Source organism: Lissotriton helveticus, chromosome 8 (genome assembly GCF_964261635.1).
Source record: "Lissotriton helveticus chromosome 8, aLisHel1.1, whole genome shotgun sequence".
NCBI classification, from domain to species: domain Eukaryota; kingdom Metazoa; phylum Chordata; class Amphibia; order Caudata; family Salamandridae; genus Lissotriton; species Lissotriton helveticus.
The window spans coordinates 1,302,659,208-1,302,731,296 of NC_136069.1; the positions used below are offsets into that span (position 1 = coordinate 1,302,659,208).

The window sequence follows — 72,089 nt, forward strand, 5'->3', positions numbered from 1 at the left end:
GATATTAAGGTAGTATTTGAAAGGTTTGTGCGCTGTGCAAATTTTCCCCATAAGGAGTTGAGACAGAGTTTGGCTAACTGTCGGCGTGCAGGATTGACCTCTATCAGATGGGATCGTAAACGGATACCCTCGTGAGCGTAGTAGTCATCGATGTATTTCTGTTTTGCATCCTGACTAGTACACCAGTCAGGATACCCTGAGGCCTCCTGCTTGTCTCTGAGAAACAAATTAATGTAGGGGGCAAAGAGTTGTGTTGTAGTGTTCTTAAAGTGCCACACTTCGTGTACTCTACCTAGCCTGTACCCTTTCTCTAAGGCAGCTTGTACCTCGATGCTACACCAGGTCCCTGTGAGCATCCTTTGTTCCTCGGTGTGTGTGCAGCCGTCAACCTCTTTAAGCATCGCACAGGTTCGGCAGAGGGGGAACATTAGCTTGCCATCGACTCTGCATGGTAACACCGGGAAGTAAAGCTGCTTAGGAGGATATATTTCACATTTGATAAGCCCAAAGTATTCGTCTAGGGGCTTAAAATCTCTATAGATGATGGTGGGATGACCCACCGGGTACAACTTCATCTTGTTCACAAAAGGGTACAGACTGGTGAAATCATAGTAGTGTATTTTCTCACCCTCACCAACGGCCTTGTACAGTTGTATGGCATTTGTACGCCCCCCAAATAAGGCATCTCGGGGCTCCAAAGGTGTGGGTAAATCATGAGTCTTAAGAAAAGAGCAGAGGTCTGTGTCGGTTTTTAACATGTCTAACCACTCGTGCTCCCAAAGAACTCTCATAGCAAAGCCACTGTTTTCAACATACTGGGCCTTTGTCAGAGTACGTCTGTATAAGTGTTCAAATTTGGCACCCAGCATTTTGTTATATTCGTGGGGCTTGTAACACTTGGGGCAGCCGTGGTAAAAACAGCCGTTGAATTCAAAGGCTGTCGGCACACCCTTAATTACAGAGTACCCGTCCAGGTAATAGGGGCCCAGGCGGAATTCACCAGCCTGTAATGCATGTTGAATCTGGATGTCTTCCTTCTCAGAGACGTACATGAGCCACTGGATAGAGGGGGTTGAATAACGTTTCTGTTTACCGTTATAGAGGTCTGGCGGTACTAGAGCGATAGTTTCTGGCCTCAAAAACATGTGTTTGTAGATGGACATACACATGGATGCCAGAGTGACGTTTTGAAATGGGTCTATGTATTCGACCGCATGCTGTATTTCAGGGGTTTTGGATGTCGAGGCCTTGACTTTCTTAGTCAATGTCTTAGGTTTCAAGGCCTTGACTTCTTTAGTCATAGACACCACAACATCTCTGAAAAGGTTACAAGCTTGCCGGAGGATCATTACATCAGCCTGACAATAAGCTTTCAACTCTGTTTGAAAGTGAAACTCCTTTTCACGGTTTTCAGAGTACCACTCTAGAAAGCTCACTTTCTCATCAGGCATCATGTATTCAACCCCGTAGCTGTCAGGAGGCGGCATGGGTCCCACATAATTCTGGTTAGCCCAGGTGTTGAAAAAGTGTGGAAAATACCCTTTACAACCTTGGAACCCAAAGGCCTTTGGCAGCTTGCTCAATTTCATGGGTAGGAAATTCAGGGTGTCTATGAAGCGTATTTTTAAAGGACATACCGTCATCAGCATCAGTTTAGACCCCTGGGTTATGAGTTCCACCTGTATCTTTTCACGAATCATGTCTCGTAGAATAAAGAAGGAGTCATAGGCTTTCGAGTTGTGGGCTAGCATGGTATATCCTTGGAATTTGGCCTGAATGAAAGTGCTCAGGAAATCACCAACGCACGTTCGTCCCTCAAACTCCCAACTGTCGTCGGAAGTTAGATGGTGCGCGTAAATGTAGTTAGGCTGGTGTACCCCCGTCTCTTGTGTGCACTCTATATCAAACACTATATAGTCTTCGGTCTTGGTCTGAGATGGACCTTTAACCATATAACACTGATGGTTGGTACCGGCTTTGTAAGATACATGGCAACGGGGACATATCATACCTTTGCACTTGTGATTCACTGCCACATACCGCCCACACTCGCTACAGTCCTTTTTAGGGACGCAGCTGTAAGATTGCTCGTGTATGCTCAAACAGTTTTGCGAGCGACAAAACAACCTACAGATGCCGCACCTCACCTTTAGGGTAGCGTCTTCTATGCAGCCGTCCCTCTGACACATCTTACAACACATTTCACACTGGTGGTATGTTTTATTGTTGTATATATGATCGCAGTGGGCGCACACATATTTGGCCCCCAGAAAACCTTTAAGGTTCAAGATACCGTAAAAATGATTTTCCATGTGGAGGACATATACGGTCTTGTTTCTCACAGGTTCCCCGGTTGTAAAGTACTTCCAGGAACCGCTGTGATAGAGAACTTTCACCGTCACGGCGAAATAGTTCTCAAAAAGACCTATATCACCAAAGCCGACCATTCGGTCAGGAGGTATTTCAAGAACCTCATGGGCTTCAGCAGCTCTAGACATGATGACAGCGTCAGGGGTCTTGCGAGTCATCAACAGACCCACGATGCTGGCCGCCAGACATGTATTGGCAGTGGCGTTGCTAAAGTTGAGCAGCCACCTCTGTTTCTTGCCAATTATTTTACTGTATAGTACGCTCTTTAAGGGTCTGGAAACACCCCCCTCACGCCCCCGTACAATGAGGGCTATGACTCTAAACGTGCCATAGGCGACTAGTTCAGCCTTACTCTGTAAAAGCCTTGAGAGGTTTTCTAAAAATTGCACAGCATCAAAAACATCTCGGGTCTTCCGCCTGGTGAACAACGGTGTGTCAAAACCCTGCCCCTGGAAGCGGAGTTGGAAAAAGTCATTAGGCCCCACAGCGTGTAACAACCTTACTATGAGCTCCTGCACAGCCTGATGTATAGCCAGAACACCGTGAGTGGTTGATGTTATTTGATGTAGGTTAACAAATCTAAACTCCTCATAGTGTTCTACGGCCCTAAACCTCTCTACATTGCGAGTGTAACTCCTAACACTCTCTAAAAACAAGGGCTCTGGGCCCTCATCAGTAGGAGTGTGATTTGTGGAGGTGTTCTCTGATGTGTCACTTTGGGAGGTCAGGTTGGTCCCTGTCTCAGAGGTCCTTGTAAACCTGCGGGTAGCGCATATTCTAGCCTTCTTGAGCTTATTTATTAAAAGCCGGCGTTGCTTTGTACTATTAAGCCACTTTTGTTTTTTTTTACGGGCCCAGGCTTTTCTAGATACCAAGCCCCAGCCTATCTGAACAGGTAGGTCGCTGTCGTTGGATGTCTTGTTCATGGAGGCCCCCGCTACAGTTCCACCCCTGGGTCCTTCTGAATGTTGCGTTGTTTGGAGTTTTGCCATCCCCCCTACCCCCTTTAAATGGCCGACCCTGGGGATGTTAGACCCTGCCCCTATGTATTGTCGGTGGTGAAGTGCTGGCTTATATGCTTCAGGCGTTGATCTTGAAGCTGTGGTACCGTGGTTGAAAGGGTCTAGGGAAACAGGGGTGTCTTGTTTGAAGGGTTCTATGGAAACATTGGGGTCTTGTTTGAAGGTTTGTGGGGTACCAACTGGGCGTTGCTTGAGCAGTTTTAAGAAGCGTGCAGACTTTGTCACTAACCTCTGGACCGTACGGCTATATTTTGAGGGTCTCTTATGAGCACCAGTGGTTGTGGGGGTCTTTAGGGGTTGGTGCTTACATAGTCATGAATGTGTACCTTGTATGTCGGCCACAGCCGCCTGACACATCTGTATGATGCCTTTTTTACAAACCCCAACCCTGGCCACGACCAGATGTTGGGCCTCCCTCTTGTTGATGAGATTGGAATACCCCATATCCATTCTTATGAGTGCACGGTTCGCCTGCCGTTTTAATTTTCGAACCGCCATCTGTATCTCTCTTACGTGTGTCTTCAATACATCTTCTGTGTTTACAGACCCATCTTGTTCCTGCTTAGGGGGGCACACCTTGCGAGGTCTTATAAATGGAGGCACCCCCCCAGTCCCATCTATACTGCAACCCTCAAAGACGGGGTTGGACACGGGTCTGTACACGGGCATGTCCCATGGGATGGACACGGACCTGTACACGCGGCTGGCAGAGGTGCTGGCCTCGGGTTTGGACACGGTACTGTACACAGGATTGGCAGAGGTGCTGGCCACGGGGCTGGACACGGGACTGTACACAGGGTTGGCAGAGGTGCTGGCCATGGGACTGGACACAGGACTGTACACGGGATTGGCAGCTGGGCTGGACACAGGACTGTACACGGGGTTGGCAGAGGGGCTGGACACGGGGGTGTACATGTGAATGGCCGTGGGGCTGGTAGGGTCGTATGCTCCTGGAGGGGTACTCGGGGACAAAGGGTATGAGGATTGTGAGGAGGTGTCGTTGTAATCCTGGGGCCTAGTTGAAATGTCGGTGGTAGGGTGTGGTGCCTGGTTACCTGTGTTCTGTAAACCCTCTGTGCTCAAAGACCCTTGGTACACCGCTTCTGGGGTTCTACCTATGGTGTCTACCAACCCCCTCAACGCCTCAAGAGAGTTGCTAATCGTGGTAGAAGGACCTTCTAGGGGTTGCGCAGTATCACCTGTTGAGACCCTAGGCTGTGCCTGAACACTTACAACCGGTTTTGGGGGCTGTTCAGGGGCGTGCACCTCTACATGTACAGTTATTCTATTTGGCACTGTCTGGGGTTTCAGGACGCTTGGTGGATCCGGCGTTGCCTTAGGGTTGCTGAGGGTCTCTGCTAACTGTAGCTTAGGGACCCCCGGTTTCAGCTTCAGATGTTTCCTTGAGAGGCGCGATGTTTTAGGGGGTTGTGGTGGCGACGCCTCTTCTACACCCACAGGTGCAACTAACACCTCCTTGGGGCTCAAGGTTGTATAGGTCTCATTCAAGGGCTTAGCATCCTTTTTTATAGATAAATCTAGGGGGCTAGCTTGGGGCTCAGGGGTGCTAGGGCTTTTCTTCTCAGGACTTAAGAGCTTTGCCTGACCCTCTTGGAGCACCTCCGGTGTCTTCTTCTTCATGTTTAACTGTTCTGTTTGGGGATCTGTGAATACCTTACAGGCCTTCACACGTTTTAAAGGTTTGGGGAGGTTCTCTGAGTCCCGCTGTTTCTTCTTAAGGGAGGCCTGGTTTGTAGGCAGGCCTCCAGTGTTGACCCCACCCCTGTGCAGAATAGATTGCTGTAGTTGGTTGTTCAGCGTGTTGCTTGGTGTATAGTAGGTAGAGAGTTTTTCCTGGCGTACACGCCTACTCACGCCTTTCGCGCCGCTTCCGTTGTTCTGGACGGATGTTGTTATGTCCGTTAAGGGCGCCACCGACCTCTCTTCAGCAGCATGTTTCTGAGCCGCTTCTAAAATATAAACAGAAAATATATATATATTAGAGAAAGCATAAAAAAAACAACACATACAAGCACCAGCGGACTACGTCCTACACAACCACCTTTTTTGATATAGGCTTTGCTACAAGCAGCTGTAACACCTCTAGTACTTCTCACACCCTTTTGTAAAAAACACACCTGAAAGAGGTCTTTTTGCAGCTCCTTTCTTTGACAGTGGTCCCACTTTAGAAGTTGAAGCTTTCCTCTTCAAGGGGATTTCTTTTGAACCATGCGCCGCCTCTTGGACCTTGACGACGTCCTGGCATAGCGTAGGGACACCTGTAAAAAAAAAATAATACCCAACATTAGACATCTTTTCTGATGATTACCTCTATACATCCTCAGGGTCAGGACTCTGGCCTACCCCACCAACTACCCAGCGTCTTAGACAGTTTAAATAACAGCTGTCTTTTTATTTACCTGTAGGAACTGAAGTGTTTTGCACAGTGTTCAGAGCGTCTTGAGCCTCGATGTACTCCATAAAATCGTCAAAAGCTTGTTGTAGGTCGGGGTCATAAGCTGTAAAAGCATACACACATGAGAGCCCATTAGAAAAAAGAGAACTTCTGAGAGACTGGTGTACAAAACTACGTAGAACTACATAGCTTTAAATATATATATACCTGGCTGCGGGGCTGACAAGTGCCCAGCGTTGCTATTTATTACAGCTGGGGCCAGCGCAGGGGGCACATTGGTGACGGTTGCATTTGCAAGGTCTTGCACCTGTATTAAACATAAAAAAAAAAAAAAAAAAAAGCAGCGGTTTTAGTAAACGCCTTTCTTAAACAAAAGTATCACAACTTCAAACAATTCTTGTATACATTTAAAACCTGATAAGCGGGGTGCACCAACACACATTTTTAAAAAAGCGTTGCAAGTGCTGCGCTAAAACATATGTTAAAAAACAACCTGCGCCATATCCTTTGCTTATGGGGTAAACCACTTTAGGTACACATGGCCCTTCTGACATTTAACCACTACCCTATATACCGGTTACTCTTTTGTAACATGTACATGCCACTTTTCTCTTGTAACACATTGTTTAATAACTCTCACATTTTGAGTGCTTTAAATAGTTGCGCCATTGCCACAATTGCCTACATAACGCTTATTCTTGTGCTTGAGTGTCTGCCTTATATCACAGTATTATAGCTCTAACTGTACTTTGTTTTCTCTTGTAACCTGCACACTTGTCACTTTATTTATTACTCATGTAACTTAACGTTTGCTTTTGTAACCGGCACACATGTCACTCCCCTTATGTTTTGCAACTGTGTCTTATGTAAAGCGCTCTGACACCTTCGGGTAAAGTCTGCGCTAACAAGCAGTATTTTTTCTGTTTGTATCTTTTATGTAACACCTGTAATCCTGAGTCCCTATGTTTTGCAAACAGGTTCTTGTGTAAAGCGCTCTGACAACTTGGGATAAAGTCTGCGCTACATTTTTTTCTACTTGTATCTTTTTTATATAACTCATCCAATTCTTAGTGCTTATGTCTTACAAATGGGTCATATATAAAGCGCTCTGCCAGCCTTCGTGTACAGTTCGCGCTAGCTAATAAAACACAAAAAAAAAAAAAAAAACACCTCGGAGCTGCAGTGCAGGGTCCGCCCCCTCCAGTGATATCACCAACTCATCACTGGTGATATCAGTGGAGGGGCGGACCCTGCCCTGCAGCTCCGTGGTGTGTTTTCCTGTTTGTATCTTTTTATGTAGTGCATGTAATCCTTAGTCCTTATGTTTTTGCAGCAAGTTCTTATGTGAAGCGCTATGCCCCAGGCGTGTCCCGCTATTGTGAAGCGCCCTGACACATTCGGGGTAAAGCCCAGCGCTAGATAATTCTCAATAAAAAACCACACCGGGGCTGCAGGGTTAGGGCCGCCCCTTCAGTGATGTCACCAACTCATCACTGTTGGGGGCGGTCCTTACACAGCAGCCCCGGAGAAGCTCACGCCGCCATGCTGCCTGCTGCTGGATCCACGTGGAGCCCGGGGCTGGTATATACCCTCACAGCCCCCAAGGACACCGGAGCCCTACACCCCTCACCCTCGAGCAGCGCCAGCAGCAAGCGGGCTCGTGGGGGATTATTTTTTAAAAAGAACGGCCGCGGAGGCCCAGAGACACCGCGACCCCCACCCCCAGAGCAGCGCCCGAGGCAAGCGGGCTCTGGGGGCCTTTTATTTACACCAGGAGCGGCCGCGGAGGCCCAGAGACACCGCGACCCCCACCCCCAGAGCAGCGCCCGAGGCAAGCGGGCTCTGGGGGCCTTTTATTTACACCAGGAGTGGCCGCGGAGGCCCAGAGACACCGCGACCCCCACCCCCAGAGCAGCGCCCGAGGCAAGCGGGCTCTGGGGGCCTTTTATTTACACCATGAGCGGCCGCGGAGGCCCAGAGACACCGCGACCCCCACCCCCAGAGCAGCGCCCGAGGCAAGCGGGCTCTGGGGGCCTTTTATTTACACCAGGAACGGCCGCGGAGGCCCAGAGACACCGCGACCCCCACCCCCAGAGCAGCGCCCGAGGCAAGCGGGCTCTGGGGGCCTTTTATTTACACAAGGAACGGCCGCGGAGGCCCAGAGACACCGCGACCCCCACCCCCCAGAGCAGCGCCCGAGGCACGCGGGCTCTGGGGGCATATTTTTAAAAATAACGCTGCACTAGGGACCCAGAGACCCCCAGGACACCCCAAGGGACTATGGCGCCCCACCAGGAGCCCCCCTGGACAACTGGCCCCAGGGTTTATTTATTTTTTTAAATACAAGGCCCTCAGGACCCCCCAAGGAGCAGCAAGGACCCCGGAGCCCTCCATGGACCCCTCCAACTCTCTACAGCGGTTTGGTGAGTGCAACCAGGCATTATTAATTTTTTAATTATATGCCCTGTATATTATTTAAAGCCCCTATGGTACCGTTACAGTGTGGTTAAATGTTTCTATGAGCTGTAAAATACCCTGTTCCACTCTGCATGTACCCTCCTAAGGCCTACAACATTATGCCCCTTAAATACATAGCCTGCAAACTCTACCCTACGTCACCACCCCATTAACACTAAATACCTACACACATAGCTTTTTAAACTCAACAAAACCTTTATTCATTTTAAATACCTTTACATTACAATTCAGGTCTTTTTAAACTCCATCCTTCAACAAAACCTTTATTCACATTAAACACAGCACATCGCCTTAAAGATTAACAGTTTACAATCCACACTACATAGTACTATTTTTTAAAAGTGCAACTTTTTTCCAAACTACATGTACACCCTAATACACCATTGCGCCATCCATTATTTACCTTCTCTACATGTTGACAGGCGGTGTCAATCTGGGAAAAGTTGCTCCGGTCCATTCTTGCCTTAAGTTCCTTGGGTTGGCTCCAAAACAATCCAGGCCAGTCACTCCCCAAAGGTTTTGAAGGGCTTGATGGTGTAGAAATCCACAAAGGTTTTCTGACTGGGTTGTAGATGCAGGAGTCCTCCAGGTACAGCAGAACAATCCACGCCAGTCGCTCCTCAAAGGGGGTTTTTTGAATGGGTGTTTGGCAGTGTTCCATGAGGGGCCTTTTTATACCTGTCCTAGCATGCTAATTAGAAGCCCCCCACACCCCTTTATGACTTGAGGGGTGTTTAGAACAATGTCATGGTGGCCTTTGGATGGGAACCTTTTTTTCTATCCTTGTACAGTATAAACAGTACAACATTGTTTACTTTGACACCTGTTACTCAAACTCAAGGCCTATCCTGGGAAGAGTGGGGTTAGACAATGGGGGCCGGTGTAAAACTCTTCACCCCTACGTGACCCCTTCTCCTGGGAATTAGGGAGCCCGGGAACAGAATCTACCTTGGGACTCATATGTCAAATTTCCTGCCAGCCACGTCAAATTGGAACTAAACTGTCAAAATTGAGACCAGGAGTTTAAGACGTGAGGACCCTTTACAGCTTTGACACCTACATGACACATTCTTCTTCACAGGCCCTGGGCTGGGGAACTCAGGACTGCCCCAGCAGCTGTTCAAACATCAGCTGGCTGCAAACCCCCAGTTTTAAAAATGCACAGACATTTCCAGCCTACAACCATGCAGTTTTTTTCTATGCACTTTTAAACACATACACAATTACCACATGTTTTTGCTGCCCTAGCTGTTAAATTTAAGGCCATAAGTTTAAGGCCAGGACTGTTTAAGGTCAGATCAAACCCTGGTCTTAAACAGTCCTGGTCTTAAACTGTCAAAATTGCGACCAGGAGTTTAAGACTGTGAGGACCCTTTACAGCTTTGACACCTACATGACACATTCTTCTTCCCAGGCCCTGGGCTGGGGAACTCAGGCCTGCCCCAGCAGCTGTTCAAACAGCAGCAGGCTGCAAACCCCCAGTTTTAAAAGTGCCCAGACATTCCAGCCTGCAACCAGGCAGTTTTTCTATGCACTTTTAAACACATACACAATTACCACATGTTTTTGCTGCCCTAGCTGTTAAATTTAAGGCCAGAAGTTTAAGACCAGACTGTTTAAGGCCAGATCAAACCCTGGTCTTAAACAGTCCTGGTCTTAAACTGTCAAAAATGCGACCAGGAGTTTAAGACCAGACATGTCAAAAGCTGTCAAAATTGCGACCAGCCTTTTGCGACCAGACATGTCACTTTTGCGACCAGGATTTTTTTGATGAGTGGTATCCCGGCTTACTACTATCGTTATACCTTAATCTCATAGCCATAATATCAAGGTCAAATATATTGACAGGTAAACATGTACATATTTTCTATGCCTAACTCCACATATGTACTTTAATGACAAATTTATCTTCATGGTACGTTAATGTGCAGTTAAAAATCGTAATTCTCTACCTCCTTATATCCACTAACTTTTCTATATTTTTGTCCTCAACTTTTTGCTATGATATTAAGCTATAATTATATCCCTACTCGATATTCCAGATGACAATCACCTGAGATGTGTACCATCCTGTCCCCTTCGCACACCCACACATTGTTATGGAATTGGAATTTAAGGTCCTTACCACTTAAGAATCCCTTCGCACAACAGCTACTGGTAATTAACCCCCTGGTAAATTTGCATTAGGTCATTGGGAGATAGTAATGAGTCCCAGAGGTGGCATTTTAGGACTGGAAAGTCACCATTTACATGGGCAAGCAACACAGATTAATTAGCCACGTGAAAGTAAATTAGAAAGGCTAAAGTAGAGGGGATTAGGTAAGGAAATCAGTAGACAAGGAGCCTTGAAAACCAGGAAGATGAAGGGTATGAACATCTGAGAATTCAGCTAGTGGAAACTAGTAAACAGCGGATAAGGGGACACAGTAATTAAGAACATGGGGACAGAGAACCCTAGATCAGACAGAGAAGAACAATGGAGCAGAGATCATTAGAAATCACAGACTCAGAGGCAACCCTTTGGGGCAGAAATCACGAACATCAGTTTGGATCCAGATACTGTGAAACCAAGACAAAAGCAGCCCATAATGCACTACCAACTGGCAGATCATGGCTTATGGGGCTTTTTTCAGAACACTAAAGACTCACCAGCACAAAGACCGCTTCAATCGGGCGACACTGAAAAGGACTGTCATAGAGGGGGGATGTGTATTCTTGTCATTCTGTGGCCAGTTAATTCTAGACAGTCTGGAGCAGTCTGGGCCCTGCTTGGCGGTCGAGCTATAAAAGACATATAACACAATCTAATATAGCATAACCTTTTTTCTGTATCGTGTTATAGCGCTCCTAAAAACAACGAAGCTGTTAGTCGTTCATGATCATTTGTGGTGGCAGGAAGTAATTGGCAAAAAGAGCGGTGAAATGTGACATCAGTTAGTTTCCTGGTCGTCTGTAATAAAATACAAACTATACCAGCTGTCAGCAGTGCTCGGTAAGTGCTGCAACTCATGCACAGAAAGAAAGTGAGAAAGATTTTCTCGACTTGGGGAGAAATAAAATGCGAGAAAGTCCAAAGGCGACCTGAACGAAATTGGATGAAATTCAACTAGAGTGGATTTATAGCCAATCTGTGGGCTAAAGATACTTCAGGGGCGCATAACTACGGGACCTCAGGGGTGGCTCAGGTTCTGTGGTTTTTATGTTCGTTTATCTTCATAACCTGCAACCGTTTTGCGTCTTTGTTTAAATTTGAGGCGAAAATACACGGGCTTTAAAAAAGGACATTTCATATAAAGAGTGTGTGTGTGTCTGTGTTAGCCTTAATTTACACATGTAATTATCACCCTCTTCAATTGTTTATTGACAAAGGATTTAGCTTGGAAAATAAAATACTCCTACTCAGAACTATATCCCAAATCGCTCAGTGATGAAAAAGAGAACATCAGATGTTTTGGATCCTGAGCCCTCTATGGATTTCTAAAATTCTTACATTTATTTCCTTCCTTTTGTCCATACTTCCTTCAATCATTTGCCCCTCCCCTCTTCATCCTTCTTTCTTTATTTAGTAATCTTGGTTTAATCTCTTCTTTCCCTCCTTTCTCCATAAACTTTCCATTGATCCATCCATCCTTACCTCCATCTTCTTTTTTTGTTATTATTTTGTATTTTTGTAAAAAAAAATGTTTATTTGTCAACAAGAGGGTAATAAACAGGAGAAAAAAACAAGAATCACATTATTAAATACATACAAATATCAAACACATAGGTTACACACTTTACAAGAAAACAAAAAGAAAATACACCAGACAAATTAAAATTTCGGAAAGAAAAGAAATGAATAAATTCATTAGTCAGAGAGCATAATTTAACCAGGACTGAACACCATATGAGGTTGATTATAAATTAGAACAAAGACCCCAAGATTGCATTACATTTGACTACAGAGCGAATGCCTCTTACTTTAGCCAGCGCTTGTTCTCTATCATTCGTTTGACTAACTAGCAGCCACCAATCAGTGACAGAAGGAGGTTTTGGTGAGATCCAGACCCGGGCGATTGTTAATCTTGCTGAAACCAGTAAAACAGCAAGTAAGTCATTCAATTTAGAACTCAGAATCCTACACCCCAGCATGATTTCCAAGGTCCAAAAGCGGTAATTCTATCGCCAACTTCTGAGACAGAACTTGACCAACCTTCTGCCAAAATATTGTCAGTTCTGGGCATGTTACAAACATATGTTTTATGTCGGACGCATATAGATCACACCTTGGGCATTTTGTGTGATCATGATTGAGTTGTTAGATGACCATTTGGCTAATCTTTTTGGCGTATAATATAGTAGACATATCATTTGATATTGCTGCAATTGCAAATTAGTAGAGTGCACAACCTTAACTATAGTACTAAGAGCTTGCGATATAGTACTAGCCGCAACCGGCGTTCCAAACACCCTACTCCAGCGATCAGCTAGTCTCTCGCAATCATCTGATCTAATGCTACTTAGCCATTTGTACACCCTGCTAATAAGAGATTTTGGGCCATATGTATCATGCAAATTCGCATTCGCAAATGCTGAAATTCGGCCTTTGCGAATGCGAATTTGCTAAATGGGATGTATGAAGGAAAATCCGGTGCAAAATAAGGAATCGCTAAATTTGCGATTCCTTATTTTGCAATTGCATTTAAGGAATCGCAAATTTTGCGAGTCCTTAAATGCAATGTATGAAGCTAGAAAATATTGCAAATTGTCCCTAAGGAATCGCAAATTACCACCAACTTCAAGTTGGTGGTAATTTGCGAATTTCTTGAAAAATGCCCATTTTTGCATTTTTCAAAGTGCCATGTGACGCACATACATGCCCAAATGTGCACCCATGCTTATTTCAGGGGTGCAATAGGGTGTCCTTTGGACACCCCTGCACCCTTGAAATTATTCTCAATTTGTGATTAGCAAATTGCGAATCGCAAATTGAGAATAAATTCCCATTATATCCTATGGGCCTCCTGGCCCATAGAAATGAATGGGAAAGTATTCCTTAATTGCGAATTCGCAATTTGCGAATTCGCAATTAAGGAATATCAAGAAATCACTACAAAATTGCAATTTTCTTGATACATACCAATTTGCGATTCTGAAATAGCGATTTCTTAAAAATTGCTATTACAGAATCGCAAATTGGTACCTTGATACATATGGCCCTCTACCTCTACTGCATGCAAACAATCCGAGATATCAGAGCCGGATATATCCATCAAATTTAAATGTCCTAAGAAGTAGTCCCGGATCTGATAATACTTAAACAGCATGTAATCTGGTAATTTATACTTTATCTGCAGTTTTTCAAAAGAGACAAAACCACTGTGGTCATACAGATCCCCTAAACATACAACTCCGCAGTTTTATCTGGTATTGCTCTTATTTACTGTTTACATTGTGCTATGTATACGCAATTTACTTGTTGCTATTTTGTTACATAACTATCTCTCACTGATTGTAAAGCGCTCTGATATCCGCAAGGGTCTTGTTCGCGCTCTATAAAACTTTCAAATAAATAAACATTGTGAAATATCTTCGGCAAGCTTGGGTTATGCCAGAGAGGAAACTTGTAAAGTAAAAAGTACCAGCAAGGGAATTTATTTTTAAGTGAAATTTCAGAAATCAGATTGTCTTTAATCCCAAAGAAGTTGATCTGATTAAACCTTATTAGGGCCTGAGTGTATTTATTGAAACAAAATTCAAACACATCAATGTAATAAAGTTAGCAACATGGGAAATCTTTTATGAAAAATATATTTGTTCATATAAATCAATTCATAGGGTACATATTATATCATGAATCAAATCAAGAGATTTTCAAATGTTCAGAGGAATAAATCAATTGACCTCTCAAATATCTGAATAAAAGTCCAAACTAAATAGATAGTAGCAGATGATTCCTATTACACTTATAGTGAAAATCAAGAGCGTGATGAATCAACAATGAAGAATTGGACTTCGATAGTCGACGTTTCGGTCTTATGTAGTTAAATCCAAGACCTTCTTCAGGACAACATGTATTTAGTGGAGACCCCTTGCTCAAGAGAGCTAAACTTTCTAATCCGAATTAATCACTTGCAAATAGTTGCCATATGTATATATGGATTAGGCAATCCGAGTCGTTCCTATTTGTCTTAATCACTGTAAAAATGCTCTGTGATCTCTGATTAATAAATGTCAGAGAAGTCGTGGCACAGTAAATTCAAATAGTTCTAATCTCAAAAGGAGCGTGCATCCGTAAACGAGGATTAAATCGCGTCCGGTTAGAAAACGAAAGAGGAAACTTGTCATGAAAAAACGATATATTACACCTGAGCGAAATAGCGTGCAAAATGAAAATGCTATCCCGTACAGTCTTAAATTTGACGCTTTTAAAATAGTTTAAATCATTTAATCTATAAAGGAACATATTGCTCTCTAGCCCAACAAAAACTCGTGGCAGTAAATGGTGCTAGCAGGATTGGCCGAAAAAGGCTGACCAAAAGGGTATTTTAAAATCAGGAAACTCGAGACCACTTTGACTAAAAGGAAGTTTTAACAAAACTATTGCTCGTCTCGCTTTTCTGTAACCCCATATGAAACTGCTTAGAGTTCCCTCTAGTCGTTTAAAAAATAAGTTAGGAACCCGTAGTGAAATAGAGCAGAATAAATAAAGAAATTTGGGCAGGATCTTCATTTCTATAATATTAATTCGTCCAATAATCCCTAAGGGCATCTTGTGCCAATTTTTTTTAGATTTAACTGTCTCCTTCAGCAGTGCTTCATAATTTAAAGAAAATATCCTGTCTATCTGGGCCACCATCCTGACCCCCAGATAAGATGCGACAGAACAAACCCCATGCACAGACACTAACGGTTTATTAATAAGAAGAACTTGGGTCTTGTTGACATTTATTTATAACCTGGGATTGAACCGAACCCACCAGCTGCTTCCGCTATCACTTTTAGTGCTTCTCCTGGTTCCGTAGAGAAAACTGCTATATCATCGGCATATGCAGTGACCTGAAGAGAGTTTGCTCCTGATGTAAAAGCATGAATTTGGGAATCATTTTGCAACACCGAGATAAACGGCTCTATATATAGAGTGAGGTTCCGTGGTTTTCGGGACCGGACTCCATTTTGTTTGCGTTGTTCATAACGCCATTTTGTGTTGCCCTCACGTAGGCCTTGGAGGTAAACGAACGAACAAAGTTGCATGGGCTTCGTTGTCCATGTACATATTAACTTGCCCTTTCTGACTTGTGAGTGAACTGCAGGACGCTGACCTCTTCACCTGAAACTGACCCTTCACGAAGCCAATTTCCCTTGGTTTGATTCTTGTCTGTAATTGCCAATCAATGTACAGGACCTCGTTAACTTTTAGTTTCCTTGCACATATCTTATCCTAATCAGCATCTGAATTGTTTCTTTCCTTACGACTTTTCATTACATGGGTAGTGCTTTCAATTATGGGTTTGTCCGGCTTGTGGAAATTGAATTTGGGACATTCCTAATAATTAACTTTTGGGTTGGGTTACTGTAAATTGGGTTTTTGTTAATGTGATACTCAGTTAGAAAATGTGTCCTATTGGTCAGAATTTTGCGCAGTGGGTGTACATTTATAATGAGAATATTGTGTATAAATACTGATGTCTTGTTCTATGAAATTTAACAGTTTCTTGAGTTGTACACCCTGTTGTATTGCTGGGATTACTGTTACTAGCTGCAGCTAATAAATTTGATCTCTGACGCCAACTAGAAGTATTCCGTGTCTCTGTTTGCCAAGACAGGAGAACCCAAAGACTTTGGGCGTGTCCCTGGCGCCGCTGGGTTCTAAAACCCAGTTCTTCAAGAGTGAATAGCAGAGATGATAGGGGGCATCCCTGATGAGTGCCACAGAGAACTGGAAAAATAGGCAATTGCAAACCCGAATATGCTAGTTTGGCTCAGGGCTTATCGTACAAAGCTTGTACCCATTTCTTGAATTGGCCCTTCATCACAAAAGTTGAGAGTGTGGCCCAAGGAAGTCCCACCCCACTCGATCAAACGCTTTTTCAGCGTCTAGCAGAATCGTACTGAGTGAGATGGACCTTGTATTTGCCACTTCGAAGGCAGCCACTGCCAAATTAACGTGAGCAGTAGTACCTCTCCCTTGAATGAACCCATGCTGGTGAGGGGAAACCAAGCTAGGCATTACTGGGGCAAGGCGATATGCCAGGATCTTTGCAAAAATGTTTGCATCAGCATTGATAAGTGAAATAGGCCGATACGACCGACACTCAGCCGCTGGTTTATTTTTTTCAAGAAAAAAACAATCTGCGTCAACTTCCATGACTCAGGGACTTTACCATTTGTCCAAATGAACCCTATTACCTGACTGAATGGCAGCAACAGGACATCTTTAAAGGTCTTATAAAATTCCAAGGGTATGGAATCTTCCCCCGCTGCCTTGCCTGATGGCAGAGCACTATTCGCCAGTTCTATCTCCTCCCTTGAAATGTCCTCATCCAGAGAATCAGATATTTCTCCCCCCATACGTGCAAGGAACCAATTCTGGATATAATTAAGAATATCTTCCTTTTTTTGTTGAACCGTTGGGTTATACAATTCTTGATAATATAGAGCAAATTGTTCCAATATCTGTTGCAGTGCTAATACAATATATCATTAGGCCCCTTGATAGCCTTTATATAAGCCTTAGCCCTATCATCTGCTACCTTAAAAGAGAGAATCTTGCTTATTTCCTCCCCGTATTCATATTGTGACAAACAATATTTACTGAATCTTGCCATACTTTTCTCCCTAAATGTCTTCTTCAAAGTTGATCTAAGATCAATTAAAGCAAGCCCCAATTGCTCCATATCATCAGTACCCCTCAGTACTGCCTCTGTATGTTGTTCTTCTACTACACATATCGCTAGAGTTGTCTCTTTAATTGCATTTCTTCAATCTTTGTTCTGTCGCCAGATATATTGTTGGGTAAAGCCTCTAATGATTGCCTTGCATGTTTCCCAGACTATTATAGGGGAAGCTGACACTACATTGTCCTTAAAAATACTTTAAGTTGATCCCTAATCCTGGCCACATATTCCTCATCTGATAATAGATACCTGGGTGTTGGAAATGGCCCTTTTTGCAGGGTTATCCCCAAACTTTTTGCTTTTTCCTCCTATTTTTCCCTGACCTGTGTGTGTTGGTTTTAGGACTTTGGGCACTTTACCACTGCTAATCAGTGCTAAAGTGCATATGCTCTCTGTGTAAATTGTGCTATGGGTTGGTGTTTCCATGATAGTATATTTGATTTACCTGTTAGCCGCTAGTAAAGTGCACTGCGTGTGCCAGGGTCGGTGAATCAAATGCTAACCGGGGGCCTGCAGCACTGTTGGGCCACCCCCGTGAGTAGCCCTGAAAATGGTAACTCAGACCTGCCATTGTAGAGTCTGGGCGCAGTTTGTAACTGCCATGTTGACTAGGCCAGTGCACACCTAACCTTCCCTTTTTTCATGTCAGACATCGCTCAGGTAGGCCCAAGGTACCCCTGTGGGCAGGGTGCAATGTATGTGAAAGGTAGGACATGCCCTGGTGTGTGTGGCATGTCCTACTAGTGAATTACAGCCAATTTTGTTTTTCACTATTACAGGGCTACCAGTTCCCCATTGGATAGAATGGGAGGTTTGTTTATAACATTTTATGAACATAACTGGCCCAGGGAATTCGGTACGAAAATAAAATTTGGTATGCCTGAACTCAGAAGCTAAAGATGCATCTTGTAGTGAAGGTGATTTTTACATTCTGCATTTGAAAATACCACTTTTAGAAAGTGGGTATTTTCTTGCTCAGTCATCCCGTGTGCCTCTGCTGGAATGTGGATTGCCTGTCTGGGTTTTGGATGACAGAAGGCTGGGGGGCCGGAGAGGCTCCAGATGGACTAAATAGGTCAGGAAATGGCTGAATAGACCTGGGCTACGATGGGGGAAGGGGGAGGAGATTACCTTAAACCTCAAAGGGTCTGGTCTGTCTCTGACAAATGGCGTCTCCACCTCCTGCCAGGAATTCACACCGGAGAAGGCCCAACTAGTTCTGGCCGGGCACAGACACCCTCTGCCTGAAAGATCAAAGGATTTTTGGACATGAATACTGGGTCCCAGACCCCTGAACTTCAGAACTCATCTGGAACAAGAAGACTGCCAAGAGGGAGAAGCTGGGTGCTTTGCTGGGCTGACCTGTAGTGGCTGCTTCTGTCTTGGGCAGTGAAATGCCTGGACTGGACTTTCTGAAATCCAATGTGTGAGTCTCTCCAAGGGCTTGAGGTAGAGCTTGCCCCCTGTTCAGGAAGTCTCAGGAACATCAAAAACTTCAAGCTCTTCTGCCCGCAGCACTGGGGACTGTGTGTTTTGTGCTGCAAACAGAGGAAAAGCAACTCGACGACGTCTATGACACCACTGCCGACTCCGTGTCCTGAAAGCACTGCAGAGGGCACTGCTGCACCGCAACCTTGGTCTCACCGACGACACCTTTTGACGCCGCCAACGAGCGGCGGCTCGCACCGCGACTTGTGGGCACCGCCTCGCTTCACGCTGAAGCTTTGGCACCGCAGAGAGCACCACCTCAATGCCGCACCGCAAACCTGGTCTCAGCAACGCCGTCTGTTGTTGCCGCCACCGAGCCGCTGCTCGCACCGCAACCTGTGGGCAACGCACTCAACACCGCCTTGCTTCAGGAGGACGCCTTGGCCTGCCTGATGCCACCACTTCCCGCCGAAATTGACGCCGCTGCTTGCACCGTGGTTCGAGGGCACTGCTCATAAGTCACATGACACACCACCCTCACCCCGCACCGCAGCCTTGGCCTACCGACGCCGGCACCATCGACTCCAGTTCGTAAGCCGGCGACAGCACTTCAGCAATGACGATGCCTCTGCTTGCACCGTGGCCTGCTAGTACCGTTGCGAGCATGAGGCACAGGGTCAGACTGATTTGCATATAGCCATGTCTGAACTGGGGTGGCAGAGTGGGCTAAAGAACGGTGATGGATCAAACCCAGATCTTTTGACTGGGTGTGAGTGTTTGATTGGTTCAGATGCTCTGTCCATCACCACCCCCTTTTGTACCGATTTGGCCGCCATAAGTGTGGCAGGGTATGCTCAGACGTGAGTCCCTTGCTCACTTTGCCACTGGATTCAAGCAAGCCGGGCTGAAGACGGCTGGAATTCCAGAAACCGGTCCTCGGAAGCTTGTTTCCGGTCCAGGGAAGGCATGGCTTGGCAGTTCGGGCTGGACTGTTCCCATGAGGCACAGGGTCAGACTGATTTGCATATAGCCATGTCTGAACTGGGGTGGCAGAGTGGGCTAAAGAACGGTGATGGATCAAACCCAGATCTTTTGACTGGGTGTGAGTGTTTGATTGGTTCAGATGCTCCGTCCATCACCACCCCCTTTTGTACCACACTTCACACTGCAGCACCCGACGCCTGCCGGCGCCAGCGCTCCTGATTTCACCAGAGAGGAACACGACCTGCAACGCGAGTGACTTCAAGGTTCTTAGCGCCCTGCATTTCTCACAGGTACTCTTTGCGGGTCTTCCCGACACCGTAGCTGGCCCGCGACCCCACGACAAGCCAGAACTGTTGAATTTGTTGTCCACGACGCCGTGGTAGCCCAGACGGAGCTACCCACACAATGAACTCTTTTTAATCAGCGTATTTTTGGAACTGTGAACTTGTATAGTATTGTGGCTTTTTATCGTATTTGGCCTTGTCTTAAGTATATAAAAATTGGATATTTTCTAAACTGGTGTGGTGTCCTTTTGTAGTGCGGGCCTCACACAGAAGACAAAAAAATAAGTTCCTTAATATGCGCATGGGCAGGATTCCTATAGCTCCGCACCTGGCTCCATGGACAAGGGAGAATCCCGCAAATCAATGCCGCCTCTGTCTTTCTGCGAAAGAGGACCTCACACACATTATCTGCATTTGCACAAACCTCCAGGACATAAGGCGCTCCTTGTTTCGGGCTCTATGGGACCAGAAGGGCATAAGGAGCTGCAGGCAGGCCGTGCTGCTCTGTTTTAATCCAGACGAAACTCAGCTAAACTGCAGAACAACAAAATTTTTTGATATAGTGGCCACAAGAATGAACGAAAAATCCAGAGGGTCTTCTCAAGCAAAAGAAAAACAATAACAGAGTAAACACCCCTGGCTATCACGGTCTTCGAATTTTGAAAAGTATCAAGGCCACGAAAACCCCACTGATTCTCATACAACCAAAGCTGAGACTTTTATACTTTTTAACACTTGAGCTATTGCACCTTACTTGTTTTTAAGAAAACATTGACCTTTTAAAATTTGTATTTTTCAAAATTGTGAGTTTTTATTAACTGTACAATAAAAGAAACCTTAAACCTTAAACCTTAAACCTTAAACCTTAAACCTTCGGGTGAGTAGTGCGCTATACAAATGTTCTGATTGATTGATTGAATGTAGTGCGTACCCTGTTCTACTGTTGGTTATGTGTAAATGCTTTATACACTGCCTCTAAGATAAGCCTGGCTGCTCATGCCAAGCTACCAAGGGGGTGAGCAGGGGTTATTTTAGAACTGTAATTCCCTTATCCTGACTAGAGTGGTGGTTTCTGCCTCGCTTTGGCACAAGTCTCAGCTAGCCAGAAATCCCATTTCTAACACTGGGGAACGAAAAAGATCTAGGCACCTTATTCTCATCACAGATCTTGAATATAAGGAGGATAGGATTGTGGTCGGAGGTAACTTTCGGACAGATTTCCATATCAGCTGACCATAGAATTCGGTCTGATACCCAAGCCATGTCTATTCAGGAGTACGATTTATGTGGAGCGGAATAATACATATAGGCCGATATATTTGGGTACAATGTTCTCCATACATCCCTAATAGTCTGTAGCCGGCCCAATTCCCTTATTGCTACCTGTGTCAATCCCATAATCCATAATACAGTTAAAATCACCCATCACAAACCGTTCCCCCTCCCAGTTCAGCATTTCAATATTTATTACATCAATAGTAGTGGGATTGTCTATGTTATGGCCATTCAATTAACAAAAGACGTATTTCTTTCCCTTTATCATCATCTGTGCTATAGCCCATCTCCCACCCTTATCAGACATTGTGTTACAAACTACCCCTGTAAACCGTTTATGTTTCAGTATAGCAACCCCCATATAGAAGCACTTTGTGCTGAACACACTACCACTTCAACTCCTAATTTTTTTAGCAATCCAAGATCCTTATAAGAGAGATGTGTCTCCATTAGCATCATTATCTGAGGATTATACATTTTTCATTCTTCTGCAACTAATTCTCTCTTAATCCTGCCATTCAAACCTGCCACAGTTCATGCTATACATTTAATCCAATCCATCTCGATAATAATTCCCTGCCACCTTTAATGTCTAACATAATTAGGGTGTTACAACTTTCATCAACCCTAATATCACTTTTATTCCTTAATACCCTCATGTTGACCTTTTTCTTTTTTTGCCACCACCCGTAACCACCTGTGTTCCCTACCCCCCAAGGAACTTACCCACCCCCCTACATCTAGAGGAGGAATCATCCTCTTCCCACAGCTACCGCTGGATTGGCAGCTACCTGGAACCCAGACTTCACGGCAGCTCCCGAGGCATATCCACTTTTCAACTGTTTTCATAAATATACAGTATAGAAGACTTTGATATACCTACACAACAAAGCTAATGTGCACAACTAATGTGCACAAGAAAAAGAAAAAAACGAGGAAGAGAGGAAAACCGGTCGGCCAGCTTTCCCCTCTCTGCTTTTTCTCCTCAGACTAGGGCCCCCCCATATGGCTTGGCTTCAGGTGTGCTGGTTCCTGCAAGAATGCTTGCGCCCCAGTGGCTTTTAGGGGATCGATCAACTGTCTGAGCTGCCATCACCTGTCCATTGTTGCTTTGCAGGAATCAGAACAAAAGAAATATAAAAAAATTCAACAGCGTCTGGTGATTTAGGATTAGCCTTCAGAGGCACAGCTTGTCGCAGTAGAGAATTTCCAAAGTAAATCAGGAAGAGTCGAGGGTAGCGATTATCTTGTCTGCGTTGCACCAATGGTAGTCTATGAGCCCTTTGTATCTGGCTGTCCCAATCCCAGTCCCTAAGATCCGGTAAAGCCTTCTGTAATATCTGTACTAGAAAGGCTCTGGGGTCTGGCCCTTCTTGTCCTTCCGGAATTCCAAACATTTTTAAGTTATGTCTCCTTCGACGATTTTCTAAGTTGCATTGCTCCTTGCTGGTCATCATGCTGCTGAACTGAACTAGTTACTTTAGATGTAGCTACCTCCGTACTGACCACTCTTTGCTGTAGGTCCGTTATCTCATTTGTCAGAGTCCCAACTTTTTATGCCACTTCTTTTCAGAGACTGCTGGAATCGTGATTGTCTGCCCTAACTTGGGCAACAATCTTTTGTGTTTCCTCTCATTGGTCTTTGAGGGTTTGTAGAATCAATGATAACATCGGAACTTCGCCTCCTTGCACCCCTTTGCCTTGAAGATCTCCTTCCACATGTGGCATTTGAGAGGGCCCGGGTTTCGGGAACCCCTCATGGTGCCCCGCAGCACATGTTTCCTCTGGCATCATTCTTGTAGCTGTCTCCCATCCAGACTCTGTGTCGTCTACCCCAGCCACTAATAGTCTCAGACCCCCGCAGACATCATCCATTAAGCCAACATCCGACAGCCTGGATATCATAGTTTTGACCCCAACTTTGGCTTGGAGCCACCGTCTTTTTGGGACTATCTGCTGATGCATTAATGGATTGCATCGACCTCAAATTGCTTGACGCACACAGTTTGCTTTTCCCTTGTCCCTATTGGTTGTTGCCGGCCCACTTGTGGTACAGCGGAGCTTTGACCCGTCTTTTGTTCTTGATCCGCGGCGGGTCTCTCAGAATTAGAAAACGGGATATCATGGATACCCAACATTGAGTCACCAGTAGGGGTAGTAATTTCCCCAGAAATAACGAAAGAATTGTGCTCAGATATCATAAATTTCTGCTCTGGGGTCCTACAGCCTGTATTATTGGTATTACCCCCTACTTGTCGCGGTTCTGCAGCGCTATCTTCCAGAGAAACAGGCTGAGATGCTGAGTCTCCTAATGTAACAATAGGTGTCAACGTTTCCTTCAGACTCGATTCCCCTGACTTAACGTCTGAAGATGACATCTCATTTTTCCCTTTAATGGAAGCGCCAGATTTAACAGAAGTTGCAGATTGATGACACATTATTAGAAGTAACTTCCAGACTTTCCTCGTGGCTTTCAGAGCTGTCAAAAACCTCCCTCACAGCAGTCTCGAACATCCTGACAGAATTTCAACTACTATCAGAACAGTCCATTTCTATGACCTGAGACTGAGGCAAATGGGGCTTCTGCAAGTTGTTTATTTTACGCGAACAAAGGGAAACAAGGTCTGTATCACTTTGCCGCTCATGAATAGCGTGACTAACCATATCTGCTAACTTGTTGCCACTGCCAGTACTTGCTTCTGTTGCAGCTTCTGCAGAAAAAAGCTCTGCTGACTTTCTTGACTGTAGGAAGTGTAATCCAGTTTACCAAATCCTGTAATATGGTTAGAGGAATCCACCTCTGAGCCTCCGTACCCCCGCCACGAGATTGCCCCCCTAAAAACACTGCAGTACTCACCGGCAGTCGATTAGCTGCCTGAGTGCTTCTGGCTGAAGATTTTGGTGGAGCCATGATCCGTGATGCTTCGCTGTTCAGATACGGCCGCAGGATAGAGCTGCAACAAAGACACGATGGACAGTGCTTTAAATGGAAAAAAATAAGTGCAGGTACTCATTAAATTGAGCTAGGGCCGTGGTAATGGGCGGGGTTAGAGGCGGGGTGAGACATGTTGATACAACAGCACTTCTGTTGGGATTTCATTTTGCCCTTGATAGTGGTCTCAAACTTTTCATATGTGCAGTGAAGGGCATTTACACAGTTGCAGAACATACCAAAACATGAGAGAAATGTCTGGAAAAAAAAAGTGCTAACTCATTACACAAAATGAATGTCAAACACCACGTTAATATTTCCTTGTTTCATAATAGTTGCAGCTTTTTAATGTCACGCTGTTCTTACTTGCATTTACCGCAATCCTTTTGTATTCAAGAGTGCACAAAATACACACAAAAAAGTATTCCACGCATTTCTTTTCAAATACCTCCTGAGTGTCCCGATTCTCTTCCACTCTGATTTAATTTCTCTCTCACACACAAAGAAGCAGACAAACACTCTCTACCAGTCTTCACATCCCTAACCTCTCCATCCCTCCCCCTCACTTCTCTACCATTTGTATCTAGTTCCGTCCCACTCTCTTTACCCTAATTGTATCCTATCATTCTCTACCATCATTCTCTCTATTTCTCCGTGCCTCTCTTACTCTTTCCATAGCTTTCTCATTCACTTCCCCATCTCTATCTGCGCTTACCCCTTCTGCCTATCTTTTTCCCCATTAAACTCTTCTCTGCTTCTTCTATATCTGTCCCTTCACTCTTCACCTTCTCTCACCCCATTATCCGTCCTCTCCCCACCCATTAAACACTCAATGTCACAGCAGGCGGGCGGGTGGGGTGGATTCCCAGGGGCAAGCGAGTCAGGGGAAAGACAGCCAGACCCCAGTGAGAGGCCAAGTGGTGAAAATGACTCTTGTTACCTGGGTTCCTAAGAGGCCACACCTGAGCAGGCTCCCCCCACCCCCGCACACACACACACTCATTCAGTCTGCACACATCACTGTGCTGCGCCCCAGGTAGAAAATGTCCCATACACTATCTAACAAGACGTCCCAGCATGGAGGCTCGGCAGGGAGCTGTTGAGGACAATGACAGCTTCCATCTGGGTGGGGAGGGAGGGAGCAGAGGCTCTCTTGCCGCAGCAGCAGGCCTCCAGCAGGCCGCTCAGGCCCCATCGTGCCGCTTGTCTCAGCTGAATGACACAGACAAACGGCAAACATACTGCTAAAACAAACCGGAGCACAGCTGACCCTCTGCATCGGCTGGTGCCCACCTTATCAATTCGACTTGTAGTACCGGTACTCTCCTTGGCAGTGGAGAAGTGCCGGTACTCAGCTCGGTAAAAATGAGAAGTGCCGGTACTCAGTACCGGTGAGTACCGGCCCATTTAAAGCACTGAGATGGAAAACGCCAAGCCGCCAAACACACAGCCGCGTACGTGGATGGCAAGCGCTTGAAGCCAATCAACACAATTGCCTGCATTCAGTGCGAAGACATCTTTCGAACCGTGAGTCCGTAAGTCCGTGAGTCCGTACCACCGTTAGCTGGCCATTAACGATTGATGAGCAGAAGATATAATAGATATGGGTAGGAATTTTCAGTCCTCAATTCTGACAGTGTTTTGAAAGGCATGGAATCAGTAGCCTCGGGAGCTCCTCCGTTCCGTGTGCTGGTTCTCAGAGACGGCGTCAAAATATGCCATCTTGCCTCCTCCCCAACCTCTGAGCCCTCTTTTCTTAACTTTTCATCCATCATTCATCCATCCATATTACCTACTTTTTCCATCATCACTATCCATTGTATCCATCTATTCATTCATCCTCCATCCATCTCTCCATCCATCCGTCCTTCTCTGCATTCATCCATCCTCTCATCATTCTTTTCCCCAACCCTTCTTCACTCCCTCCCCCCTTCCCCCCGCCCCCCTCCCTCCCCCCCCAAGAGATCATCTTTATGAGCATCTCGGAGACCAAAGTGAATGGTGCCACAAATAACATCTTAAATGCTTTATGGCAATCTGAACGGTCTAGTTGCACCCACCTTCGTTCAAGCTGATAAAGTAGTGGGGGGGGGGGAGGAGGGGTAACAACGCCTCCCAGCTTTGAGCAAAGTTTTGCCTGCTAGCACCTGCACGGTGTGGCGCCGCCGCCAGGGCGACTGACGCTGGAATCTGGGGACCACGGTTCGATCCCCGGCTCCGGCGGCAGGTTAGCCCAGCACCATGTGACTCTGGGCAATAGCTCGCTTAATCTTCCCGACGGCCGCCTAGAGACCCTTACGGGTGATTGTGCGCTTTACAAATGTGGACTTTACTTTACTTTACATATTCCTATGATTAAAAACATACACGTAGAAGATAATAGTGCAGAGTATTAAAAGCGACATGCACAGAAGGGAGACAGGAATCCTACACCACATGTGTGTGGATTACATAGCACTGGGCCACGCCTCCAATACCTAACACTTTCACTTACTTCTACATCCTTTTACTACCTGTTTCTCACGATCAGTTCTTTCTGACAGTCATGATCAGTCGTTCGGTAGTATATTTACTAAACTTTTCACAACGACCCAATGCAATGTAAAACAGCCCAGCAAGCGTGGTGCAAAATTGTGTTGCTCTGGCATGGGTGAGCGCCCTTGAGCACATTAGTAAATCTATGCACCTGTCTTCTACTAAAGCGTCTACAGTCTCCATAGAGCCCTCTCTTCTCTCACCTAGCCCACTGTTCTAACACCTTCGAAACTGCTCCCTGCCCTGGCTAAACGTTCTACAAGGGCAATACAGGCTTAATGACAATCCCATGCCTTGGGGAATATCAGATCTAGGGCCAGATGTAGGTAAATCTGATTTACCGACTCTAGAATACCGAATTTTACCAATTCGGTATTCTAGATCCGGTAAGTCAGATGTAGGTAAAAATTCCGTAATTTGTATGATTCGGTAATTACCGAATCGGTATTTACCGATTCGGTAATTGCCATTGATTCCTATGGGTCTACAGGCCCATAGGAATCAATGGCAATTACCGAATCGGTAAATACCGATTCGGTGAAATTACCGAATTTGCAAGGGTGACAGGGTGTCACTTTGACATCCTGTTGCACCCCTGATTTTGGCTTGTGTGCCATGTGGCACACATACATGCTGTTACCGACCGGTATTTGCCGACCTACATCTGGCCCTTAGTTACAAAAGTATCATTGGCAAAGTCAATAGATCTGGCCTTGACGAGCCTGAAATGGTTTTTATTATTATTTTTTTTTGTAACCATGCAGTAGTCTTTAAAAGTGAAAAGTAATACAAAGGAACAAGCTGAAGCTATTTGCAGAAGCTTGCAGAAAAAAACTGCAAGTAAAAATATGGCACTTTGAAAGCAAATGAAAAGAAATTAAGTAAAAGCACAAATGAAAGGATGACCAGCCATGGTACTGAAGTGTACTACTGTCTAGGGTGGATGTGCACGTGTGGAAGAGCAGAAATGCTATCACTCACGGTGACGAGAGAATGGCTAAAGTAGGCTGACTCACTACAACATGATGGAGGCTGGAATGGGCGGCATTAACATGAGAATAATACTTGAACAGACCATTGAGCAGAACTCTAACATCTTTATGTTCCAGTAGCACCTAGGGCTTTTTAGTTTTTCAAGTGTGCCTATGTATGGCATTTGCATAATTAGAATGTGACTTTGTGTAACACGGCAAACACAATAAGATGATGGCCGGAGCACTGAAACTTTTCAGACACTCACCCCCACTCTCTATTAGATCCGGGTTGAATCCATCATCATTTTTATGATCACTTCACCACCCCAGTTCAGACCCTTCCATATACAGATTAGTCATACCCTCCAAAATTAGGATGACAAAAACAAACACAATAAATGATGGACGGAGCACTGAAACTTTTCAGACATTCACCACCAGTCAATATTAGATATGGGTTAAAAGTTGAAAAGTTTCAGCAATCCGTCTATTATCTTATTGTCTTTGCTTTGTTCTCTCTAAGTTGGCAAGGTATGCCCAGACGTAGGTCCCTTGCTTACTTTTCCACTGGATTTAAGCTTGACTGGCTGATGAGGGGTGTTACCCCGAATCCGGTCCCAAGATGCTTGCTTCCAGTCCACGAAAGACCTGGCTTGGCAGTTCAGGCTGGACTGTTCCCATGAGCAACATGGTCAAGACTGATTTGCATATGGCTGGGTCTGAATTGGGGTGGTGAAGTGAGCAAAAGAACAATGATGGATTTAACCCAGATCTAATAGTAACTGGGGGTGAGTGTCTGAAAAGTTTCAGCACTCCATCCATCATCTTATTGTGTTTGCTTTGTTCACCCTAAGTTAGCAGTGTATGCCCAGACAAGGGTCCCTTGCTCAGTTTGCCATTGGTTTCAAACTAGCCTGGCTGTTGAGCGGTGTTAACGCAAAACCAGCCCCAGGATACTTGTTCCTGGTCCAGGGAAGACCTGGCTTGGCAGATTGGGCTGGACTGTCCCCATGAGGAACAGGGTCAAGACTGATTTGCATATGGCTGTATCTGAACTGGGGTGGGGAAGTGAGCAATAGAACAATGTGTGTAACACGTCCAGGCTTGCAACATGCTCTTCTTATATATCCATGTTTGCAGGATGTGGTGCTGTGATGTTTCAAAGTCATTTCCAAGTTTCATTATTACAATTTATCCATGTGTGACATGTCAATTTGTATATTTCCATTCAACACAGGGTTATACCGCGAAGGCAGTGGTGGTGTGCCATCGCGGGTGAGCCCCAGCGCCTGGTCTGGAAGCATCAGTAGAAGTTAGCACTTTCGAGAGTCTCTCTCCGGGTCTACAACAGTTTGCTACCACGCCAACATGTGAGTATGCAGTACTACTGGGCTTGAGCTGCCACATATCCTTTCAGTTAGAGCACCTTACAGAGTTCCAGGCTCGCAATCCCTTCCCAGAAAGCGAACCTCTCCAGGATACTTTTTGAGACCTGCCATTCCAGCACTGCTTGTGCTCCCAGGGGCCGCTTCAACAGGGTCTGTAGCGACCATGGCCCTCACCTAGGGTCCCTGTCCACCTGACCACCTTAATTTGGGAACTGGACCTGCTAATTCTACCTACCGATTCTGTGATTAACCAGCTGCGCACTGCATGAGTAATCACCTTCCGATTCCATCTGACCCCACCACCCTTACTTTGGTCCTCTGCTTTCGAGCTCCTAATTGTTCTTTTCCTTACAGGCTGCTTTTTTGCCAATGTGCGAGCGCCTCAGTTATTATGACAGGGGCAAGTAGCCCTTCCCATTAGGTAAGTCACCATGTAGCCTACATGCCTTTGCCTGGCAACTTATATGGCAGGATGCCAGTGTTACATGCTGAGAAGACCAAGCTTGGCAGATTGGGCTGGACTGTTCCCATGAGGAACAGGGTCAAGACTGATTTGCATATGGCTAGGTCTGAACTGGGGTGGGGAAGTAAGCAAAAGAACAATGTGTGCAACACGTCCAGGCTTGCAACATGCTCTTCTGATATGTCCTTGTTTGCAGGGTGTGGAGCTGTGATGTTTAAAGTCATTTCCAAGTTTCATTATTACAATTTATCCATGTGTGACATGTCAATTTGTGTATTTCCATTCAACACAGGGTTATACCGCGAAGGCAGTGGTGGTGTGCCATCGCGGGTGAGCCCCAGCACCTACTCTGGAAGCATCAGTAGAAATTAATACTTTTGAGAGTCTCTCTCCGGGTCTACAACAGTTTGCTGCCACGCCAACATGTGAGTAGCAGTACTACTGGGCTTGAGCCGCCACATACCCATTCAGTTAGAGCACCTTACCAAGTTCCACGGCTCGCAATCCCTTCCCAGAAAGCGAACCTCTACAGGATACTTTTTGAGACATGCCATTCCAGTGCTGCTTGTACTCCCAGGGGCCACTTCAACAGGGCCTGTATCGACCATGGCCCTCACCTAGGGTCCCTGTCTGCCTGACCACCCTAATTTGGGAACCGGACCTGCTAATTCTACTTACCGGTTCTGTGATTAACCAGCTGCCCACTGCATGAGTAATCAACATCACCTTCAGATTCCATCTGACCCCACCACCCTTACTTTGGTCTTCTGCTTTCGGGCTCCTAATTGTTCTTTTCCTTACAGGCTCCTTTTTTGCCAATGTGCATGCACCTCAGCTGTTATGACAGGGGTAAGAAGCCCTTCCCATTAGGTAAGTCACCATGTAGCCTACATGCCTTTGCCTGGTAACGTATATGGCAGAATGCCAGTGTTACATGCACTGGGGCTCACCTGCAATGACACACCACCACTGCCCTTGAGATATAGCCCTGTGTTGAATGTCACACTAATCTATTGGTACCACAATTCTCTTATCAATACCAAAAGGGTCAATTGCATGAATGACTAACAAATGTACTTTTCTGTACTTATATGAATCTATATCTATATCTGGTTTTAAATGGATTATCTTGTTTTTATAACCACGAGTACTTGTTTCATCACCCAGATGATTATTTGCTGTTTTTAGTGTGATCTGTAACGTTCTCCTACCAAATATCGTGCACCTTGGCTTTGGTTCTTTAACCGTGTCAATTTTTGTTCCCCCTCCGTGTGTATCCAGAAGGTATACTGTATATCTGTATATATTCGCCAACACTACAAGTCCAAATGATAGGGTATGGTACTTCAAAGAAACACACCTATACGTCCCTACCTGAGTAGACAAGGATCTCCTGGTCCTGACGAAATGTCAAGATCCCTTGGACTATAATAGGCATGAAACATGTTGACCTCCTTCCCCTCACATACACTAATGTGGAGTTGAGAGGCTAAAATTCTCCCTCTTTAGCTACAACTTTACAGTCTTCTGTTTTTACTATAGCTTAGGGACCCAGCCAATAAAAGAACCCTGTGGGATTCCTATAGCTATTTTTATCTTGCACATACCCTTTTCCTCCTCTACTCATACTACTCCCAAGACATATGCCCCTCCACCCCTCCAATCAAACATTGGCAAAAAGAAAAGACCTCTGGCAAAGAGCCCCCTTGTGAGGCCCTTTGGGTATTGCAACGCCGGCCCAACGAGGAGCTGCCCGATGATGAAGCATGACACACCTTGGGGTGTCTGATGGCCCTTGCTCCTAAACAGAGCAACTTACTTTCTATCCTTCCTCATTTTGACACCTGGAATATCCCCTTACCTTGCCTCCTCCCTTCTGTATCTCTCTTCTCTGCCGCCACTAGGAAATGCATTCCCCTGTTGTTGCTATCAAATTAATTGTGGCATTAAATCTGACCTGATGCCCAGGTCCTATTTAAAGTCACTATTAAAGTAAGCAGTTTTTAGAAAGTTGGCACTCTTTACCCCAGTGGCCCTACAAAGGCCCTGGCTCACAGACAGACTTCTGACTGACTGGGGATACGTATGAATGACTCCCAGACCCAGGAACAAAGGCAGGTGCCGCAGAGCAATGTGTAACCTCCTCTTCCAGGGTAGCCACTTGGGGTGTTAACCTAAAAGGCGAGCTTCAAAGGGGAAGCCACCTTAAAAGGCCCGACTGCCACAACATCCCTGAGCAGGATGCCATTTGTTCATTCATACAATTAGGAGACAGAATCAGAGAGGGAAAACATGTCCCCAAACCAATTTTCACATGAGCATGAGGCTCACTGATAACCATACCTCTAGGGTAGGCTACTGTGCTCCTAACGACCAATGAAGGGATGTGCCATTTTGCATGGGGCAAGGATGGGGCATTCTTGGATAGGTATATGCCACACTGGGTGTAAGGAAAGCAGCGAACAGTTGTGCCAGGTTGTTACGCAAAGACCCAGTTATGAAAAAGACTTCCCAGAGGTCTTTAGTGAACAGTTAGGTTGTCTGAAAGGGTGTGTTCACGGAATTAAATGATGGAAGAATACAACTCCGGTAGTTAGTAAGGTCAGAGGGGAAGATGCAAGTGGAGTTACAGAAGTTGAGAGCTGCTGGCATCATTGAGGAAGTTAAAGCCACAGAGTGGTTAGCCCCAGTGGTTATGGCACACAATGTCAATGGGGAGGCGAGGTTTTGCATTGATGTGAGAGCATTGAACAAGTGTGTTGTGGAGGACCACTACCTGTTACCAAATATTTCTGAAATGTTGTCTTTGTTGGGTAGTGCAATCATCAGGTGAAGTTACACCCTGATTGTCATGACTTTACAGCATTCATTACCCCATTTGGTACTTTTAAAATTCTCAGTATGCCGTTCGGGCTTATTTCTGTGGCTGCATTATTTCAGAAAGTATTTTTGGAGGAATGAGTGGGGTCAGAATCTACCAAGATGATGTTTTGGTCTTTGGTGAAAGTGGGGAGGAACACAAAGTATGTGGTAGGAAAGTACTTGAAAAGTGAGTGAGAATGGTCTTACGTTGAAGGCGAAGAAATTCAAATTTAACCTGTTGACACCATTGGTGGACACCATAGTCAACATGTCCACACCAGAAAGTTAGGATGAGGTGGTGAAGTTTCTGGGGATGTTGGAGTACTATGGTTAATGTAGACAAAACGCATAACAGGAGATCGCTGCTGAAGCAGGGAACACGTTTTGTCAGGAATGAGGAGTGTGATAGAGAATCTGTGGGACTAAATAAACATGTCTAATAAAACTTTGTTGAGGAGGAGTTTCGAACCAGGTCAGGGCACCCTTATTATGGCTGATGCAAGTTCCACAGGGTTGGGAGTGGTTCTTTAACAAAAACAGGAAGGGGAAGAAAGAACTATTTTGTTTATTTCAAGGTGGTGTCTACGAGGAGCGGAACGTAGCTATTCAATTGTGGTCAAGATGGACCACAAAACTTAAAAGAGATCTTGGAGAAAAGGGGCTTTTTACATTTTTCTCCATATTAATAAATGGGTGGTTGCTCTACAGGAATTTAATTTTCACATGGAGTATGTGCCTGTGCAAGAACAATTTGGCTGATTGTTGCTCATGCTTGGTGGATAAAACTTGGTAGCAAGACAGTGTGATGATGATGATGAGGATTCTTGTGAGGAGAATGACTATGTGGTGTGTCTTATAGGTGATGGATGAGTGGACTGAAGGAGTGGGCAAGGATGACATTTTGCAGGCAGTGATCAGTGATGTAAAGATTGGTTGAGGTAAGGATGCAAAGATCGAAGAGCCATTGAAAGCTTTTGTAAAAATAAGTGATGAATTTGCAACTTTGCTGTAACGAGGTACAAGACTTATTCCACCCAGCAGTTTAAAAGAATGCTTGATAGACTTTGCCCCATGATGGACATCCAGGTATCTCCAAGACTAAAGAAATTTTGAGGCAGGTGTATTGATGGCCAGGAATGGATAGTCACATTGAGCAAGCTATAAGGGAGTGTGTAGAATGTAGCAGGAGTGACAAGGTTTTGAAACCAAGGGTACAACCCATGAACTTGAAGAGGCTTCAAAAAGAAGCTTAGGAGGATGTAGCCATTGATATTCTGAGTCCCTTTAAGGTATTGAGTCTGGATAAGTACATTATTGTTTTTTTAGAGATTTACTCAAGATGGGCAGAGGTAAGTGTAACTAATTCCATCGGAACGAAAGATGTGGCATTTTCTAAACCGGATTTTTAAAACAGAAGCTTTCCCTTTGACCATGTTGTCTGACAATGGCGTCCAGTTTGTCTCTAAAGAGATGGAGACATTTCTCATTGATAGGGGCACTGTGCATAAAAGGACATCGCTTTATCGCCCAGAAGCCTATGGAATGGTGGAGAGGTTTAACCGTGTCTTGGAGGAAACCATTCAGAGGGCACTGTGCAACCAGAAATATTGGAAGACTGAGGTACTCAAGAGGGTCAAAAATGATAGCTTCACACCTCATACCGTGACGGGGAAGACCCCATTTGAAGTATTCCGTAACAGGAAAGCAGGTACTATGCTATGCCCCTTGTGGGTATAAGGTACGACCCAAGGTCTGGGGTTTGCAAGAGATGATAACAAAAAATGAATACATTGAAAATGAAGAATATGATCAAAAATAAAGAAAGGTAGGATGTACGCAAAGCGGTCAAGAGAACGGTTGTAGAAGTGGGTCATTTGGTGGAGATAAAATTTCCCCGTAAGGGTTTGTACTCGCAGGGTTCAAAATATTACTGCAAGTGAGATTAATCAAGGTTTTTAAAAATGTGGTCAGGACGGAAGACCACATGGAGTTGAACCTATTGTGCCAGTTGTACATTATGTACATACTCTGAACATTTTTGTTGTTTTATGCTATGTAGCTGTGTGTGCATTTGAATACTTTTTCATGATGAAAGTTAAAGCACTGACTGGACAATGATTTATCCAGTGTTTTTATTTGGGTGAATATGTGCTGCATAATTCTGAGTTTAATCCCATATCATGTACCTGAGGGAGCTTTAGACTGCTCTCCCATCACTACCTAGTGAGCTAAGTGTAGAAGGTGTATGCTTAATTTTCACCCAGGACTGACAATAGTGTGGGTTACTGAGGAAACCAATAGTAAACTACGTCAAATTGATACAATGGACGTCTAGTACATTCTGGATGCCCTTGGGTCCCAAAACAGTACTCATATGAAGTTTTCTAGCCATTTGTAACTGAAATCTATTAATCTATGGAGACCATGCCAGTTCCTATAATATAATTTACATAATCCAAAATAAACAGCATGAATTACATCAACTGAAGGCCTAACTAGAAACAATTTTACATAAATGTTATCACAGACATTACGAGCACCAACTTATAGCACAACACCAAAAAAAACATAACAAATCAATGTAATGTACTATCAAACAGGATACAAACACAACAACAAAATACTTATGCTTATGGTTATGTGATGCAACATAGATTGAAGGTTTGGAAGTTGAACGGTTAAGTTTACAGAAAAGAGGCCATTCAAGAGACTTAACATCAGCAATCCTGGGTCCTAGATGGGAGTTAAAGGGCCAGATGGACGACCGTTTTTTGCGGTTACAAACTGGAATTCAGCCCGTTTGCATCTGCAAAATTGATCTGCCCTATATACAAACCCCATTTTGCAACTCGGTAACCTATTACCTCGCAAAATAGGGTTTAGGACTTGCTATTAGGAAGGGGCATGCCAAGGGCGTCCCTTCTTAATAGCGAGTCGCACTTCAATGAACAATTGTTTTGCAACCGCAATTGTGGTTGCAAAACACTTGCAGTTTACCACCTACTTAACCATGGACCACTGCCTGCTCTTAAAAAATGAAACAAAAACGTTTACTTTTAAGGAAACGGGCTGCATTAAAAATACAGCATTATTTAAAAAGCAGTCACAGACATGGTGGCCTGCTGACCCCAGCGCCACCATCCCTGGGAGTGCTGGCCATTCCCAATGGGGTCGCAAATTGCACCTGCCTCAATAGGGTTGCCAAGGCATGTTGGTCTCCAATCCGGACACCGACCCCCCAGCACTCAACATCCTTTGTGGGACAGCTCGCCTGCAGACTCTGGTCATCGTCGACATCTCCTGGTCCCCGTGGCAGCGGAGTCAAGCTTCACCTCATCGCACCTGGAACACCCGACATTGGAGAACATTGGTCTACTCTGTCCCCTCTGCTTTCAGGTTGTTCACATCTCCGATCCAGGCTTAGATCACACCGGACCCTTTTCCTTTCCACGGCAGCAGCAATTTGCAGCAACTCGCCATTAAAAACAGTGACGATTCCCGACACCATTTTGCACCTATGCATCCGGCTTCCCTGGGTGAGGTAACAAGAGTACTCCGGTGCTCACATGGGTGCTGGCCTTAGAACCTTCTAAGTCTAAAAGTGTTTGCTCCAAGTCCTCTCCGAAGTGTCCTTAATCTTAAATATTCCAACTACGACTTTCCCATAGGATTGTACGGAGCTCGCAGCTGTGTTCTCACACTGCACGCGTCCCCCGTGGGGTTGGGTGATTCCTTGGGGTCCCAGCGATTCTACGTGCTCTAGGCACTGTGTCAAGTCAAGTCGTGGTTCTTATACCACTTTCTTAATATATGGTATGGTCTCCCTCTGGGGTTTTGTATATTGTGCTATTTACTTATGTTCTATTGTGTTGATATTGTGTATCTTGCTCTCTAATCTCATAAAGAGGTTAGTAGAGTGTTTAGTAATCAATACATATATTTTTTATATACCTTGTGTGGTTTTCCTTTCATTTAGACATTCAAGAGGTTATAATCCCGGTAAACCAAGCTGCTTTACACTCCTTCAAGACTTAGCCTGAAGGCTGCTCTCGATAGCTACCACTAGGATAGCTTTCAATAAAGGTTGCCTTAAACCTATCATCAATAAGGGTTGTTTGGACTGGTGCAAGGTGCCCACTATAACTGGTGGACAGCATACACCAGGCCAACTTCTCACATTCCCTGCCTAAATCACCCACTTCTTGGGACAGTAATCTGCGGACTAGGTTTGTTGTTGGGGAAGAGCTTCAGATAAGAGAATGAACAAGTGAAAGAACAGCCCCCTTTATAGGAGGGAAGGGGTTCCTTTTCTTTTGTTAAGGTGATACGGACATGGTACTAGAAATTATGAGTATGAGAGACCCATTTGGTAGAGCTAAAGGACTGTAATGAGTATTTGGCATAGGACTGTAACAAGGTAGAAATAACGCTTAGTAATGGAATTATCCGTAAATAATTACAGAATTAACCCCACTTACCTCATGTTTTGTCTTCAATGCAGCCCCTTCCCATCCTTGATCAATATAGTTGCTCATCAATAATGACCAGTGTTGCCATTGTCAGATTTTTGTATTTAATTATGATGTGAAGAAGCCGGGCCCATATGTTGTAGATTTGCTATAGAACCTCAAGTTGATGCTACTTTTTTTCAGCATAAGAGCGTGGATGGGAGAGAAATCATTAACAATGTTAATCAATTCAATCGCAGTTCTCTAGGCCCATAATAATCACAGACTACTTAATAAAGTTAGTTGATTTATTACAAAGTCAATAACAACTGAACGTACAGACATCTCAAGATGAGGATGTAGAAATACATTGAAACCAACATAAAGCCAAATCTACGAATAAAGTTGAGATGGTGCAGCATGCACAAGACAATTAGTTCAAGAATCAGGATACAAATATCAACAAACATGAGTCCAAGTTCCCCTGCATCGAAGGTGGATGGAAATAAAACATTAATCTAGCCGTACATTAACGCTAACGTGACATCCCTATCTAAGTATTTTTCGTGGCAGGATAGGTTATGGTGTAAGCGTGTGGAGTCTTCCTTAGAAGTCTCTCCACTTCAAAGGGAAGTAGTGGGCTAATTCCCTACTTGCAGTATTCCAATATCACAGGTGTCTTCCCATGTTTCCTTTCAGGTCACATCATCCAATCAGGCCACATTCTCATGGGTGATTTTCTACAGGACTGCGTTCACTCCCAAACAGTAACACAATGACCTTGATTCCCAGGCCCTCTCCAGTGAGAAAATTCAACATTTCTCCTTATCGGCAGTAGCTCCCTGTAGGAAGGTAGGATCTGACTGCATGGTTATCCCTACTTTTTGCCTGTTTTGCTGGTTTTTGACTAGTCTGACTGGGATCCTGCTAATCAGGACCCCAGTCTATCTGCTTTCTCCCTAACATCGATGCATGCACTTTGGTACACTCCAGATAGGATACTAGGGTACCCTTATAAGTCCCATATAGGTACCCCAGAGGCCTCCCTCGGGCTGAAGCATGTATTATGCCACCCATGAGAGGCCATGCAAAATAGAACTACAGGTCTGTTACTGCAACCTGTGTAAGAGTGTGCTTGCACCACTTACTTTAGATATAGGTTCACTATATCTATTGGTCACTTCACGTAAAACTTATAAGTCACCCCTATAGCAGGCTTTATCAATCTTGAAGGCAGGGTGCTGGATTTTAGGTGAGAGGGTGCCCCTGCATGATCAGAGCCTCTCTGCAGCCTTCGAAGACCTTTCTCCAGGGTTGTCTGTGACTCAGCCGGACATATAGGTACAGGTGCATTATAACCTCGCGGTGAATGCTATCTCGAAAATGGCTGCATAGAAACATATCGTGTTTGGTATCAAACATCTTGGAATCATACCTCCACACCAGTAACTGGTGTGGGAGGCATAATTCCACCCTTTTGAAGGTAGCTTCGTGGGGTCACTGGTCTATCCAGTGCCAGCCTTCTCCACTCGGACAGTACAAAATGGATGCTGCTGACCAGTGAAACATTTCTGCCCGCCTGCTGCTGAGCCAAGCTCGAGCAGAAGAAGGCAGGACAATAGGCATCCTGTCACAGGGAGGTGTGACCACCTCCCAGACAGGATTTAGTGTATTGGGGCTGGGTGGATTCACTTTGAGAGTGCCTGAAAATCTGCACCTGGGGCACATTTGGTGTCCCTGTGCATAGTCCAGCTCACACCAGTTCTGGGAGCCATTGACTCCTGCTCTGGCGCAAAACTGGACAAAGGACATGGGAGTAACCTCCCCTCTGTCCTGGCCCTCCCCTAGGAGGGTCCCCTGAAACTGTCCATCTCTCTCCTGTGGGTATAATAGGGCTTACCTGACTGTAGCTCTTTGGATTTCATGTGGACAAGATTCCACAAGAAGAAACCACTGTCCTTCGACCGTCTGGACACTCTGGACTTCGCTGGTCTTCGACTGGGCCTGACTTCGTCTCCTTCTCTGTCCATAGCTTTGTCTGTGCCCTTGCTCCATACAGGCTCTATGCTGGACCAGTGATGCACTAAGGACAACTGAAGAATTTCACTTGTAGTGAAGGAGTCACTCCCTTGCATTTGCAGGCACCTCAACACCACTGACCGGTCTGCTGCCCCTGAGCTCCTGCAGACTCAGAAGATTTCAACAATACAGGAGGTGGGTTAAGAAGGTTCCTGAGGTTGATCTGCCCTCTCAGCAAGCTTCAGGCCAGTATCCCTCGTGGGAACTGTATAAACCGGAACCCTGGGCACCGCACCCATTTGCAGTTGCATATGCTTGTTTGCAATTCCCAAGCTTGTGCATTGGACTTTATGTAGTCCTGACCCTGAGCAGTATTTGCACCAAGGAACTCTGGCCTCTTCACACCGAGAGCTCCGTGGGTTGGTACTTTGTAATCTTGCCCAAGGCCCCCTCGCGACTCCTGGTCATTTGGCCTGTGGGTTCTCCTGAGGGTCATCTTGATTTCTGTTGGGCTTTCCTGGTTGCTCCAGATGTGCCCGGACTCCCCATTGCCTGGTGAGTCCCCTGGACCTTGCTGATCCACACTGTAAACTGCTTGACCTTCCTGCATGGGTTGCTTTTGCCAAGACTTGTTGGTGCTCCAGCCAGACACCGACCCCTCAGCACTCGACATCCTGTGAGGGTCAGCTTGCATCTGGCTCCTGGTCATCGTCAACATCTCTTGGTCCTCCTGGCTACAGAATCAAGAATCCCTCCTTCGTGCCTGAAGCACCCGACATCGGTGGGCGCTCGTATACCGAGCCCCTGGTCACCTTGAAGTGACCCAGATGCTGTCTCCTCTGCTTTCAGGTTCCTTTCTTCCAGAATCCAGGCTTGGATTCCACTGGACCCTTTTCACCTTCACAGCAGCAGTACTTCTTCACAGCCCTCCATTGAGAACGACGGCGGTTTCCGACACCATTCCAGACCTATGCACCCGGCTCCCCTGGGATAGGTAACTCGGGTACTACGGTATCCATGGGTGGGGTGGCTCTCTAACCTCTTAGGTTCTAAAGGGTTTGCTCGAAGTCCTCCTAGACGGATCCTTAAACTTTAAAATTGCAATTGCGACTTCCCCATAGAATTGTACGGAGCCTGCGGTCGTGTTTGCCCACTGCATTGTGGGGTCCCTATTTGCTCACCTTGGGTGGTTCTTTGAGATCCCAGCGATTCTACATGCTCCAGACCTTGTCTCGATCCCAGTTGTGATTGTTATACCACTATTTTAGTATATGGTTTGGTCTCCCCCTGGAGCCCACTGTGTATTGTGCTACCTACAACTGTTCTATTGATCTTATATTGTGTGCTATGTGTTCTATCCTCATGTAGAAGATACTAGAGAGTGTTATATTAATAAATACATCCTTTATACAACTACTGTGTGGTTCTCCTTTCATTTGATTAATTCAGGAGGTGATAGTCTGGTAAAACAAGCTGCTTTACATTCCTTCAAGATTAAGGCTGGAGGCTGCTCTCCATGGCTACCACTAGGATAGCTTTCTAAAGGTTATATTTGACCTCATACATCATACGGGTCATTTGGATTGGTGCAAGGTGCCCACTTTAATTAGTGGACATCATAACAGGCCAATTTCTCACACTCCCAATGTATCCTCTTCTCTCCTTGCCTAACTCCTAAAACAGAGACATTAATCTAACGAACAAGGACGCTTCTTCCGTCTGCAACACAAATGTGAGAAAGAACAGAATCTAACATGCACATGAAATTCAGCTATTAATTCTAATGTGAGCGCTTCCAGGGAAAATGCATTTCAGGCCTACAAATCCAGCTAACATAAGAGAAATGGAACAGGAACTTTACGAAGTTGCATAGAATACAAGGCACATTTAATTAATATTCCAACCTACATATAAAATGACACGATTATTAAACACATTCAATAACAAATGGTGGGCAGTTCCACAACACAAGTGCGTTCTGTTAGTGTTTTCTGCTGGTTACATTTGCTTTTCCACATAAATTCTTCATGTAGTCTTCATTTTGGCCTAAGCATATCACATTCATGTTGTTACATTACTAGATCCAACATTTAGGTTAACACGACAAAAGATGTATATGCGGATGCAGTCTACTCGTCCACATCACCAGCTACGCCATAGTCCGATTTTTGTATTTAATTATGACGAATTCATGCACTGAGCATAAAAGCACATTCTTCCATTGTGTGCTTTTAGTGCATGAAGTATGCACATAACAAGGAAGACAGTGGACAATTCCACATATATGAGGACGGAGTGTACCTTTCTTGTGCAGTGCAGCGGAAAAATAACATTATGCTCTGTTAAGTGCCACTCAACCTTAGAGAGAAAAACATCTCCAAAGGGCCACGGGGGAGTGTGAAAGCATCTCTCCAAAACCCGGCTTCCTGCCTAGCCAGACTGAAGCATTCACACAATCTCCCTCAGCACTGGGGATAATTCTGAGCTGTAAGATGCTGCATTTCACACCTGCCGACAGCAATTAACAGCTGCCAGCTGGGCTCCAGGAGCTTCAGAACAGCGACAGCGGAAGTGCAGACACGTGCGGGCACAGACTGCAACGTGAGATGGAAAAATGAGCACATATTAGGCAGCGCTGGAAGATTGAAGACCTGCCAAAGTTAATGTGACAGGCTTCCATCCGGTTGGAACGTTGGTCACGCGCCCTCACCTGCGCGTGCTCAGCAGTGGCCTGGCGCTAATTCACAGAAGTCCTTCCCAAAAACGCGGTGAGAGGTCCCGGAAGGTTTCGCGGGACCTCACCTGTGTAACTGGTGGGTGGCTGATGTGTCGCTTGGCCTGTAATTGGCAGCACAGATGTCAGACTGACAGCCTAACCCGAGGAGTCCGGCGAAAGTTAGGCTGCACCTGCACAGCAGCCTGTCGCGTGGGCCTGGCTTCTATGCACAGTCCCTCTCCTGGAAGCACGTCTGAAGAGAGGACTCGCATAAAGCTTTCAGTGCAGCCGCCTCTGGGGAGCTGCAGCACCTGAGCTCTCCAATAAATTCTTCCTGAACCCCAGAGACACACATCTATGTGTTAAGCAAATTCAAGCTTGACACACCCCATTTGCAAAATGTTAAAGCATCATATTGCATAAAGTCCTATAGTCGGAGATTGTGTTTTTTCCAGCTGCACCCAATACAATACTATGGGCCGCTTTTCATGTTTTGTCTTAGTGGTGGCGAAATGTATTCTAACAGTGCATGACAGAGCGTATTATTTTTATGTTAATATCCCTCGCCACCTCTGGCTTAACAAAAGTAGACTGATTTTGGGTGTAGCTCAGCACCTCAAGGAGAACAATTAAACATATAAACAAAACAAAACGGTATGTGAGATCCCATAAAGGATGGTGTCTTCCTGAGACGTGGGGACAACAGCTGGCTAGGCACAGACGTATTTAAATATTCTGTTTTTAATTCGAGTAGAAAAATAGATTTTGTAGGTTCACTCAGCTATCTAGCATACCAGTGATTGTATTTGAAAAAGTGCATTAGTGACTGAAGTGGACAGGACCTGAGGCGCTTGATCTGCCTCTATTTTGGGAACAAAGACAGAGCTCAGGAAAACATTTGGCTCAAGCCAGGTTTGAGCCTCCCTCAGCTTGCCTGCTTTTTATAATGCATGCAAAAATAGACTTCACAAATTAATTGGCACATACGATCTGTGCTGTGTGTCTGTGCAATTTGCCTTATTTATGTCTCTTATGTCTGTACTCTATTTCTTACTGCTCAACCTTACAGTGCTGCATGGCACCTGTACCACAAGCATAGGGAATACAAATAAATAGCATCACAATCTTTGGGAAAAGGGAAAATGGCACTGGCTTGAGCGGCACAAAATTACTGCAAAAAGCCAAGGTACTAATAGTCCGCATCCATTTCAGAATGTCCTAGTCAGCAGGGGGGGTGCCATAAACAAAGGGTGGTGTTCACTCAGAGGTTAGAAATACAATAGATTTTTTAAATGTACCTTTGGCCGCTGGCCGTCTCCAGTGTCGCGTCTCATTGCGCCACCTCTCCTCTTCCTGCCTGGTCCCAGGTGACCCTGTGACAGACTCCCTGCCCAATCCCAGAGTTGCAGAGCAGCACGGGGATTGGTCTGAGCAGGCAGGAAAGACGCCCTGCTCAGACCAGGGAGTCTGTGGGGTTTCTCCAGCCTGGCTGCTCAATGCAGCTACGCTAGAGAAGATCTAAGTGAGCGTGGTTTTGGTTAGCCTGAGACGACCAGCCAAACATATATGAGCACTTAGTAAGTGGAGTGCACGTAGCACTCCTCCTCCCCCTCCCATGCCCTGGCCCCCCATCTCAACAGCGCTGGCTAACAGCAGGCAAATGCTAAATAATACGATGCAGGAACATTGTTTTATTTTACATTTGCTGTCTCTAAGCCAGGCAGCGGGCGACGCTCTTCCGGCATTGCGGAGGAGCCGCTACACTTTACATCGAGATCTATTGGCTTTGCCAATGCTTGTTGTCAGAGTACTTGATGTCTCTAGATTATATAAACGTCCTCTTTAGTTTAGCATGGAGAGGATTTGGAAAGGTCAGGATTTTGAAAGGATGAAGAAGTGGCATAACCCATCCTATTCTGGAAGATGACAGATTGTTATGTGGAGTTTCTTTATGATGCTGGGTAGACTCTTTATTGCGATTGGTGATTATTGTGATTAGAGACTGCCCAATGTTTTTTAGGTTGCTGTGTGGATGTCTTGGTCTTTTTCCCAGTAGAGATTGAAATCTCCCTGAAAAATTTGATCACAAGAGGGGGTACATAGATCAGTGATATAATAATCACCAAAAGCATTATTTGCTAATGCATATTTCAACCCTCATGGACAACCAAAACATCCCCCTCCCACTTCTGGCAATCTACTGCAGAGCCAATTAAAATTACTTTCTAGTTGGACCCCAACCCTGATCACCAATGTGGACGAACACCGGTAAAGGTAATTCCTTTTGCGTAAACCATGTACTTGAGGCTCCTTAGTGAGTATGCACTGTTGCATTACAGTTGTCTCTCCACAAACATAATACATACCGTTTCATTGGTCAATTCATACTCACCATTTGCTTCACTCTTTATATCTTTTTTCTATTAGTTAGTTCCTCAACTGGTGTTATTTTCATTTCAGAAGTCTGTGTCTCATTTGGCCCAGCTCCTTTATTTCATTATAGAAACATGTGTTTCTGCAATGACGCATGAGGGGAGAGTTGAGCTTTACACAAGATTCACAGAAAGAAAGCTTTCCATCCATGCACTGGTACCCTTTTAGAGCAGAGGGCCCAATGATTGTTCACTCATTATTTCAATCTCAAATCTGCTGTCTCTGCATCAGGTCTGCCCAGGTCTGCTATTGAAACTTACTGAATAAGGAAGAGTGTTCCGTGTCGTTTCATGTGGCCCGAGAGGGCTCTTACAGTCACGGATGTATGACGTTACAACGCATACTTTTACAATGCATACCATTACAAGGCGTTTTTTACAACGCAACATCCATTACAACGCATTCAATTACAACGCATGTCATTACAACTAATTTTTAAAAACTACCTTTACAACGGATTCCATTACAACGCATACTACCTTTACAACGCATACCATTACAACGCATACTATTACATTGCATGTATGGTAAGTATTGGATAGTGCAGGGGTAAAAATTACTATTCTAACTTCAGGGGGGTGCAACAGTAGGGTAAGTTTTGGATAGTGTAAGGGTACTATGCGTTGTAATGGTATGCGTTGCAATGACTGCGTTGTAATGACATGCGTTATAATGGTATGCGTTGTAGTGTCATGCGTTGTAATGGTTGCGTTGTAATGGCATGCGTTGTAATGGATCCTGCGTTGTAAAAGTTTCATTGTAATGGTAGTGCGTTGTAAAAGTTGCGTTGTAAAGGTTGTTTCCCACAGTCACAGACCCTTGCTCACTGGGGTTGGTGAAACACTTGGGTGAGATTCCCCAGGGACATGCATACTCTGCCTCAAGGGCTGTCAAAGTGCTCCAGTCCTTAAGACCGCTTTTACAGCAGCTAGTGACCATTCTTGAAAGGTCACAGCTCCAACACAGTATTTGGTTTTAAGTCACTTTTTAGTCTTGTACCCATGCTAGAATGATTCCCCTTACATGTACCTCACTTTTATATTTTCATCTACCAGTCTCTTTATTTCAAGACTCAGCCTGAATCATGCATTATTTCGGACTTCTCCATTGATACCTACCTATCCTTCCTTCTAAAATGTCTCCACTGATCCCTGCTCATGCCCCAGCTGACTTTGGTAACCTTCGTCAGAGACACATCCTTTATCCGGGATGCTATAGCTTCCTAAAATGGTCCTAACGGTAATAATGATTAATGTGCCAGGATGCAAAGTGTACTCCTGGGTAGAAAAGGTATGTGGGTGCCTTTGGTGGACTTGTACAAAACTGAGTGAACTTTGCACTAACCATTAACTTGCACAGGGGTGAAGACAATAAATCTTGTTTGTTCCACACATGCTATCTTCAAAAGGCTTGCCCTGTATGACCTGCCCTGTTGGCCTGTTCCATGGGTTTGTGACATGTCAGGCGTTGTCTTCTGTCTCAGGCATTTGCTGAATTGTTTGACCTCAAATAGTCCATCTCTCTGCAACAACATTATCTTAGAAGTGAAGAAGACTTTCCTCTTGGGCCGGGAACACTGCATAAACTTCTGAAGGCAGTATTCTTTCTTACTCCATGACCAAGGCCGCTTTATCTTTCTGGTCTGGAGCTTTTGCTTGGAGGATTGCTTGGTTGAGAGTCCTGTTTTCTCCTAACACCCAGTAAAATGTAGCTCCAAAATGCAGTTCCATGTGGAATGTAACAAAAAAACGGAATTTGTGTTTGAAGCTATGTATAAAAAATGCATCAGGATGTAGAAACAAAGCAGGAAAAACAAGCACTGGCGTTGCCAATAGGTTTCGCATTTGGAAAGTTGGAGCTATTGGTTTTGTAAATGACATTTTATATTTATATATTGTAATTGACAATGCCAATAACGATATATAAATATAAAATGTCATTTACAAAACCAATAGCTCCAACTTTCCAAATGCGAAACCTATTGGCAACGCCAGTGCTTGTTTTAAAATGTTTAGGAAGAAAGGCTGGCTGCGAGGGGTGTTGTCCCACTTAGGACTGAGATTCGGCGAGTCCGGCTTCGTCTGTCTTGTTGTCCGTCTGCACTTCTACCTAGTGTAGGCGTTTGTCTGTGGGCCTGCAGTGTGACCTCTTAGGGTGAGTGTTCCGAGTGAGCATGCTTCATCATCCAGCTTTGCTAGTAGTATCAGTGAGGGACCCCGGCGCCCACTCTGAGAACATGAGAACTCCCCTCTGAAGCGAAAGAGTAGGGACAGTACACACTGGACCCGCAATTCTTATCCACAGTGTTGTGTTTTAATGACTTTTCAGCCTTTGTCTGTTTTTTCAAAATTAACTCATTTTAACTCATGTAAATGTGTAATTGCTTCACCCATTTAACTACAAAAGTGTATCAATCAATCAATCAATCAATCAATGACACTTATAGAGCGCGCTACATACCCGTAGGGTCTCAAGGCGCTTGGGGGAGGGGGGGTGCCGCTACTGCTCGAACAGCCAGGTCTTCAGCTTCTTCCTGAAGGAGAGGTGGTCTTGGGTCAGGCGCAGGTCGGTCGGGAGGGAGTTCCAGGTCTTGGCGGCCAGGTAGGAGAAGGACCTTCCTCCTGTAGTTGCTCTTCGGATGCGGGGGACGGCGGCGAGGGCGTGGTTGGCTGACCGGAGGTGGCGTTTGGGAGCGTAGAAGTTGATCCGGCTGTTGAGGTAGCTCGGGCCTTGGTCGTGTAGGGCTTTGTGTGCGTGGGTGAGGAGGCGGAAGGTGATTCTTTTGTTGACGGGGAGCCAGTGGAGGTCTCTCAGATGTCCGGAGATGTGGCTGTGTCGTGGGATGTCGAGGACGAGTCTGGCTGAGGCGTTCTGGATCCGCTGGAGTCTCTTCTGGAGCTTGGCGGTGGTACCGGCGTAGAGGGCGTTGCCGTAATCCAGTCGGCTAGTGACGAGGGCCTGGGTGACGGTCTTCCTGGTCTCGGTGGGGATCCACCAGAAGATCTTCCGTAGCATGCGTAGGATGTTGAAGCACGCCGAGGAGATGTTGTTGACTTGCCTGGTCATGGAGAGGGAGGAGTCCAGGATGAAGCCCAGGTTGCGTGCATGGTCTGTCGGTTTGGGTGCGGTGCCCAGGGCGGGAGGCCACCAGGAGTCGTCCCAGGCGGAGGGTGAGGAGCCCAGGATGAGGACCTCCGTCTTGTCCGAGTTCAGTTTCAGGCGGCTGGTCGTCATCCACTCGGCTACCTCTCTCATCCCCTCGTGTAGGCTGGCTCTGGCGGTGGCGGGGTCGTTGGTCAGGGAGAGGATCAGCTGGGTGTCGTCGGCGTAGGAGATTATGCTGAGGTTGTGTTGGCGTGCGATGGCCGCGAGGGGGCTCATGTAGACGTTGAAGAGGGTGGGGCTCAGAGAGGATCCTTGAGGGACGCCGCAGATGACTTTGGAGGCCTCTGACTTGTACGGTGGTAGGCGGACTCTCTGTGTTCTTCCGTCGAGGAAGGAGATGATCCATTCCAGCGCCTTGTCCCGGATTCCGACGTTGCTGAGGCGCTGTACTAGGGTGCGGTGGCAGACAGTGTCGAATGCCGCGGAGAGGTCTAGGAGGATGAGGGCCGCTGTTTCTCCGTTGTCCATCAGGGCTCGGATGTCATCGGTGGCGGCGATGAGGGCGGTCTCGGTGCTGTGATTGGCTCGGAAGCCGGACTGTGAGGGGTCGAGGGATCCATTCGTCTCGAGGAAGGCGGCCATCTGCTTGTTGACGGTCTTCTCGATGACTTTGGCTGGAAACGGGAGGAGCGAGATGGGGCGGTAGTTCTTGAGTTCGGTGGGGTCCGCTGTAGGTTTCTTGAGTAGAGCGCTGATTTCGGCGTGCTTCCAGCTCTCAGGGAAGGTGGCAGTGTCGAAGGATGTGTTGATGATGTCTCGCAGGTGGGGTGCGATGACAGCGTCGGCCTTGTTGAAGACGTGGTGAGGGCAGGGGTCGGTCGGTGATCCGGAGTGGATGGAGTTCATCGTGCGGATGGTGTCTTCGGTGCTGATCGGGGTCCAGGCGTGGAGGGTGGTGGTGGGGGGTGGTTGTTCGGTCCTGGTGTGCGTTGGTTGTTTGTTGAAGCTGTTGTGTATGTCCGCGATCTTGTTGTGGAAGTAGGAAGCGAGGGAGTCGCAGAGGTCTTGCGATGGGGTGATGTCGTTGTTTCCCGCGCTGGGGTTGGAAAGCTCTTTCACGATGTTGAAGAGTTCCTTGCTGTTGTGTGCGTTGTTGTCCAGCCGGTCCTTGAAAGCAGTTTCCTTGGCGGCGCGGATCAGCTGGTGGTGCTTCCGAGTGGCCAGTTTGAGGGTGGTCCTGTTGTCCGGTGTAGGTTCCCTTCTCCAGACTTTCTCGAGGGCTCGGCAGTTCTTCTTGGAGCTCTTGAGTTCGTCGGTGAACCATGGGGCTTTCTTGCTTCCGGGTCTGCTGGGCGGGGTCCTCAGCGGGGCGAGCTCGTCCGCGCAGATGCTGATCCACTTCGTGAGGTTCTCGGCGGCCTGGCTGGGGTTCGCTGAGCTGGCAGGAGGGTGTTGGCTCAGGGTGGTGTCGAGCTGGTCTGCTGTGATCTTGTTCCAGCTTCTGCGGGCGGCCTGTTGCTGGTGGTGGTGGGTCGTCGTTCTCTTGAAGGCGAAGTGGACGCAGCTGTGGTCCGTCCAGTGGAGTTCTGTGGCGTGGCTGAAGGCGACGTCTGTGCTAGAGGAGAAGACGGCGTCGAGTGTGTGTCCGGCGAGGTGGGTGGGGGTGGACACCAGCTGCTTGAGTCCAAGATTGGCGAGGTTGTCGAGCAGGGTGCTGGTGTTGCGGTCGTTGTTGTTCTCCAGATGGAAGTTGAGGTCCCCCAGGAGGATGTAGTCAGCGGAGGGGAGGGCGTGCGGGCTGACGAAGTCGGCAATGTCCTCGCTGAATTGTGTGCGTGGTCCCGGAGGTCGGTAGATCAGGGTGCCTCTAAGGGTGGTGTTTGGGTTGGTGTGGATCTGGAAATGCAGGTGCTCGGCGCTGGTCAGGGTGTTGTCGGTGCTGGTCGTGATACGGATGGTGTTCCTGTGGATGATGGCGATGCCTCCTCCCATCTGGTTGGCGTTGCGGTCCCTCCGGACGATCTTGTAGCCCTCTGGGATGGCGATGGCGATGTCGGGGGCTGAAGAGGCGTTCATCTAGGTCTCCGTGAGGAAGGCAACGTCAGGGGCTGTGGCGTCTAGGAGGTTCCAGAGTTCGACGGCGTGTCTGTGGACGGAGCGGGTGTTGAGCAGGATGCACTTGAGGTGGGTGCTGCTGGTGTTCGGCTTGGCGGGAGCTGGTGTGAGGCAGGTCCGGATGCAGGTGAACTTGCAGGCGTGGCAGCTGAAAGGTCCGTGGGTGCGTCGTGGGGTGGCCTGGTTGCAATCTGGTAGTCGGCCGGTGTTGAGAGCGATGAGGGAGGCGGCGGAGTACGTCAGGTGGGTCGGTCGGGGTCCTCGTGGGCCAGGGGTCCTGGCACTGGGCGCGGTCCAGGCGCGGACGGGCGCAGACGGGCTTACCTTTGGCGCGCCTTCGGCGCACAATCGGCGCGCCCGCTGCGCGTTCGCACGGTCGCCATATAAGGCGAAGTGCGCGGGTGGGCGGGGCAGCTGGGAGGCGGGAGCGGGGAGGGAACAGAATGAGAAAAAAGGGCGGGGTCAGCGGTGGTGGCGGGAGTGGGGAGCGGGGAGGGAAGACGGAGGGCGGCGAGATGGGCGGGAAACCAGGAAGGAGAGCGCTGGCCCGGGCAGCAAGTATCTAGACAATCCAGGCACACGCTAACACGGGCACACAAGTAGGGAAACAAATACAGGCACAAATGAAGGTCCAAACAAGGAGAAGCAGACAGCAGTGGAGAAAAAAATAAATACAGGCACAAATGTGGGTCAAAACGAGGGAAAAACAATAGCAGCGGAGGAAAAATAGATACAGGCACAAATGCAGGTCAAAACGGAGGAAAAACAACAGCAGCGGAGGATAAATAGATACAGGCACAAATGCAGGTCAAAAACGAAGAAAAAACAACAGCAGCGGAGACAGCCGGCAGCCGGCAGCGAGGCAGCGAGGCAGAGGGCAAGGCAATGGGGCACACACTCAGCAGCTGGTGGCCGTGCGGCGCGGGGGTGTCCCACATGATGTATTTTATGTGCTATCGACAACAATAATTTGAATCTTGATGCACGTGCTGGTGGAAACTCCAAGTTGTATTGTTATTTGTATCCCTCTTTCCTTACCCCGTTGCGAGGCGGGAAGCCTTTATACATGTTCTGAGCAGCTGGGATTTATTCAAAAGTCGAAGTAAGTAACTAGCTCCTGGTACTTCTAAAACACATGTATCTTTGTATCCATTTATGTAAAAAATGTCTGGAAGTTGGAATGCTGAATTGTGTGCTTGTAAATGTTATTGCTAGCAGGAGTGCTATGTTATCGGCCCCTGTATAGCGCTTTCTATTGGTATTCTGGTGCTGTGGCGCTTTCTCTATCTGGGCTCACTTTCATACAGTCTCAGAACGCCATCAGTCGGTTGTATATGTTTGTCAGTGTGCGCTTAGAGGACAGATGTAGAACGTCTATTTCAAAGGAGATTCGTGTCTGTTAATATGAAAGTAAAATGCTTCATGTAGAGCCTCGTGGAAATTCATGAGTGTGGCGAAGCATTTTGCCCCTTTTCTGCTTACCGCGCATGTAACTGTGTCATTGCATATGGCGAATGGTATGTCACTGTGATTTATGCGCCCCATGTCTGGACTTCATTTAGGGCTCTGCATTTATGTACTTTAGTTCATGTACAGCGCGATGTTGACCTTATTCAAGGGTGCCAGTGCCCCCGACATAGCTGCGAAGACAGACTACAGCAGAAGAACTCTTCAGCTAGGTGAAAAGTGCAGCATTAGTTACAGTTACTCGGGTGCCTCTTGCTGTTCCCCCCTTGTATTTTGGGTAGATTCGGTTTCTGTCGTCACATATTCATGAGATCACTGTGTTAAATGGAACATGCCGAGAGTAGCAAGTTGAAGTGAGCAGGAACTGCATAGATGAAGTGCATTTTGTAATTTTTGAATATTCTCAGTGCCTTTCTTTTTGCTGTTTTAGCACACCTCTTATGCATTACACAATGCCGGCTGAGCAATGCTCGCATACTGGGTGACAGCTGGAGCTGTGCCTCGCTGGTGAGTCTGCAGAGCTCGCCTATGCTATGGTGTGCTGTGTGCCTCAGACCTCTCCTCCCTACACAACCTTCAGACAGCGCAGGTCACAGGGTGAGCACTGTGTGTCTTAGTGTCCACATTCCGCCACAGCCGTCCTTGTGAGGCTGCCGCCACTGCGATTGCCCCTTGTTTTCTTTCGGTGTCTGCAGAAACGGATTGCGCCGTCCCACCAAGACAAGGCTCTGCCTTTGTAAACCAGAAATTGGTGGTTTAGTTATACATTTAGGAATTAACAGCGACACAGAAATATAGCAAGGCAGATCAAATCTAACCACCGAGAGACTAAAATCTGTTGTGTTCTATACAGCAGTCTTTCTTTGTGGTACATGCGTCATTCTAAATATAATGCGCAGACGCCTTTTTATAACAACCCCGTATACAAGAGCAGGACAAAGAAAATATAAATGTCACGCATTTGGTATGAATGCACCCAACAATCCACTCTGACGTCAGGGGTTCACATTGTCATAAAGATAAATAGCTACAGGCGATCATGTAATATACAATCAGTCAGTACTGGCTTTGTGTTTTCTCGGCATTGCGGAGGCGGGTGACAAGACGCATGGGGAGCAGCAGCCTTTGATGTGCCGGCTGGTAATTAGGTGGGTGACAAGACGCATGGGGAGCAGCAGCCTTTGATGTGCCGGCCGGTAATTAGGGGAGGAGAAATGCCGGCCTGAGGTGCGCGTGCTTGTGTGGTCACGTGACCCGCCGTGACTCACATGCACTGTGAGAAAACTGCAGTTGTTTCACGAGTCGATTGAGCACTTGAATTTTTGCCTATTACATTCGCAAGCGAATGATTATAGGCGAAACCTAAAAACAGGCGACGGAAAGTGGCAGATACTCTGGAAGAGATAACAGGTTGGCAGCACATGAGCATTGGATTTTCCAGGATAAAATTGACTGTTGTTATTTGACCTACTAGGAAGAGATCCAGAGCTTCATATCAGAAGAATCAAAGATCAACATTGCTAAACTGAGTTAAAATTAGGATTTGGGCTCACTTGGTGGGATAGGGAAAATAAGTAGGCCACGGGTAACTGGAAATTGGACCCTAGTGAGAGCCAAATAAATTATCTTTTCACGTTGTATTATACATATTGATTGGATTAGGACATTGTCTTCGTTGGGAATGTTGGGGCTTGGATGCCTTTTTAATGCCAGCATGTGGAGGGCCAGTCAAAATGGGTTTTTTTAAATGGAAAATAATACATGTGCTGACCATTCACAGTTATATCATTTAATTTCAGTGGGCTAAATACCCCTGCAGCACGGTCTGGAGCGTATGCTCTTTGGGATTCACAGAAAAATACAGTGTCTTGCTGCAAGAGACCCTCTTTAAAAAACGGGAAAATTGTGAAGATTATCTTCTAGATGTTACCCTATTCAGATCCTTGCCACAGTACCAACCAAAATGTCTGTGGTTGCAATTCCAGTGTGGTATGTGTTTGGAATGATAGTTCTAGAAACTATTTGGCAAACCAGGATGATATGCATTCATCAAGGGCAGAATAGGCCCGAGAAATGTTTACAGTCACAGCATTGTATGCCTCAAATTCTGGCCACGACCTTTTTAAACAAAACATATTATACTAACTGAATGGTGCAGTTGTTCTGGAGGGACAAAAGGGGGTGGTGATGGACGGAGCATCTGAACCAATCAAACACTCACACCCAGTCAACAGATCTGGGTTAAATCCATCACCGTTCTTTAGCCCACTCTGCCACCCCAGTGCTGGGCTGAAGACGACTGAAATGCCAGAAACCGGTTGCCAGAAACCGGTCCTCGGAAGCTTGTTTCCGGTCCAGGGAAGGCATGGCTTGGAAGTTCAGGCTGGACTGTTCCCATGAGGCACAGGGTCAGACTGATTTGCATATGGCCATGTCTGAACTGGGGTGGCAGAGTGGGCTAAAGAACGGTGATGGATTAAACCCAGATCACTTGACTGGGTGTGAGAGTTTGATTGGTTCAGATGCTCCGTCCATCACCACCGCCTTTTGTACCAATGTGTTTGCCATAAGTTGGCAGGGTATGCTCAGACGTGAGACCCTTGCTCACTTTGCCACTGGATTCAAGCAAGCCGGGCTGAAGACGGCTGAAATGCCAGAAACCGGTCCTCGGATGCTTGTTTCCAGTCCAGGGAAGGCATGGCTTGGCAGTTCGGGCTGGACTGTTCCCATGAGGCACAGGGTCAGACTGATTCGCATATGGCCATGTCTGAACTGGGGTGGCAGAGTGGGCTAAAGAACGGTGATGGATTAAACCCAGATCTCTTGACTGGGTGTGAGTGTTTGATTGGTTCAGATGCTCCATCCATCACCACCCCCTTTTGTACCACGTTGTTCTGGTGGGAGCATGCCAACCATGTGAGTAACAGGGAGCTGGACAGGTCAGGACTTCTAAGGCAGCTACATCTGAAGTTGCAGAAATCCTGGAACTTTACACTTGACTAAGAAGGATTACACCTGCTATCAGATGCACAAGGCTCCTACTCTAGGACAGACAGAGTGAATCCTTAGATGCAGTAGGAGAGGCCGATATTGGTTTCATTACACTATCAGGTCACTAACTGATTACACTTTCCTTACACAGCATAACCCCACAGAAAGACAGGAGATGGCAAAGGGGAGGCATATTTTACAATACACAGACAACAGAGACAAAACTGTGTATGAGATGAATGGTTATTGGGATTTAATGACACCTTAGATACACATATAGCAGTGTTCTGGGATGACCTCAAAACAGTGGTTATAGGGAAATTGATAGCTATAAAATGAAATAGGCATTTAATCCAAAATAAGTTATATTTGGAAATGAGAGAACCTGAAGAGACACACAAAAAGAAAGGAATTTTGTCAATTTAAGCTTAAACACGTTAGGAGTCAGCAAATGAAAAAGTGCCTTAGTAGCACTGAAGTGCAAGCATGTCTATGAAACTAATAACAAGGCACGAATATTACTTGCAATGCTATCCCAGGGAAAGTAGCGGAGCCGGTATGGGTGGCACAAAAGACAGAGAAAGATCCGTTTCATATGGAGACTGAGATAAAGCAGAGCTATTTAGGAACTATTAAAGAGACTTGATTACATACACTTTACAATCCCCAAACAGAGAAAATGTTTTTTTTCAAAGGAGTGGAGGTTTGCTGAGCAGAAGGAGGCCATATCAGCCTTTACAACATAAACTAAAGTTCTGATAGCAATTAAGAGAACCAAATTGCTCATTGCCCCCGGCCTGATGGTTTTACAGGAGGATTTTAAAACGGCTCAGTGTTATGCACATTGATGGCTTAGTGACAACTCTGTCTAATGAAGTCAAATCACTGTGCATGTGGATTGATGTCTATTTTAATATGTACTTGTTAACTGAACATACAGAAAAATCCACCAGCAAAAGTCTCCACTCCTTAAAAAACCTAAAACCAAAGGACTTGTAGGGCAAGCACTTGTACCGGACCATGGGATTCCCATCCTAACTGTCAGCTCATCATCCTTCTCAACTCGAATCAAAACCGTGCCACATTTTCAGTTTTAAAAGTGAGTTTATTTAGAATACAATAAAGCACAACATTTAAAAAAACAGGCAAGTGAAAAAGGATTAGTTAAATATCTCTACCACAATATAAATCATCTAGAAAAGAGAACCGTGCCACATTCTGCTACCAGACGAACTTCAGAAATTCGAAGACAGATGCCCAGTTTTAAAAGATCTGCATTAGTTCCCAATAAAAGACAGAACAAAATTCAAGGTGGCAAGCATTACCTTTATTGTCCTGCACCATCACCATCTGCAATCCATTTGTTTATTCCTCAAAATCTCTGGCTCGAACAAACGCTTCAGGAGCCCTGATAATCTAGGACTGGAAAACAAATTCAAAACTCACAAGGCAGCTACTCCACACTTTTCTAGAGTGCTCCATTCATATCGCGATTTCCTACTGGAGACACTCAGAACCACTGATTCAATTGTGCAAAAGGATAAAAATGCACCTGTTTCTTCAACTATGAATTAAGAACTTCCACTATCTACCTTATTAATCAACTCTCCACTTTTTTTTAATGCTACCCCCAATCATGTATACTTTTCTGTCCTTCACTAATCCGTAATAAATTAATTTAATTTGAACTCCATTTTTTTTATTGCAGCCTGTGGTCCCCAAGGCTGGTCATGGAGTTCACATTGGAGTCCAAGAAGCCTTTTCTTGGGGGTGCTGCAGACGTTGTGATAAATGAGAAGATACATTCAGTTTTGCTTAAGGCATTTGTTTATCCAGCACTCAATTTTGTTTTCTTACCAATATTTTTTTATATTATATATGGTCAGCATTCCCTCATTTCTCTTCTGTCACCCACTTGTTTCCCCTCTTCTTCTCTTTTCACCGCTTACCATGAATCTTCTTCCTCCTAACTCTGCCCCACTACATGTTTTCAGAGAGCTTCACCCGCTAACCACCTTACTTTTCTTTCCTCATGCTCCTTAGTTCTTCATGTCCTCGTCTCTGCCACTCGATTTTATTTCCTACTCACTGTGTTATTCTTAGCCCCGTGAATGTTGCTAAAGTCAATTTACTCACTTTCCTTTTTGACACATTCTTTAATCCCTCCTGTTAGAATAAGACTAGCATTATGCATGTTACCTTTGTGTGTTTCTTAACAAGAAGATATCTCAGAATATAAAAGACAAAAATATTCCCCAGCCAAAATATGGTAGCAAAAAATCAATCACCAGAATATTGTCAATGTAGTTATCAATAAGAATAGATGCACAATTAACTCCACTTCACGTATATTAAATATATAAAAGTAATCACGGTATACAGCTGTGGAGTTAACCAAATTAAACTTCTTTTTAACTATATACACTTACCTTCACGATATTCTGGTAGTCAATATTTCTGTCTCAATATTTTAGCAGGTCTATATTAAAACCTCAAAATTCTGGTAGTAAACTTTCAATATTATATGTGATGGTTCTCTATAAAGGATGCTAGCACCTCAGTTGGGGTTGCCATGTAACGGAGCTGGCACCTTTGGGAAAGTCCTTTTTCATAAAAATGCAAAAATAATGGAAATAGATTTATTTCACATAGACATTGTCATTTTCCGGAATAAACGCTATTTACAGATTGCACTATGAATCCCTAAGATTTTCTTAAGAATGAACGTTATCCTGTTTGATAAAGTCAAATACTGACTTGCAGATTAAATCCAGGCTACCCCGACTGACAGGAAGCCAAAACAGATAAGGGGTTATGACATCATGTTTGGTTGCGTGACACTGCGCTCTTCAGCCAGGAAGATAAACGCAGTAATTAATGGGAACGAATACATTCTGAAGTTTGCCCTTTGCTTGGAATCTTCATTCCGGTTTTATTTTTCCCATGAGGTGGTTTTCCTGCAGCACTTACCGGTGTAAATGCTTCCGCCTTTCCCGCGCTATAACCACAGCCGCTTGAACTCTGCCTCATTACCAGTAAGGTTGATGCAAACGACCTGACTCTGTTATTACCGCTGACTCCAGAGAGAATACAGAGAAATTATACTGACTGCCCCCCTCCAGCCGCTCCCCCGCCCTGCCCCCCCCCCTTGCGTTCATAAACAGCGTGTGTACTGTGTGACAACACACTGTCGCGGTATTCTCACAAGGGCATTTAGTTAAAACATAGATTGACAGCGCAGTCTAGTATCGACTACTTAAACCGTTTTAACTGGGATCCCGATTTTAACATTAAAAAAAAATGTGGCTCTGGTTAACCCCTTCACTGCTGTGGCTATTCCGCCGCAGTGCTAAGGGGGCGGGGCGGAAGAGCGGCGGGCGCATGCTGGTGACGGAACCGCTCTGTCACCAGCGTCGGTTGCGCTGTGCTTATGACGGAGCGGTTCCGTCATGGCCCGCCCCGCTCAATAGAACGCTCAGCGCAGGCGCGGAATCTGCGCCGCGCAGGCGTGCCGGGCGGGCCATGACGGAACCGCTCCGTCATCAGCACAGCGCGACCGCGGCTGATGACGGAGCGGTTCCGTCATCAGCAGGGGAGGGGTTAAGGGTTGGTGTTGAAAATAGTATGAAACAAACAATTTCGGATCACATCACCTTATTTGGCAATATGGGGACTGCACGATGGACCCCCAAGCAGCAGATTTAAGGCATATTTCTACAGATTACTCTCCCTACACATTTACCCCCTTTGGTGACCAATCCACTGCCCTATCAATCAATAATCAATCATATCATTTGTAAAACGCACTACTCACCGTGAGGGTCTCAAGGCACTGGGGTGGGAAATGCTGTTACTGCTCGAGAAGCCAGGTCTTGAGGAGTTTTCTGAAGGTCAGCAGGTCTTCGGTCTGCCGTAGGTGGGTGTTGAGGGTGTTCCAGGTCTTGGCGGCGAGGTGGGAGAACGATCTGCCGCCGGAGGGCGCTCTTCGGAAGCGGGGGACTGTGGCGAGGTCGGCGGAGCGGAGCTGGCGGGTGGGGGTGTAGAAGCTGAGTCGTCTGTTGAGGTACGTTGGTCCGGCGTTGTGGAGTGCCTTGTGTGTGTGAGTGAGGAGCTTGAAGGTTATCCTCTTGTTGACCGTAAGCCAGTGCAGGTCTCTCAGGTGGGGTGTGATGTGGCTGCGGCGAGCCTTCCCTTAAGAGGCTCCGCTGTACCTCTTGTTCTTTCAGTGGCGTAACGCAAGTTGAAATGGTCCCCATGCAGAATGTGAAGAGGGGCACCAGGGTCCGCCATATCTTAAAGATAGTCATCGGCCTTGGCCAAACGGCTGGGGGCCCGTGACGGGCTGGTACCCCTCTGCAAGCTTACGCCCATCCCTTTGTCAGCTTCCCTCCTCACATTCTCATCTCCTCTCGCCTATTACATAGTATCATGTGTGTAATTTATTGGCCGCCAAGGGTTCCTTGCAAACCATGGCACTTTGCGACCCCTGGCCTCAGTGGTGGAAAAGGTAATGCCAAGTACAGAAGGTATACTGTGCCCTGATGAGCCCGTTTTTACTTTCTGCATCTCCCACTGCAAGCTGATATTAGACTTTTCATTCTGTTAAACAAATAACTTCAGAAGTGCAATGTGCACTTTACTGAAAGTATTAAACAAGTATTTACAATGCAATGGTCTCTGCATCATTAAAGGTAGAGCTATTGGCATTGCTCATGACATTTCTTTAAATCATAAATAAATGGCATTGTCATTTACATTGCCAATAGCTTAATCGTTAAATAAATGGCATTATCATTTACAATGGGCAACTGCAAGACTTTGTTTGTAATGTAAGCCATGCTTTCGCAGTACTGTTGAATTTCATTATCCTCGCCTAGTGCTATTTTTCAGCCATATATAGCGTGTGTTTTGTGGAGGTGCACCCTGCACGCTCACACACTGCTCATCCTACACACTCACACACTGCTCACCCTGCGTAATGCGAAAAGACCTAGCTCTGCCCTTTGGCCTGTGTTGTAATCGTACAGTAGGTTGTGAGTAGCTGCGCTTGATTGGTTGAGGCATCCCCTCCTTGCTGCTCCCTTCACAGAGGGCTGGCTGCCTCAATGAATCTCCCACGTGTTCAGCTGTTCTTTGTTTTAGCTCCTATGTGTCAGTGCACCGTGTAAGCGCACAAGCATACCCTGCACTCTCTGGAACAGGCACTCGGCACTCACCACTCTGCACTCACCACTCTGCACTCTGCACACTCACTCAACACACTCACTCACCACTCTGCACTATGCACACTCACTCTACACACTCCCTCTGCACTCTGCACACTCACTCTACACACTCACTCTGCACTCTGCACTCTGCACTCACAACTCTGCATACTCACTCTGCACTCACACTCTGCACTCACTACTCTGCAATCACACTCTGCACTCACTACTCTGCACTCACTACTCTGCACTCACTACTCTGCACTCAATACTCTGTACTCTGCACTCTGCACTCACACTCACACTCTGCACTCACACTCTGCACTCACAACTCTGCACTCACAACTCTGCACTCACTACTCTGCACTCTGCACTCACTACTCTGCACTCACTACTCTGCACTCACTACCCTGCACCCACTACTCTGCACTCTGCACTCACTACTCTGCACTCACTACTCTGCACTCACTACTCTGCACTCACTACTCTTCACGCAATACTCTGCACTCACTACGCTGCACTCACTACTCTGCACTCACCACTCTGCACTCTGCACTCACTACTCAGCACTCACTACTCTGCACTCTGCACTCACTACTCTGCATTCACTACTCTGCACTCTGCACTCACTACTCTGCACTCACTACTCTGTACTCACTACTCTGCACTCACTACTCTGCACTCACACTCAACACTCACTACTCTGCACTCACTACTCTACACTCACTACTCTGCACTCACTACTCTGACTCTGAACTCACTACTCTGCACTCACTACTCTGCACTCACTACTCTGCACTCACTACTCTGCACACTCACTCTGCACTCACTACTCTGCACTCACTACTCTGCACTCACTACTATGCAATCACTACTCTGCACTCACTACTCTGTACTCACTACTCTACACTCACTACTTGCTACTCTGCACTCACTACTCTGCACTCACTACTCTGCACTCACTACTCTGCACTCACTACTCTGCACTCACACTCTGCATTCACTACTCTGCACTCACTACTCTGCACTCACTACTCTGCACTCTCCACTCTGCACACTCACTCTGCACACTCACTCTGCACTCGCTACTCTGCACTCACTACTCTGCACTCTGCACTCACGACTCTGCACTCACTACTCTGCACTCTGCACTCACTACTCTGCACTCTGCACTCACTACTCTGCACTCTGCACTCACTACTCTGCACTCACTACTCTGCACTCTGCACTCACTACTCTGCACTCTGCACTCACTACTCTGCACTCACTACTCTGCACTCACTACTCTTCACTCACTACTCTGCACTCACTACTCTGCACTCACTACTCTGCACTCACTACTCTGCACTCTGCACTCACTACTCTGCACTCTGCACTCACTACTCTGCACTCACTACTCTGCACTCACTACTCTCCACTCACTACTCTGCACTCACTACTCTGCACTCACTACTCTGCACTCACTACTCTGCACTCTGCACTCACTACTCTGCACTCACTACTCTGCACACTCACTCTGCACACTCACTCTGCACTCACTACTCTGCACTCACTACTCTGCACTCAATACTCTGCACTCAATACTCTGCACTCATAACTGTGCACTCACTACTCCGCACTCACTACTCTGCACTCACTACTCTGCACTCACTACTCTACACTCACTACTCTTCACTCACTACTCTGCACTCACTACTCTGCACTCTGCACTCACTACTCTGCATTCTGCACTCACTACTCTGCACTTAATACTTTACACTCTGCACTCACTACTCTGCACTCTGCACTCACTACTCTGCACTCTGCACTCACTACTCTGCAATCACTACTCTGCTCTCACCACTCTGCATTCACACTCTGCACTCACACTCTGCACTCACACTCTGCACTCACTACTCTGCATTCACTACTCTGCACTCACTACTCACTACTCTGCACTCACTACTCTGCACTCTGCACTCACTACTCTGTACTCACTACTCTGCACTCTGCACTCTGCACTCACTACTCTGCACTCACTACTCTGCACTCACTACTCTGCACTCACTACTCTGCACTCACACTCTGTACTCACTACTCTGCACTCACTACTCTGCACTCACTACTCTGTACTCACTACTCTGCACTCTGCACTCACTACTCTACACTCACTACTCTGCACTCACTACTCTGCACTCACTACTCTGCACTCTGCAATCACTACTCTGCACTCACTACTCTGCACTCACTACTCTGCACTCACACTCTGCACTCACTACTCTACACTCACACTCTGCACTCACTACTCTGCACTCACAACTCTGCACTCACTACTCTGCACTCACTACTCTGCACTCACCACTCTGCACTCACCACTCTGCACTCACTACTCTGCACTCACTACTCTGCACTCTGCAATCACTACTCTGCACTCACCACTCTGCACTCACTACTCTGCACTCACACTCTGCACTCACACTCTGCACTCACAAATCTGCACCCTGCACTCACTACTCTGCACTCTGCACTCACTACTCTGTACTCACTACTCTGCACTCTGCACTCACTACTCTGCACTCTGTACTCACTACTCTGCACTCACTACTCTGCACTCTGCACTCACTACTCTGCATTCTGCACTCACTACTCTGCACTTACTACTTTACACTCTGCACTCACTACTCTGCACTCTGCACTCACTACTCTGCACTCTGCACTCACTACTCTGCAATCACTACTCTGCTCTCACCACTCTGCATTCACACTCTGCACTCACACTCTGCACTCACACCCTGCACTCACTACTCTGCATTCACTACTCTGCACTCACTACTCACTACTCTGCACTCACTACTCACTACTCTGCACTCACTACTCTGCACTCTGCACTCACTACTCTGTACTCACTACTCTGCACTCACTACTCTGCACTCACTACTCTGCACTCTGCACTCACTACTCTGCACTCACTACTCTGCACTCACTACTCTGTACTCACTACTCTGCACTCTGCACTCACTACTCTACACTCACTACTCTGCACTCACTACTCTGCACTCACTACTCTGCACTCACTACTCTGCACTCACTACTCTGCACTCACACTCTGCACTCACTACTCTGCACTCACACTCTGCACTCACTACTCTACACTCACTACTCTGCACTCACTACTCTGACTCTGAACTCACTATTCTGCACTCACTACTCTGCACTCACTACTCTGCACTCACTACTCTGCACACTCACTCTGCACTCACTACTCTGCACTCACTACTCTGCACTCACTACTATGCAATCACTACTCTGCACTCACTACTCTGCACTCACTACTCTACACTCACTACTTGCTACTCTGCACTCACTACTCTGCACTCACTACTCTGCACTCACTACTCTGCACTCACACTCTGCACTCACTACTCTGCACTCACTACTCTGCACTCACGACTCTGCACTCTCCACTCTGCACACTCACTCTGCACTCACTACTCTGCACTCACTACTCTGCACTCTGCACTCACTACTCTGCACTCACTACTCTGCACTCACTACTCTGCACTCTGCACTCACTACTCTGCACTCTGCACTCACTACTCTGCACTCACTACTCTGCACTCACTACTCTGCACTCTGCACTCACTACTCTGCACTCACTACTCTGCACTCTGCACTCACTACTCTGCACTCTGCACTCACTACTCTGCACTCACTACTCTGCACTCACTACTCTGCACTCACTACTCTGCACTCACTACTCTGCACTCTGCACTCACTACTCTGCACTCTGCACTCACTACTCTGCACTCTGCACTCACTACTCTGCACTCACTACTCTTCACTCACTACTCTGCACTCACTACTCTGCACTCACTACTCTGCACTCACTACTCTGCACTCACACTCTGCACTCACTACTCTGCACTCACACTCTGCACTCACTACTCTACACTCACTACTCTGCACTCACTACTCTGACTCTGAACTCACTATTCTGCACTCACTACTCTGCACTCACTACTCTGCACTCACTACTCTGCACACTCACTCTGCACTCACTACTCTGCACTCACTACTCTGCACTCACTACTATGCAATCACTACTCTGCACTCACTACTCTGCACTCACTACTCTACACTCACTACTTGCTACTCTGCACTCACTACTCTGCACTCACTACTCTGCACTCACTACTCTGCACTCACACTCTGCACTCACTACTCTGCACTCACTACTCTGCACTCACGACTCTGCACTCTCCACTCTGCACACTCACTCTGCACTCACTACTCTGCACTCACTACTCTGCACTCTGCACTCACTACTCTGCACTCACTACTCTGCACTCACTACTCTGCACTCTGCACTCACTACTCTGCACTCTGCACTCACTACTCTGCACTCACTACTCTGCACTCACTACTCTGCACTCTGCACTCACTACTCTGCACTCACTACTCTGCACTCTGCACTCACTACTCTGCACTCTGCACTCACTACTCTGCACTCACTACTCTGCACTCACTACTCTGCACTCACTACTCTGCACTCACTACTCTGCACTCTGCACTCACTACTCTGCACTCTGCACTCACTACTCTGCACTCTGCACTCACTACTCTGCACTCACTACTCTTCACTCACTACTCTGCACTCACTACTCTACACTCACTACTCTGCACTCTGCACTCACTACTCTGCACTCACTACTCTGCACTCTGCACTCACTACTCTGCACTCACTACTCTGCACACTCACTCTGCACACTCACTCTGCACTCACTACTCTGCACTCACTATTCTGCACTCACTACTCTGCACTCAATACTCTGCACTCACAACTCTGCACTCACTACCCCGCACTCACTACTCTGCACTCACTACTCTGCACTCACTACTCTACACTCACTACTCTGCACTCACTACTCTGCACTCTGCACTCACTACTCTGCATTCTGCACTCACTACTCTGCACTTACCACTTTACACTCTGCACTCACTACTCTGCACTCTGCACTCACTACTCTGCACTCTGCACTCACTACTCTGCAATCACTACTCTGCTCTCACCACTCTGCATTCACACTCTGCACTCACACTCTGCACTCACTACTCTGCATTCACTACTCTGCACTCACTACTCTACACTCACTACTCTGCACTCTGCACTCACTACTCTGTACTCACTACTCTGCACTCTGCACTCTGCACTCCCTACTCTGCACTCACTACTCTGCACTCACTACTCTGCACTCACACTCTGTACTCACTACTCTGCACTCACTACTCTGCACTCACTACTCTGTACTCACTACTCTGCACTCTGCACTCACTACTCTACACTCACTACTCTGCACTCACTACTCTGCACTCACTACTCTGCACTCTGCAATCACTACTCTGCACTCACTACTCTGCACTCACTACTCTGCACTCACACTCTGCACTCACTACTCTGCACTCACACTCTGCACTCACTACTCTGCACTCACAACTCTGCACACTACTCTGCACTCACTACTCTGCACTCACCACTCTGCACTCACTACTCTGCACTCACTACTCTGCACTCTGCAATCACTACTCTGCACTCACTACTCTGCACTCACACTCTGCACTCACACTCTGCACTCACAAATCTGCACTCTGCACTCACTACTCTGCACTCTGCACTCACTACTCTGCACTCACTACTCTGCACTCTGCACTCACTACTCTGCACTCTGTACTCACTACTCTGCACTCACTACTCTGCACTCTGCACTCACTACTCTGCATTCTGCACTCACTACTCTGCACTTACTACTTTACACTCTGCACTCACTACTCTGCACTCTGCACTCACTACTCTGCACTCTGCACTCACTACTCTGCAATCACTACTCTGCTCTCACCACTCTGCATTCACACTCTGCACTCACACTCTGCACTCACACTCTGCACTCACTACTCTGCATTCACTACTCTGCACTCACTACTCACTACTCTGCACTCACTACTCTGCACTCTGCACTCACTATTCTGTACTCACTACTCTGCACTCTGCACTCTGCACTCACTACTCTGCACTCACTACTCTGCACTCACTACTCTGCACTCACTACTCTGCACTCACTACTCTGTACTCACTACTCTGCACTCTGCACTCACTACTCTACACTCACTTCTCTGCACTCACTACTCTGCACTCACTACTCTGCACTCTGCAATCACTACTCTGCACTCACTACTCTGCACTCACTACTCTGCACTCACACTCTGCACTCACTATTATGCACTCACACTCTGCACTCACTACTCTGAACTCACAACTCTGCACTCACTACTCTGCACTCACTACTCTGCACTCACCACTCTGCACTCACTACTCTGCACTCACTACTCTGCACTCTGCAATCACTACTCTGCACTCACTACTCTGCACTCACACTCTGCACTCACACTCTGCACTCACACTCTGCACTCACACTCTGCACTCACAAATCTGCACTCTGCACTCACTACTCTGCACTCTGCACTCACTACTCTGCACTCACTACTCTGCACTCTGCACTCACTACTCTGCACTCTGCACTCACTACTCTGCACTCACTACCCTGCACTCACTACTCTGCACTCACTACTCTGCACTCACTACTCTGCACTCACTACTCTGCACTCACTACTCTGTACTCTGCACTCACTACTCTGCACTCACTACTCTGCACTCACTACTCTGCACTCACACTCTGCACTCACTACTCTGCACTCACTACTCTGCACTCACACTCTGCACTCACACTGTGCACTCACACTCTGCATTCTGCACTCACTACTCTGCACTCACTACTCTGCACTCACTACTCTGCACTCTGCACTCACTACTCTGCACTCACTAGTCTGCACTCACTACTCAGCACTCACTACTCTGCACACAACTCTGCACTCTGCACTCACTACTCTGCACTCACTACTCTGCACTCACCACTCTGCACTCACTACTCTGCACTCACTACTCTGCACTCTGCAATCACTACTCTGCACTCACTACTTTGCACACACACTCTGCACTCACACTCTGCATTCTGCACTCTGCACTCACTACTCTGCACTCTGCACTCACTACTCTGCACTCACTACTCTGCACTCATTACTCGGCACTCACTACTCTGCACTCACACTCTGCACTCACACTCTGTACTCACACTCTGCGCTCACTACTCTGCACTCACTACTCTGCACTCACTACTCTGCACTCACACTCTGCACTCATGACTCTGCACTAACGACTCTGCACTCATGACTCTGCACTCACTACTCTGCACTCACTACTCTGCACTCACACTCTGCACTCACACTCTGAGCAGATGCATGACTGGGTATACACACTTGTTTTTTTAAGTCCTACACTGGATAGTAGGTGCCTTTGGTTCTCGCATTGGGCATCACTGGCAGTTGCCTGAAGTAGGACAAGCCCTAGTGGCCTCCTCAGAAATATCTTGGGCCCTGGCACTTATTATGGCATAAATTAAGCACTGCTAACAAGTGATTTTGCTTTCTAGCAACCACGTCCCTGCCTCATTATTTACTGCTCTGTTTTCACTTATGTTCATGGACACATCATTGTTTTGTGCTTCCGCGCCTGTGGCGCTTTCCGTGAATGTACTTGCACGCAAACTGCAACCTGTTGCATAACTTGCAGATTTCAACAAAAAACATATTGTGCCTGACCCGGCAGACTCCCGAGCAGCCTTCGAGGCATGCACCTCTGCCGAGCTGAGGAACAGGAGGAGAGGCTGGAGTGCACGCACGCCCAGCATCATCCAGTCCTGACACTAAATGCACAAGCTCTAGGAATGCCAAATACAGTTCCAAGGCTTCCGAGAGCAGACAGCAAAGAATGGTGCACGCGCGCCCAGCATCTGTATTCAATTACTGGGCCCCCTGACAGCTGGTAATTGATGATTTATAGCCTTCTGCTGAGCGTCTCCGCACAGAATATGCAGGAAGTGGAGAAACTCTACAGACTATGGCCTATTGCGTGCTGCCTTGTAAAAACACAGCCATGTGATGGCCAATTGACATGCAGCTGCCATAAATAATGAACAGAATTCACGCGCTTCTCTGGAATGTGTAGGTTAGATTGTCGAACTCCTCTCTAAAGGACTCTAAAGCCACACTCACTTCGTGGGATGTAGGCCGAGCCCTAAAAATAAAATACAACATGTTGCCCGGTTTCATTCCTGTCAAAAAACTTAAATCTTGTGTTTGCATAAAATCTTCCCCTGGTTTGCATGGATGAGTGATGACTTACAAGTGATTATAATGATAATGTATTAACTATGATAAGGAATAAGTTAGTAGTATAGTTCACTTTCAAAATACGGTTTACATGAATTAATACAGGTGGATGAAAGCAGGACTGTTTTTTAGGTGTCTTCCTGCAATTCATCAGCATATTTTATTTTTAGGAGTATATATTAGAGGAACCAATAATTTGTGGCTGTTTGTGATTTAAATAATTTGGGCTCCTAGTGTTTCCTCTTTGAACAAACCCATATGTTTTCATGCAGTAAAATAGAAAAGTACGTAATGTTTCCAATATGTGAGAACTCTATTTAAAACATAGACATTGGTCTATTTTAGTGTCTGTGGGCCATATATACGACAGTTATAAGGGTTGTACCCTGTGCCAAACCTTTTTTGCGAGTCGAAAACCCTTTACCGACTCGCAAAATAGGTTTTGCATGCCAAGGGCATCCCTTCCTAATAGCGAGTTGCAGGGGCTGTAAGATTGTTTCCCAACCGCAAATATGGTTGCCAAACAATCGCAATTACCACCAATTTCAAATTGGTGGTAAGCCAGTCGCAAACGGTAAGGGGTCCTTTCACCTTTGTGATTGGCAGCGAAAATGTTTCTTAGGAGCACTATTTTATTTAATGCTCTTCTCCTATTTCACCCATTACCTCGCAGCACGCTGCCCGCAGTTTTTATTTTAATTTTTACCAATAGAGGTCCGCTTTAACTATGTTATTTATTTATTTATTTTAGCAGCGCTGTCTGCATTTAGCAGCCACGCTTATTTATTTATTTATTTTCTTTACTGGTGTCCAGGTGGCACTTTCACATTCATAGAGGCCGCGTTCCTTTCTATACACAAACCTCGTCTAAAGAAAGTTACGCGGCCAACAACGAAGTGAAAGCGCGGCATGGGCGCTTTTACCCCAAAAAAACATTTGTTTTGTCAACTTGACAAACAGATGCTTTTATTTGTTAACCCTTTCGGTGCTGATGACGGCCCCCGTCCGTCTTGCACCGCGGTGGGCGTGTGCTGATGACGGCTGGGGGCCGTCATAAACCCGCCCACTTCGAAAATGGCCGCACAGGTGCAGAATCGCGGCCGCGCCAAAGGGGTTAAAGACCCCATGCCGCAGTTTCACTTTAATGTCGGACATGCCCCTTTCTTTAGACGCGGCTTGTTTAAAGAAAGGCGCTCGGCCTTCATGAATGTGAAAGCGCTGCAAAAAAACAAATATTTGCAATGCAATAGGTCTTGTATTTGCAAGAGTTTAAGCTATTGCATTGCCAATAGCTTAAACTCTTGTTAATGCAAGACCTATTGCATTGCAAAGGCTTGTTTAAAAGCATACACTTCGTGTGTCATGAGCACTTGTGTGCCCATATTGTTTCGGGTTCAGTGCTGTTACAACTGTTTTCAATTACTTTGTACCTCCCATGCCTTTTTGTTCCTCCCTGCTTTAATTCAATACATGATGCCTTTGGCACGTTTAACTAAACCATGATTCTCCCTATGTTCTTCACCTGCAATGTCTTGTGCATGCTTATTTACTAGTTTTACCAATAATACCAGTTGAGATACTGTTATTTATGCACTCTAACTTACCCAAATCTCAACCCGGTTTATGGGTATACTCCTGTGGTCTTTACGGCCATGTAAATAGAGCAGGTATAGTTGAGGCAAAAGAGCAGGCCCTCCCCCATCAATGAATCACACCCCAAAAACCCCTCAATCAGTGACCAAACTGTCATCCAACCAAACAAGATAAACCGAAACAACGGAAAAAGTAGTAAATGTTAGTGAATTAATGTGGCACCAGCTGGTGGGGGGTAATAGTAGCTGAAAACGGAATTGGTTAACTTTCAGCCGTATTCCAGCCCAAAGCGCATTTTCTATTGATTTATAAAGTAGTTTAGGAGTGCAGCATACAAGATGGGAGGAATGGGGGGAGGGAGGGAGATATGAGACCAAGGAGTTTTACTGCCACTACGTCAGAGGTAAATAAAAATAATATAAATGGGATCCATATGACAGCCCCTAAAACAAAGGAGGACATACAATAGGTTCCCTCTGAAAACAGAAGCAAACATTACAATATGAAGAGTCTCTCATAAACATATGCTTTGCATGTCTTCAGAATTAAAGGCAGGACAGCCATACTCATTCAGAAAGATACATAGTAATAACAATTGGGAGGGGTTCAAAGGCAATCATCTGCTGTTTAAGAGGGAACTATTAGAACGTAATTGGAACTAACTGAGGAGGCCAACTTCCTGCATCAGTTATAATTGGAAGAATATCCCGGGGCATCCTGCATCGCCGCAGCAGATTCTAGGCCACCATACAGCCCTCCTGGGCCCTGACTCTGGAAGGCACCAGGGGTCTCATTTATGAGAAATGACGCATCGCTGCGTGAAAGCGTCACTTTTCACTGCGCACTCCTTGCGACATTCCTGATGCGTCATATTTAATGTATGACATCATGTCGCAAGGAGTTACAGATACGTCAGTATTTCTGACGTATCTGTAAGCGCAAAAGTGACGCATTGCTGGAGTGTGTGACAAAAGTGACGCAACTCCAGCAATTCGTCCTTTCACATGGGGCAAGCCCCATGTGAAAGGGCCTGCTTCAGTCTTACGCCTGCTGTGAGGCAGGCGCAAGATTTTGACGCAACAGTGTCCGAAAAGTGACACAGTGAAATCTCATAGATTTCATGCGTCACTTCTATGACTCTTCCTTGCGTCAATACGCCCCCCTTGCATACATTATACCTGGCGCAGGTATAATGTGGCGCAGGGGTTTACAAAGTGACGCATCTACCTAGATGCGTCACTATGTAAATATGGCGCAACAAGGTGCATTTTTTACGCCACTGGTGCGTCACAAAAAGTGACGCACCGGCGGCGCAAAACTGACGCAAGGCTTCATAAATGAGGCCCCAGGTGTGTGGTAAACAATGGATCTTCCTCGCACCACACCTTAGTATAGAGCGTCCATGTTCAGCCCAGGTCCAGGCTTCATCAGGGTCTGTGAAAACCTACATGCATTGGGCTGCAATGTCCCGAACTCAAGCTGGAACGAGAAGGACATATTTCAGACTGAGGTCTCCCAGCTTTTTTTTCACCCTTAAAAAAGGAAGCTGTACATTGTTGAATTGCCAGTGTGAAATCTGGGAAAATCATAACCCTGGAGGAGCTACAAACAGTGGGCCCTTACAGCCAGCAGGTGGCTTCTTGAACTGGACCTGGTATATGTGTTCCACCATGAACAGGGTGGTGAGCCTTGTGGAATTATCCCACACTGGAGCAGGTTTCAATATAAAGAGTTGCAATTGTTCCTTCTGTATCTTATATTTAAGTTGTTTCTTTGGGCCCTGCCCTCTGCATCTTCAGCCCGGCCCTCCAAGCGTTTGACAAGTTTTGTAGCTTCTAACATCTACTTTTCCTCATCCGAAGTGTGTGGGGTGCGAGACTTTAGGGGAGTTTTATTTTGATGTAGCCTCTCTTTCAATTTATGCTGTTCTTCCTGTAATAGTCCATGATCAAGTGCCACTGAGTCACTTTTGGAGTCAAGTGCAGTACTGATGTTGTGCATCATGACTAGGATCAGGTCCAATTTATCGGGTACCACAGTGTCGGCATCGGTGTACTGTGGAGACAGTTGTAGTTCTGGGATGACCACTTAGGGGCTGAAATGTCCCCTCGTCTTCCCTCTTTTTGAGCCAGGACTCTAGTCCCTTCATTATAAAACAAGGAATAAATAAATAAATACAATAAATAAATAAAGATGCAACAGTCCAACTGATGCCCCCGGGAGCCACCAGCAAATGGGGACAGCAAAAGCAGCTTTATAAGGTAAGCTCTTAGCACTTTATTGCAGGAACAAAGAAATCGGCCAACTGCAATGATCATAAAGCAGGCCAGCAGCGATGGTGGTACGGTCACCTTGGTAAAACGAAAGTCTGAGCAAAGAATAATGGGTCCAGGTTGCGCACCATTATCTCTGCCCCCCTTCCATCTGAAATAGCAGAGGCTGCCCCCAAAGGGAGCCTCAGGGGCCGGCGCCATGACCAACGCTGAGCCCCAGAAAGAACCGGTTTTTGGCGCGCTGGGCGCCCAGGAGCGTCAGAAAGGCCCGCTCCCCAGCCAATAGGGGCCCGAGCGGGATACGAACCACCCAATAGGGGAACCCGACAGCAAAATACCTCACGGATGCGGCCAGAGCATTCGGAAGCACCACCATCATGTGGTCTGAACTGATCAGCAGAAGCGAGCGTCACGGAGCTGAATCGCAAAAGGCAGTTGAGAACTCACGGAAGAAGTTGAACCTTACCGTGAGCAAGTTCTGCAGAACTAACGCTTTTTAATCCATCAGGCACAGCCTCATCCACAAGGGTCGCACCAAATTCTACGCGAAGGATGGGGTACACCTCTCCGAGGTCGGCATGCGAGTGTTCTGGAACAACCTGTGGGTCTCTATGGCCTTAGCAGGTTGCAGATAGAAAAGGGCGAGCTGAGCGTGGGGGAGCTGCAGGAGAGACGTAAGCCTCCCTGGCGGCGTGGTGGTGAGCTACGAGGACAATGGTTGGTAGGGCGGTGTGCTGGATTAGGACTACTCACTTTGGGATGCCTCACGGCTGGGTGAGTTGGCCTAAGGGTGGAGCTTAGGACCACTCACTTTGGGATGTCTCACAGCTGGTTGAGTTGGCCTACCAAAAGGGGGTAGCATGCGGAGACGCCGCTCGCAATCCAGCCCCCGCCGGATGGCAGGGCACAAAAGAGTCAAGCAAGTTAGCGAGTTGTGGCCTAACTCTGGGGCAGAAGCTACCCCCCCCCGCGTAAAGCCAGCGCACAAATCCAACCAGGCAAAGAGACAACCCAGAAGGGACACGAAACAAGACAAGCCTGCAAATGGAATAACCAACGAACTGTCAGTCCAATTTGCTAACTAGTGATGTACATATGATTTATGTCAGATATGATGTATGACGCAAATGCTTATGATTTATGACACAAATATGACAGTTCACCCAATGATGATTTATT

General features: G+C 46.4%; 1 protein-coding gene across 1 annotated transcript; it reads right to left on the reverse strand.

Annotated features, from left to right (window-relative positions):
* Nucleotides 1–3,704: 3,704 nt before the first annotated feature.
* LOC144773886 (uncharacterized) lies at nt 3,705–9,903 on the reverse strand. Its single transcript, XM_078658961.1, has 5 exons — nt 8,690–9,903; nt 6,016–6,115; nt 5,813–5,911; nt 5,531–5,671; nt 3,705–5,362 (listed from the first exon to the last, which is right to left on the reverse strand). The coding sequence occupies exons 1-5, from the start codon at nt 8,945–8,947 to the stop codon at nt 3,705–3,707; spliced, it is 2,256 nt and encodes a 751-aa protein (XP_078515087.1). The 5' UTR covers nt 8,948–9,903.
* Between the last annotated feature and the right edge of the window lie 62,186 nt (nt 9,904–72,089).

What these genes read in the sequence shown, in the direction of transcription:
- LOC144773886 (XM_078658961.1), bottom strand. Translation starts at nt 8,947, where the DNA reads ATGGAACACTGCCAAACACCCATTCAAAAAACCCCCTTTGAGGAGCGA. An exon ending in CCTGTCAACATGTAGAGAAG is followed by an intron (nt 6,116 to 8,689) that starts GTAAATAATGGA and finishes TGTTTAATACAG; the next exon opens with GTGCAAGACCTTGCAAATGC. An exon ending in CTTGTCAGCCCCGCAGCCAG is followed by an intron (nt 5,912 to 6,015) that starts GTATATATATAT and finishes ATGCTTTTACAG; the next exon opens with CTTATGACCCCGACCTACAA.